At 39.3% G+C, this 72,089-nt stretch overlaps 1 pseudogene; it reads left to right on the top strand.

Annotated features, from left to right (window-relative positions):
* Positions 1 to 35,005: 35,005 nt before the first annotated feature.
* Positions 35,006 to 60,400, top strand: LOC124721673 (annotated as a pseudogene).
* Positions 60,401 to 72,089: the final 11,689 nt, after the last annotated feature.

The raw sequence follows: 72,089 nt of genomic DNA, 5'->3' as shown, positions 1-72,089 counted from the left end.
TGTTACCCAAGGATTTCTACTAGCCCTCTTCTTTTTACCTCCTTGATCCTCTGCTGCCTTCACTATTTCATCCCTCAGAACTACCCATTCTTCTTGTACTGTATTTCTTTCCCCAATTCCTGTCAATTGTTCCCCTATGCTCTCCCTGAAACTCTGTATAACCTCTGGTTTAGTCAGTTTATACAGGTCCCATCTCCTTAAATTCCCACCTTTTTGCAGTTTCTTCAGTTTTAATTTACAGTTCATATCCAATAGATTGTGGTCAGAGTCCACATCTCCTCCTGGAAATGTCTTACAATTTAAAACCTGGTTCCTAAATCTCTGTCTCACCATTATATAATCTATCTGATATCTTCTAATATCTCCAGAATTCTTCCACGTATACAACCTTCTATTATGATTCTTGAACCAAGTGTTAGCTATGATTAAGTTATGCTCTGTGCAAAATTCTACCAGAGGGCTGTCTCTTTCATTTCTTACCCCTTTTCCGTATTCACCTACTACATTTCCTTCTCTTCCTTTCACTACTATCGAATTCCAGTCACCCATGACTGTTAAATTTTCGTCTCCCTTCACTATCTAAATAATTTCTTTTATCTCATCATACATTTCATCAATCTCTTCGTCATCTGCGGAGGTAGTGATCATATAAACTTGTTCTCCTGTGGTAGGCATGGGCTTCGTATCTATCTTGGCCGCAATAATGCGTTCACTATGCTGTTTGTAGTAGTTTACCCGCACTCCTATTCTTTTATTCATTATTAAACCTACTCCTGCATTACCCCTATTTGATTTTGTATTTATAACCCTGTATTCACCTGACCAAAAGTCTTGTTCCTCCTGACACCGAACTTCACTAATTCCCACTATATCTAACTTTAACCTATCCGTTTCCCATTTAAAATTTTCTAACCTACCTGCCCAATTAATGGATCTGACATTCCACGCTCTGATCCGTAGAACGCCAGTTTTCTTTCTCCTGATAACGACATCCTCTTGAGTAGTTCCCCGCCCGGATATCCGAATGGGGGACTATTTTACCTCCGGAACATTTTACCCAAGAGGACGCCATCATCATTTAACCATACAGTTAAGCTGCATGCCCTCTGGAAAAATTACAGCTGTAGTTGCCCCTTGCTTTCAGTCGTTCGCAGTACCAGCACAGCAATGCCGTTTTGGTTAGTGTTACAAGGGCAGATCAGTCAATCATTCGGACTGTGCCCCTGCAACTACTGAAAAGGCTGCTGCCCTCTTCAGGAACCACACGTTTGTCTGGCCTCTCAACAGATACCCCTCCATTGTGGTTGCACCTATGGTACGGCCATCTGTATCGTTGAGGCATGCAAGCCTCCCCACCAACGGCAAGATCCATGGTTCATGGGTTGGGGGGGGGGGGGGGGCGGCGGTTATATAAATAAGGAACAGCAGAAGCTCTATAACACTACGTTAGGGAAAGCCTGAAATCTCTTCTGTTTTACGCGATGACTTTCCGTCAATTACTACGAACTGTGACCTCTCTGACAGGGCCGGCTGGGGTGGCTGACCGGTTCTAGGCGCTATATTCTGGAACCGCGCGACCGCTACGGTCGCAGGTTCGAATCCTGCTTCGGGCATTGATGTTTGTGATGTCCTTAGGTTAGTTAGGTTTAAGTAGTTCTAAGTTCTAGGGGACTGATGACCTCAGAAGTTGTCCCATAGTGCTCAAGGCCATTTGAACCATTTTTTCTCTGACAGGAAATTGCAAATCCAGTCACATAACTGAGACAATATTCCATAAGCACGCAATTTCACTACGAGCCTCTTGTGTGGTACAGTGTCAAAAGGCTTCTGGAAATCCAGGAAAACGGAATCGGTCTGAAATCTCTTGTCAATAGCACTCAGCACTTCATGTGAATAAAGAGCTAGTTGTGTTTCACAGGAACGATGTTTTCTGAACCCATGTTGACTGTGTGTCAATAGGCATAGTGTTGCGGAAAACGGTGGACAGCATACTGCACACGTTTTGCGCCAGTCACATGGAAATTAATAATACGATTTGATTTTTATTGATGCTTTTTACGCGCTTTTTTGCTTCTGGACAATTAAAAACCGATGTGATTGATCCTTTTTATGCGGTTTTTGGCTTCAGGACAATTAAAAACCGATGTGACTGATACTTTTTAAGTGGTTTTATGCCTCAGAACAATTAAAAACCCATGTGAGTGATGCTTTTTATGCGGTTTTGACCTCAGGACATTAAAAATCGATTTTTCTCATCTTATGTGATATGACCTTGCCATGGTGGATGGGCTTACTTAACTAACAGTATCACAACTGTACACCCATGCACACTGAGTAGTACAGTTTTTTTAAAGTCAAACATACACCTTAGGTATCGTTGTATGATTCATTCTTCATTTTTAGTCGACCATTATTAAATCATTATGCTTGCAGGGCCCTCTTTTCCTACATTTTGTAACTATTTGTTTTTCTTCTGCCATACGTTTTCCCCCTTCTCCGATAATATTACATATCAATTTGAAGTTATTCTGACCAGTGGTGTTATTTCTACAGTGGTTTGAAAGTTTAACTTTAATTATAATGTTTCTGTATTTTTAATTATTTCTAGTTCATATTCCACATCATGGTCTCTATCCCATCTCCTTGGATTATCATTAACATAAAATTAGGTAGAAGCAGAAAGTGTGAAAAAGCTATCTATGATGTTAATGTTACTTAACACAAATTTAATCTTTCATTTTGTTGTCACAATGCTACAAAGGCCAGTTCCCCTGCTCTTGGTAATCAGAAGTCCATACCTGGCTCTAAAACTGGGTTTCTACTGGCATGAATTTCTTACAAGTAGATCCCCTGCTACCACTCCCATAATTCAACATACGTGTGGAAACATACAATTTGCATGTTGTTATACCAACTTACACCTAACTTTTGAAAGTTAAGTGGCGTTCTACCTCCTCCACCATCATCTACAAGTTTCAGCAACTATGATCAGTGGATCTGCTCTCATTCTACTCTGATTCATTCAACAGCACAGATCTAGAATCGTTTGTTTATTTACGTGAAAAGTTAGCGTCATACCAAAATAATGTGCTTGCTCTTCAACTAAGTAAATGAATACCTTCTAAAGTGACAAAATTTTCTTAAACTATGTGACAGGGACATCTTTTTAACATTCAACAACTCTTTATAATCATTTATTTGTATCAGAGTAACATATCATCTTTCAAAGCGATGAAATGATTAAACAGTATCGTTACTGGCAGAATGGACTTGTTGAAGTTCATATTACAGCAGAACACTCAATACTGTAAAGGTATTTTTTATTTCAGTATAGTGATAATAAGGTCTTGCTTTAGTCATTGAGTGTAAGTATTATGGCGAAATAGAAGTTTATTTTTAACTTTAGAGAATTAAAACTACTCTTGTCCATCATTAAAATACTATGCAAATATGACATTGTTCATATTGGTGCTGTTACTGAGTGACTACTTTTCTCCACAACTTTGTAAATTTTGATTACAAAATAAGTGCTGCACCAGTGAAACAAACATATACAAATATTGCAGTGACTTCAGTTTGCCAGATGTTTCAGTGTTACTTCTAATTTAATGTGAGGTGGCATGACAGCTTGCATACATGTACTAGATCTTGCTACAGAGCCACAAATATAGCTCAAAAAAGATTTCAAAATTATGTTACTCATTCAAAAATGATTTTAAAATGAATGCTGTCTCAAGTAGATAACTTCCTTATTAGCATACTGGATGTTCCCAAGTGATTGCTACAAGATGTCCACTCCCATATCCAACTTTAATAAAAAAAATATGACCTTTTAAGTTGAAAAAACTTTTTGAGTATCCCATTCATCAAAAAACAAAGTTCATTGTATATTTTATTTTTAGTTTCAGAAATGTTGATGTACGAAATCATATGATTGTTTTTATACACACTGTTCATAATTCACTGGGTCTCAGTGTGGTTTCAGGCCCCAATGGTTCATATTCAAAGATGTGAAAATGTTATTTCTTTCGTGCAAGCTTCTTTTGAATCAAAACCATCTACTGAAGGCACTCTAGCTGATCTGAGTAATGTATTTGATTTAGTAAACTGGAGATACCAAGGCATTATGGCATCCACGACTTGGAACCTTTGCCTAAGGATCAATTCTTCAGGCACTGTCATTTGCAATGTTTGTTAATGATCTTCAGAGTAATTTGTCATGTATATCTGTACATGATGCAGATGACACAATGACTGCAAATTCTGGAAAAGAGGTGAACAAACTGAAACTACAAAATGGTGAGTCCTTCAAGTTATCAGATACTTGGTTTAATGCCAATGAATATCTGGTAAACTACTTGGCATGTATATGGATGCAGATTTTATCTGTTGAGTAAACTACATAAATGTCTTTCTGAAAAACTGTACCTTTGTTCATATTGTGCATTCTTTCACTTTTATATAAGATTTGGTTTTGTTGGGTGGGGTGATTCTCCTGGAGAAAAAAAATGTAGCAGAAGTAGAGCATTAGCTGTTTCCATAACTGAAACATTTTGTGGGCCTTATTCCAAACAGTAAATTGTATTAATAGTTACATGTCTCTTCATACACAGTTTTCCCTTGCTTTAAAAGAAAACCACCGCCAGTATAGCCTAAGGCAGCCTGTGCACAAACATAATACTTATCAAATATTAAAAACAGGTACACAAACAACTAGAGAAAACGCAGTATAGTTACAAGTGTCTAGTTACAAGACGTTTTAGTATATTACCTTCATAGGTACCTCAGGTCTCACTAAAGTGGCTGAAAGAGAAGGTCTATCTTAAACTTGAAGAATATGAGAATTGTGTAGAGGTTGATCTTAATTAATAATTAATTAACAAAGTTTACAGCTTCCACCACCTGAGGAGGTGCAGTGGGGAATTAGTCCACATTAAAGAAGAATTACATGATTGTCAGAACACTCAATAAGGAAGTAGATCATAAATTGAAATAATGGCCGTAATCTAAACATACTGTCTCACAAAAGGGAAAACACTTCATCCTGACAACTCATTGAAGAGCCCAGACTACTTCTGTGCTGTAAATCTGATAAGAAAAATAAACAGAAACCCAGGAAAAAATAACGATTTTGAAGGGGGTTTCATCGAAAAATATTGTTGTTGTTCTTAACTATGTGACCAATAGTTGAGATTACAGTAGCACACGAGCCATTACCAGCAATTCAATAAAGAAACTTTAGAATACCTGCTTGGTTGATGAGTAATTATTAAAGCCATCAACTCTGCTGTTGAAGAATGAGTGGGAAGATCGTCAATCACAACTTCTAAGGACTAAAACTGTTTCATTGGTTCCACAACTATGTCATAGAATTGAGAAGTGAATGTGTCAGCCACCCATTAACTTTCAGCAATGGAGTCCACCTGGCACAGTGATCCAGCTTGTCATCAGTGTCCGCTACACACCATACTGCACAGCAACTGTGGTGAGCCGTACTTAATTCATACTACTTTTTTGTGACAGTAGTACCTACTGTGAAATAATTTAAAAGTGTCTACATCCAAAAACAGAGACGTTGAACGAAATATATATACGCCAGCTTGACAGTTCATGGGGTCGCGGGTAAATATTCAAATGGTCATTTCTTTTGTTATGTAGTTATGAATAAGCACTTAAATTTTGTGAGCATGCTTTACACCTTCCTTTGATATTTGCAAGAGCCTGGAAACTAATTTTGCAATCTGGCAGAAAGTAGTGGAGAACATACTGAGCATAATTTCCAGTCTGCAAGTCCAGATTCCTCTTTATGCTCACTGAAAGAAAGTGTGCCTCTTTGCTGCTTACTCAGCAGGATCAGGAACTACGACTATTAGTAAAACTTTTGAGTTTTAACTGATTGCTATATTCTGTAAAAGTTCACATGTACAAAATATAATAATATCCCTGATAATAATAATAATAATAATAATAATAATCGTTTCAGAAACAGCACTATTAACAGTGCAGAGATGACCACTGTGGGAACTTCCAAGTAAAATGGTATATCATCCTGATTTCTAATCACCAAAAGTTACTTCATTGCCAATATAGCGGAAAAATAATTTCCTCACTTGCCACGTGGTTTTGTCAGCATTGTGAGCGACACACAGTTACTTCTGTGAAATTTAAGGGAACCAGGATAGTGGAATATCTTCACAGGTTCACTTCCAGCTTTTATTGAAAATCGCATTCAACTCTGCCAAGCTCTGACGTCATCCAAGACACCAGGCAAGCAGGCATTTGACTGACATGAACATATTGATATCCAGGCTCAATGTGTCTCTCCTAACTGCCTCTCTGGCCATTTTTATATATGGCCACAGTGGACCACCAAAGGGAACATCTGCTATCAGTCGTCCTAGGGACAGGGTCAGAATCTAAAAGGCCCATTTCTCGGACACGTATTAATTAATAATAATTGTTTAACGATTTGTAATCTTCTCAATTTGTATATAAATAGAATTAAGTTTGGTTTAGTTATTAAAATGTTTTAGCTGGCTACAATTTTTTAAAGCGGAATCGACAGTAGAACATGACCTCTGAACTGCCTTTTTAAGATTCCTTGTTCTCACAGTTATTTATGAACTGTCTCGAAACTTGCTATAGCTGTATTACTGCATTATTGCAATTGCGTACTGTAAGTACAACTTTCTATTACAAATACAAATGATAATCAATTATGAGTAAGGACTTCATTTCAAATTTGGTTTTTAGTAAATAATTTGAAAACCAATAGAGGTAACTTATTGGTGCTACATATAGAAGATGTTTACATCTTACTGAGGATGTTTCTAAGTCTAGTATTTAGAACCTTTAATTTTTCATAAAAACCCAAATAACTTTTGATTGTGATGTACATGATGTGCATTTGTATATTATGACCAGTTTTTAGCTCTCTAGTTCTATTATTTAGTGCCACTATTTTTTCTTAAGGTCGTATATTTTGCCTGACATATGAAGGGCTTATTTCAATAGTATAATTGAATATTTCTGGTATCTCAACTGCAGATTTTTCAGCGCTCATTTAATTTTAGGACTCTATATCTCAGAATGAACAAAAATGGACTTGTACAACTATTGAAATAAGCCCTTCATATTCTTTTGATCATTCTGAGACCTTAAAATATTAAAAATAATATACTTAAGCCTACACTGATGAAGTTTGGAGCATTTATTTTAGATTTAATGTCACAATTATATTATGGTGTAATCCTTTGTATGTTAAGCACAGATGTTATGATGATGTGACATTGGTAGTAGTGAACTGGAGTAAACCCCTGCACACTAGCTTTCCCCTGTGCCTCTTATAACGATACAGCACTTGTTTAGCCTCAAGTTAGCAGCAGTAGAATATTAGGTGCAAACTCGTTATGGTTTTACCATATGCCAATATGAGATGGAAGAGCTATTCAAGGTTTTTGCAGAATTAAAATCTGACTTTAATAATAAATTGGATACTACTTATGCAAATATTGAAACTGGAGGTATTAAGTTAAACCCAGAGGCAGATGTACATTCTACATGTTTTTAAAGATATTTTATAAGTCCCTGCTTAAGTGTTGTGATGAATCTAAAAAACTGTTTTTCCCTGAGTTATTTGGAAGAGGATGGTGCTAAATGAGGAACTGGTCATTCGAAGAATTCCATTCTTGGAATGATTTTCAGGAAATGTGTAAGAAGTACTGGTTGCCCAGCACACAGGAAAAGTTAATGCTAGAGTTATTTGGCCCAAAATATTATAGTAATAGTTGGCATCCTGGTAGTTATAAGAAATACAGAATATCCCAAAATAATGTATACATTCTTTGAAACTGAACATCTCTTTAATGAAAGGGGTTAGAAATACAATTTTAGTGGTACTAGGTGCCTCATGGCCCGACTTAAGATGGTAAATGTTCAAAGTGGTGTCTGTCCATCACAATACACTGTCGACAAAGACTTACAACTGAGCGACATGCCAATGTTATTGTTTCCAACGGAATAGTAGCACAGGCTTGTTTAATTTGCTCTCTAAGGTCATCCAGTGTGTGTGGTCTCACAGTGTAAACTGTATTCTTGGGAGTACCCCAAAGAAAGAAGTCTAGAGGAGTTAAATCTGGAGATTGAGCAGGATACTCCACACTCCATCTTCGTCCTATCCATCTGGTACGGAATGTATGATTGAGAAATGCCTTCACATCCAGGTGAAAGTGAGGTGGCGTCCCATCCTGTTGAAAGTAATAGTCTTCATTTTCAGACACAACGCTAAGACCAGGAGTTATCATTTACAACATTTCCAAGTACGAGTCACCCGTGACAGTGTTGTTGAAGAAGTACGGCCTGATTAACCCTCTAGAAGACAGACCACAACAGACTGTTACTCCTAGTAGATTAATATGCCTTTGCTCAGTTACGTATGGATTCTCCCTGGCCCAGTACACGCAATTATGGTTGTTAATTGCTCCATCAAGTTCAAACGTCGCTTCATCTGACCAAATAATTCGATCTTGGAAACATTGCTCTTCTTCACATCTGTTAATGTGCCACTCACAAAATTCGCTTCGCCTATCAGGATCATCCTCGTTAAGAGCATGGAGAAGTCTTGGAATGTAAGGCTTAAAGTTCTGAGACGGCAAAATTGTATGAATGAACACTGCTTCTGCAGATCCCAGCCCCATGAGAGTATTGCCTCACATATTTCTTCGGGGATCGTGTGTATGCCTGGATTACTGCATCAAAACCCTCGTGGTCTGTTGAACTTCTCTTTCGTCCGCTATGTCTCTTCTTCTCATTGTGCACTGTTTCTTCGATTTCAAACTTATCTCTGATTATTAGAATTGTTACTCTTGTTGGTGGTGGTATTCCAAATTCAGCTCTCCAATGTCTCCAATTTTTCCCGAGTACATGCAGCTTTACTGTATGATTAAATGATGATGGCGTCCTCTTGGGTAAAATATTCCGGAGGTAAAATAGTCCTCCATTCGGATCTCTGGGCGGGGACTACCCAAGAGGACGTCGTTATCAGGAGAAAGAAAACAGGCGTTCTACGGATCGGAGCGTGGAATGTCAGATCCCTTAATCGGGCAGGTAGGTTAGAAAATTTAAAAAGGGAAATGGATTGGTTAAAGTTAGATATAGTGGGAATTAGTGAAGTTCGGTGGCAGGAGGAACGAGACTTTTGGTCAGGTGATTACAGGGTTATAAATACAAAATCAAATAGGGGTAATGCAGGAGTAGGTTTAATAATAAATAAAAGAATAGGAGTGCGGGTTAGCTACTACAAACAGCATAGTGAACGCATTATTGTCGCCAAGATAGACACAAAGCCCATGCCTACTACAGTAGTATAAGTTTATATGCCAACTAGCTCTGCAGATGATGAAGAAATAGATGAAATGTATGACGAGATAAAAGAAATTATTCAGGCAGTGAAGGGAGACGAAAATTTAATAGTCATGGGTGACTGGAATTCGTCAGTAGGAAAAGGGAGAGAAGGAAACATAGTAGGTGAATATGGATTGGGGGGAAGAAACGAAAGAGGAAGCCGCCTTGTAGAATTTTGCACAGAGCATGACTTAATCATAGCTAACACTTGGTTCAAGAATTATAAAAGAAGGTTGTATACCTGGAAGAATCCCGGAGATACTAAAAGGAATCAGATAGATTATATAATGGTGAGACAGAGATTTAGGGACCAGGTTTTAAATTGTAAGACATTTCCAGGGGCAGATGTGCATTCTGACCACAATCTATTGGTTATAAACTGCAGATTGAAACTGAAGAAACTGCAAAAAGGTGGGAATTTAAGGAGATGGGACCTGGATAAACTGAAAGAACCAGAGGTTGTAGAGAGTTTCAGAGCATAAGGGAACAATTGACAGGAATGGGGGAAATAAATACAGTAGAAGAGAATGAGTAGCTCTGAGGGATGAAGTAGTGAAGGCAGCAGACGATCAAGTAGGTAAAAAGACGAGGGCTAATAGAAATCCTTGGGTAACAGAAGAAATATTGAATTTAATTGATGAAAGGAGAAAATATAAAAATGCAGTAAATGAAGCAGGCAAAAAGGAATACAAAGGTCTCAAAAATGAGATCGACAGGAAGTGCAAAACGGCTAAGCAGGGGTGGCTAGAGGACAAATGTAAGGATGTAGAGGCTTGTCTCACTAGGGGTAAGATAGATACTGCCTACAGGAAAATTCAAGAGACCTTTGGAGAGAAGAGATCCACTTGTATGAATATCAAGAGCTGAGATGGCAACCCAGTTCTAAGCAAAGAAGGGAAGGCAGAAAGGTGGAAGGAGTATATAGAGGGTTTATACAAAGGCGATGTACTTGAGGACAATAGTATGGAAATGGAAGAGGATGTAGATGAAGATGAAATGGGAGATAAGATACTGCGTGAAGAGTTTGACAGAGCACTGAAAGACCTGAGTCGAAACAAGGCCCCCGGAGTAGACAACATTCCATTAGAACTGCTGACAACCTTGGGAGAGCCAGTCCTGACAAAACTCTACCATCTGGTGAGCAAGATGTATGAGACAGGCGAAATACCCTCAGACTTCAAGAAGAATATAGTAATTCCAATCCCAAAGAAAGCAGGTGTTGACAGATGTGAAAATTACCGAACTATCAGCTTAATAAGTCACAGCTGCAAAATACTAACGCGAATTCTTTACAGACGAATGGAAAAACTGGTAGAAGGGGACCTCAGGGAAGATCAGTTTGTATTCCATAGAAATGTTGGAACACGGGAGGCAATACTAACCTTACGACTTATCTTAGAAGAAAGTTTAAGAAAAGGCAAACCTACGTTTCTAGCATTTGTAGACTTAGAGAAGGCTTTTGACAGTGTTAACTGGAATACTCTCTTTCAAATTCTGAAGGTGGCAGGGGTAAAATACAGGGAGCGAAGGGCTATTTACAATTTGTACAGAAACCAGATGGCAGTTATAAGAGTCGAGGGGCATGAAAGGGAAGCAGTGGTTGGGAAAGGAGTGAGACAGGGTTGTAGCCTCTCTCCAATGTTATTCAATCTGTATATTGAGCATGCAGTAAAGGAAACAAAAGAAAAATTCGGGGAAGGTATTAAAATTCATGGAGAAGAAGTAAAAACTTTGAGGTTCGCTGATGACTTTGTAATTCTGTCAGAGACAGCAAAGGACTTGGAAGAGCAGTTGAACGGAATGGACAGTGTCTTGAAAGGAGGATATAAGATGAACATCAAGAAAAGCAAAACGAGGATAATGGAATGTAGTCAAATTAAATCGGTTGATGCTGAGGGAATTAGATTAGGAAATAAGACACTTAAAGTAGTAAAGGAGTTTTGCTATTTGGGGAGTAAAATAACTGATGATGGTCGAAGTAGAGAGGATATAAAATGTAGACTGGCAATGGCAAGGAAATCGTTTCTGAAGAAGAGAAATTTGTTAACGTCGAGTATAGATTTAAGTTTCAGGAAGTCGTTTCTGAAAGTATTTGTATGGAGTGTAGCCATGTATGGAAGTGAAACATGGACGATAACTAGTTTGGACAAGAAGAGAATAGAAACTTTCGAAATATGGTGCTACAGAAGAATGCTGAAGATAAGGTGGGTAGATCACGTAACTAATGAGGAGGTATTGAATAGGATTGGGGAGAAGAGCAGTTTGTGGCACAACTTGACTAGAAGAAGGGATCGGTTGGTAGGACATGTTTTGAGGCATCAAGGGATCACAAATTTAGCATTGGAGGGCAGCGTGGAGGATAAAAGTCGTAGAGGGAGACCAAGAGATGAATACGTTAAGCAGATTCAGAAGGATGTAGGTTGCAGTAGGTACTGGGAGATGAAGAAGCTTGCACAGGATAGAGTAGCATGGAGAGCTGCATCAAACCAGTCTCAGGACTGAAGACCACAACAACAACAACAACATGTCAGCATACGACACTCACATTCTCTGTTTTCCAGTAACACTTTAGCGTCCATTTCCTTTGTTCAAACGATAACGCCATGTTCGCTGACAATCCTGAAACAGAAGAAATCATTGTTATTTTTTTCACCGCCTTCTTAATTATTACCCATAAAAATTGTATTTCTGTCTCCTTTAATTAAAGATATTCTCTGTTTCAAAGAGCGTATACATTATTTTGGGACACCCTGTATAATGAGTGGTAGCTAAAAAGCTCAAAATACGTGGACAATCCTATAAAGGACAGCCTGTAATCAAAGTGTTGGTGCAGAGGATACCTTACTATGTCAAGAAAGATATATAATATTTTAGAAGATGACGGCAATCTGTTTATTGACATTTATCAAAGGTATTGATATACTGAACAAAGAATGAGGAGACTACGCACAAGGTGACAACTGCCAACCAGGCAATAATGAAGAGAAAGGTATCCACACACATTTTAACGAAAAAGTAATACGAATTATTGTGAAGTAAGGATGTGGAATAATAATAGGAGAAATAATCAAGGAAGTAACGAGGCATAGACAATTCATTCTAGTAATGTAAACAGCATCATCAGAAACTAGGTTGACACTTAGTGTGGTGGCTGATGTGAAGGTGGCTGATGTGAAGGTATGTCCAGCAGCTGTCGCTCCCATCAGCCACCGTGCCAAGTGTCAGCTTGTTGCGTGAACAGTAATGTAAGTACTAATATGCTGATTGACTGGAGAACACCTTGCAGTTTGTTGTTCACTTTATTGATCAGATGAACACGAGCTCAATGCAACTCACTTTGCTTATGTTGCACAATAGACAGGGCATCACACAGTTGAGTATCATCAGCTTACAGTCATGTGATGCCTTTTGATACCACTGGAAAGTTGGCGTTGTTTTGTAAACTCACGTCACCAGTTTTGTAAAGGGCTCGTCGATACTGCTGTGGAGGCCGAGTTGCCACCGTGTTACGGCAGGCTGAGTTTGAGAGTTTGTGGAATGGCTTCTGGTGCAGTACACCGCTAAGACAATTTGTCCCTGCCACTATTACACAACTGTGCCCCAGGGTCAGGTGACAGGATAGGTGAATGTAGGTTCAACAACACTCCAACAAATTAGCAAGAAAGTCACACAAATTAGTTAAAAAGGTTTACTTGTCTTTGTGACTTGTTGAATGATTAAGTCTGCAATACTGCATATAATATAAGACAAAAGAGGCCCTCAATGGCTAAGTGCAAATGATTGAAGGTAAACTTCACAGTACATAGCAAATGAAATTTTTACAAGAACTGTCTGTTCACTTTTAAGAGTTCACTAAATGACATTCCCTGTCCGAGTCAGCCCTGGACGATGATCTATAAACAAATGGGCGAGAGCTGCTCTTCTATCGTCCGAGCAGGCTTCTTTCCGTTGTCGTCTGGTCATTGGCAGACTGTAATCGGTCAGCAATTGGCTGAGGCGAGGTCGATATCTTTACCCTCAGCGCCATGGAGGTAAGAATAAGGGGAGATGGCGCTACGTATCCCAGCCGTACTACGTTTTGAAGCCATGGGGGCGTGGCTCGCTGCCATGGCACTCTGACCAAAACATTGTCAGTGTGCTATAGCGCTGCGTGTATTACAGTGGCTAATTGCACCATATACGCATGTAACGTCATCAGATTGGTTATTTCAAAGTTTTTGTTTAAAATAAAATCTCGTAAAGGCGAAATTCCGCATGTCTTCTGATTAAAAATAGTTTTTAATGTAATATTACGAACAGCTAGCCTTCAATGTAAACGATACAATGTTGTTAATTCAGTAATATACGTGTATCACAAACTAAATAATTGAAACTGAAAACTAAGTTAGCTATACCCTCCCTCCAAAGCCCCATAAATACATCTTGTTTGTAATACGTACTGGGACATTTCAGTTACGTTACACTACTGGGAAACACTCTTCATTACCACCAATATTTACTGAAATGTGGTACATAGAATGGCAAATCTACACAGTGTCCTGTTTAGGCCAGTTAATGTAGTGTTAGCTTTTAATTTGGTACATGATGAAGACAAAGTGAGTTACTCAACACTTCGATTATCGACGATACGTACATATTATACTGAAACGTGAACTTGAAAACTAAGAATTTAATTCTTTGAATTAACATACCTTTTGCAAATGTTTTGGGTGTGTAGGGAAAACTGATGGTACAGCATTTTCTCGGAGCCTTACTGTTGAAACGGAAGTTCGGTCTATGTCCTCTTCTCAGAAATGCTGAGAACATATAGTGCTCCATTTAGACGCACACCAATTCTTCCTCCTCACGGCATTCTCCCACAGAGCTTTCCGACTTTCATTTTTAGGAAATCTACAGGAGAAAAACACGCTATAGTACAAGTACCGATGCAGCACACGTTCATTCACAATGAAGTTGTAAAATCACACTTAACGAGACAACTTACACATGAAATGTTATTCCCTTCGATTTCGCATCACAATCAGAAAGATTCGTACATCCGAACACCACACAAGTCACCATAATAGCGCAAAATCCTTCCAAAAGTGAGCGACAAGCCTATGCACACAAGCTTACAGCAGCAATGTTTCGGTCGGATTGAGATGGCTACCCTCAGCTTCACATAGCTTCACAGCTGTGACGTCACGGCGTCTCCCTCTATTCTTACCTCCATGCTCAGCGCCGACAGTGGCGCAGGTGGAACTCGCGCAAGTGGAGAGTCTCTATGGCACTGGCACCAGCTCCCATCTTTGCACCTGTGTCTTGTTCGGACGACACAGCGCGTTGATGTATGTCAAGTTTAGAGACAACGTATCTGTAAAGAACTCTTTCTCAGTTCTGATAGCACTTTATTAATCACTATCAGGCTCAGAAAAGATCGTCTTGTTTTGGTGTAATAGGTACAGTAATACTCAACAACATTAACCCAAGAACCTCATTGTGTAAGTACAAGCTGAGGGGGAAATGGAGGGAAGCTCCTGTTCTATAATTTTTGTACTCTTAGTGGAGCTTTCACATAGATTATCTTGCTAGAAGAGATCGGTTGACTCACATCAGTGCAATTTAATTTCACCTCTTCTACAGCTCTGTACAATGCGTGTGCAAGGCAAGTGATGTGTGCCACACTGGGATAGAGACTCTGAAGTCTGTAGGCTGCTACAGCCATGTATGAAGCACCATTTATTGGTCTCTATTCACACCAACTAGCGACAGTAGCTTCATTGTGTTGTCAAACGCAAAGGCGGTTGTCGAGCTGTTTATTCTGCTGAGAGCTTCACACCCTTAGGAGAAACATTTCTCCAGGTCCGTCAACTTTAAGAACACCAACAAAAGTATTTACAATTTAACCCCTATCCAAATTGGTGATTTCCGATAGACGCCCTAATCTCTTGGTCAAGAACTTTAGTTCGTATTTTATCGAGCACTTCCTCGTAGCACACAGATAAATAGTCGTTTCTCAGCGTAGCTTCATCTGGAACTGGATTTATTTTGTACTTCAAGAACTGTCTGAAGCGGGGATTCTTCAGCTTCTCCAATAGGACATTGCAAGACACCACCATCTTAAACAAGTTCTTGCACCTCTGAAGATGGACATGTCTACTCAAATAACAGCGTTCGTCTGCTGTCCTTTTCAGCACTTATCTTCGTGCAGCTACTGTGTTTGGAGGTGTTGCAGTGTTTTTACACGATAAAGCCGTTTCCCCCATTAACCTTAACTTCATATAGTTTATAAAATAATATTTCCTTGTCATTGCTGAAGAATTTCTCCCCTGGTTTCGTCGAATAGGACTAAGTTTGTATTCAAACTGAATGGGGCGACTACTTGTGCTACGTTTATTACGCCAGAAGCCACCCTTGTTGGCTTCGAGAATGTTTTGTAGACTCTGTGCAACAATCTTTACATCAGTGAACGGACTACATAATGTGTTACACTGCTTGTCTACTATAAACCCGATAAATAAATCTTTGTAGTAATTGTGTTTAATTGTGACAACATTACCTCAAACATTGTCATGTGAGCAAAATTTTCGTGTTTATATTCTTGTGTACTTAAAAATACGACAAATATTTGGATTTCTGGAAAAAAATTTGGTCGAAATATGATTCATTATGGAAAAAGTTGTCCGAAATTTGACCTATTACTAAAAAAGATATAAACATAATTTTTGCTACATTAAAGCTTTGTGGATGAATTGCTGTAAAATTCACCCTAAAGTTCAGGAAAAAGATTTGACACTAAGATCCATGCCAAACTAATAATAGAATAGTAGGCCCTCATTCAGAGAAGACAGTAATACTCACATGGCTGAGACCTATTCTTGAGTAGTTGTTTAAAGAAGGAAAAGTAACAGCTAAGGAAGAACATTGTAAACCAATAGTAGTGAGTGACATTTTTGGAAAGAAAGTTGATGTTCACCTATATTCTGTGCATAAAATATCATTAATCTTACACCATGGCTAGCGCTAATGAGGAAGAAATATTGTTGCCTCCTAGTACCAGTAATGGGAGTGTGTGTTACTGGAACCACCTGTAATAAAGGGAAGCAAATTAAAAAAGAAATATGACTACCAGTTACGATTAAAAAGTGGAACTTCCATCAAACATTGTTGCTGGTGCCATAGATATCCTGTTAGGATAAGATTGGTTACTTGATAATTATTATCGATTGGATTTCAACCAGAAAATATTTGTGTGGAAAATAGGTAAAAAGGTAGCTAGCATAGCTTTCCAAAGTAATCCATTGAAATCTAAGCAAGGCCCATCATCAGAGGAGCATATTCATTTAGTTGTGTTTACTGATATTATTGCAACAGATGAAAATAAACAAGAAAAAGAAGGGAAGTATTAAATCAAGAGGAGTTGGCATTTAATCGATAGCAAGAGAATCACCTGTAGTGCCAGAAGAACAGAAATTTTAATTAGAAGGTATTCTGTTAAAACGTAAAGATGTGGTCACAGATAACTTGGGACTAATGAAGGAATACTTCTGTAACTTTAAAGTAAAAGATGACACCGTTTTTTTCCTTTTGCAAGTCATATCCACTACCAATAAACCTTCGAATTGCAGTGAGAGATGAAATACGAAAGGAGATAGACAGCAATATAACTCAATGTATTTTTAGGGTCTGTTGTGGGTACTTAAGAGACTTGTGGTAGGTGTTCATTTAGTTTTAGATTCATGATCACTCCATAAACACAAAGAGACAGAAAGGGTTAGAACCCTGAGTACAGAAGAGATGTTATCTAACTTTGATGAAGCTGAATTTCATATTTCCATAGATTTCATGGAAGGATACTGGCAGGTAGCATTACATGAACACTCAAGGCCATACACAGCCTTCTTATTTGAAAGAAAATCTTTACAGTTTAAAGTAAATGCCATGGAAGTATTACAATTCGCCTTGGGTTGTGAGCTGTACCAAGGAGAATGGAATCCAGGAGAGGGTGATCACAGAACAATAGCTTTCATTAGTTGAAGTCTTGGCAAGCATGATTGAATTACTCCATTACCGAATTGGACATTCCTGTGTCGGTTTTCATTCCTGCTCAATATTTATTAGGGAGGGAATTAGTGCAAGAAATGCAAAGAAATGCAATGCAGAGAAATATAACAAAGTGATCTAAAGAGACAACAAGATACGCTCTTTCATTAATTTTTTTAGTAGTCTTCACTTCTTCTCTTGTCTTGATTGTGTATAGACGGACATCTTACGAGTGCTGGCAAATGTAAGCATCTTTGTATGAGTTAAGCAGATTATATATATATATATATATATATATATATATATATATATATATATATATATTTAATATTATTGTGCACTTTTAATTTGTAAGAGGTGATCCCGATTTCATGTCCGCCTTCCTTGAATTAATCTGCATTCAAGTAATTTACAGTTCAACAATTGCAGCGGCTGATGCAGCCAACGACGCCATTACGTGGCGATATTAACTTATGAAAAATTAGTGGAAGCGAAATACTCGCCCGCTATTAACATAATATTAATTTTTCTCCACGGTCGCATGAAGTTGCAGATATACGTAGCTTTAAGATTCTTATTTTCAGTACCATAGCCGAGAGCCAGAGCCAGGACTCCGACTACAATACAATGGTTAATGGATGTAAGGAAAAATACTCTCGCGCGTGTGTGGGCCGCAATTGTAATTAATAACTAAAGATCTTTTGCTTTAAAGTGAGCTGACTAGCCGAGGAAATTAATATGAAAAGTTTATTACATTGTTCAGCTTATATGCTCATATGCTCATGTTTTAAGATTCAGCGAGTATAACATTCATTAACGTAACAAATAATTTGAGATTAATATTGCTAAAAAGGAGAACTTCAGGAAAGCATTTAATCGTAAATGAAAATTAAATGAAACATCATTTTTATTAAGGCCCACCACGTAAGTCGGCAACAATTAAAAAATAATAACAACAATAATAATATATTAAATTACGACGGCCGACGGACGCGAGACCAGAAAGAATGCAAGTTATAAAAGGCTGTCCAGAGACTAGAAATATTAAGCATCTATGATCACTTTTAGATTTGGCTGGATTCTATAGGAGCTTTGTAAGAGGCTAGGCTGTGAAAGATGCTCATTTATCGAACTTATTGAAATAGAAAACTATCTGGAACTGTGATGAAAGTACAAAAGAAGACTTTAGCAATATTAACCAAGCTACAGCAAAAGCATCATCCTAAAGTGAATCAGGTGTTCAAACTAGCCATTGATGTATAATAATTCAACTTGGGTTGTGAGCTGTACCAAGGAGAATCGAATCCAGGAGAGGGAGCTCAAAGAAAAACAGCTTTCATTACCTGAAATATTGGCAAGCATGAGTTGAATTACTCAATTACCGAACAATTTGGAAGCAAGACAAGTCACTATTTCACACTGACTATGAACTTCACTACATAATAGACGAGAATAAATATTTTGTGAGTAATATCTAGATAAGTATGCATGAGAAGATAGCATTTACTATTAAGGAATTACTCATTACTCACAGAAGTCACCATAATTTACCACAGCTCACATTTAAAAAGAACAAGAGATCAGAAGAGACATCAGAACTGAGTAGATTCTCTCTTACATGCATAGCCATCACCACATAGAGAGATGGTAATAAATGGCAAGAATATCCAGATTACATTCTAAGTCCAAAAAGGCTACTCTGTAAAAGGAACAACATATATTTTGTCAAGGACAACCTTGTTCTGTAAGTTCTAACCTTTTCGATCTCTGATAGTGGCAGGAGCTGAAGTGGTGTAATAAATGAAGAAAATCTTAATATCGGTCTAGATGACTTTACTCAAAATAATGTTTCTTGTTCATGCTGAGTTGAACAAAGAGTAGTATATTTAAGAGACAGTCGTATATTTAAGAGACAGTAGTATATTTAAGAGGAAACTCAGTAATAAGGTGTGGGTTCAAAATACAATAGAATTAAGGTAACTAAAGTTATAAGAGGGAAGACGAGAAAGTAGTGGTTTAATGGGAGTGATGTAATAATGAACAGGCTATGATACGCATATATACATGAATTATATTATGAATAGTGCAGGTGGGATAAAGGGAGTATTACTTAAGTTTAAATGGAGGAAAAATGGAGGCATATATATATATAGGGCCAATACAGCTATAAAATTTGAATGGTCTTTATGAAGGATTTTTCTGTAGGAGGAGGAGTATTTATGGGTTTCTGCAGAGGTAGGATACTATTAGCTTTGAGGATTACTCCAAAGTTGCCAAATATAGGAACGAACCTGAGTTTTGTGGTCTAATTCTTATACTCATTTCAGAAATGGATAACTAGGACAGAATTGTCTTAACTTTGTGTGCTGCTCTTAACACAGAAAGTAGGAAGTTAACGAGTTTATTACACTAGTTGTTCTCAACATTTATTACATTTGATTGTTTGGAATTGACAGATTAATATATAAACTCCGAAAAGCTCGAAGTGTCTATGGAAAACTATAATTTGCTGTCAGAACTGAATGGATACATCCAACGACTTGGGATGTTTGCGTGTTTCACAACTATTCCTTAGAATGTTTCGTACTTTTCTTATGGTTAGCAGTACCTTTGTTTGCTAGGAGCTTTTTACGAGGGGAATTTTTACTTATTTTGGATGGTTAAATCACATGATTTAGTTTATACACATTTTTAGGGAATGTTAGCTTAACTTAGAATAAGTAGGTTAACTGCCTGCTTACCTTATCCTACTTGAAGGAAGTGTAGAGGAAATAAGAAATGAGGCTCCTAAGCCTATGTTTCCTCACAAGTTTAGTTGGTAATCCAGATGAAGATACAACTATGATCAATTCATAATAGGAATTAATAATTACTCCATGTCAAGTCAGCATGACTAGGCTACGAATACTCACTGTGTCTGAATAGACCATTGATAATTAAAACAGAGGTACAGCTGGATTACCAGCCACCATTGTGGCTGGTCCACATACATAAATAGAGACAATGAAAAAATAATATATGGTCATAACATTTTAAGACTATAACTTACTTCAAGAATTCAAATTCCTATTGAAGAATGGTTACTTTGCACCAGTGTTTATCCGACCTCAAGCATAGTATTTGAGATCAGATACATTGAAATGATAAATTTTTACTGAGTCTTTGTAAGTAATCCACAAGTAATCATTAAGTAAGGTTAGGGCTATATCATGAGTAAAGATGTTTTGAAATGGAATTATATGAAATATTACTTAGTTCAAATACCATAAGTAAAGGGTTTTTATTTTACAAAGTTTTAACAATTTTCGTTTCTGAAGACAAATGTACATTCTGAACTAGCAGTATTATTTATTTCTCTATGTCCTGTGGTTGTGATGACATCATTTACATACACAAAAACGTGACATACAGTATAACATACCACTTGGGTAAGGTAATGTGTTGCACAATGTCTACCAGGCCGACAAATGATGAGTATCATAGTGAGCATACCGGTTTTTTATAAGTATGTTGTTCTAGAATAGCATGTTGTTTGGAAGTTTATGACTGTCTGTGCATGTACATGGGTAAGGATGGGCGCCACATGTCTGCAAGGTGGAATGACGGCAGCTGCTTTACTTTACTTTTGTGGTACTTGCTGGTTCGGCTGTTTATTCCATCGGAGATGTGACTTGCCATGAAACTGCATACTCTGTGACAATATGAATTATTGCATGCAGAGAAAAAAACAAAACAAACATTTTTTATATGTCAAAATGGATTAAGATAACTTTCATTAAGGTTAAGCAGAATGCATGTAACGTTACAGCTCATATTTGAAAACAAACCTTTATCAAGTGTTTTTGCATCATATATGAATGGTCAGTACAATTGTACTTCCAAAGAAATGCTATCTCCTAATTAGCAGAAAGTTACTAATTTGAGAAAAATATACAGCTTACAGCACCAGAAAAGTTACAGTGAAGAGAAATCCATATTAACAAATAATTACACAGACCAACAATGGAAAACTTTTTGGTGAAAATACCTTATTCTTTTTATTGTTAGGATGGGAAATCTAAATATGACACTTCAAAAACTGTATCACCCACCATTTCTTCACACTTTACAGTTAAATTCATTAAATTAAGCGATTTTTTAAAGAATTTAACAGCTTTTGTATAGTTAAAATAATTTAAAATGAGGTGTAATAAATGTAGATGAGAAACATTTGCTGGCACAAAAGGTCAATTCTATTTTTGTGTTAACAGATGGTGGTTTGTATACTGTCAATCTAACTTCACTTTCTCGTTTCCTGTACATGTGCTCAATACAGTGTTTAATCGTGGTTGTAAAAACTCTGCTGACAGTTTTTGTTATATTTGTGCTGAATTTGTGATTAAAAACGCCAAAGAAACATTGTTGACTTTTTGAAAAAGGTTTATCTATCATACTTTCGATCTAAACTTGGTGATCAAGATGAATTTTAGGCGCCACACAAGGTATATTGTGTGTGTGTTGGAGACCTGAGAAAATGGTTCAAAAAGGAGAGAAAAGCCTTTAGATTTGCTGTTCCCATGATATGGAGGAAGCCAAGAAATCATTCCGATGATTGCTACTTTTGCAGTGTTGATATTACTGGTCATTATGCAGAAAACAAAAAAGGTAATAAGCTACTCTAACCTTTCATCTGCCATCCGACCAGTAAGGTATGGTGTAGATTTGCTGTTTCCTGACCCACCAGATGATTTAAATTCTGTTCTAACAGAAGTATTTTCTGATGCACAATGTGATTTAGATGAACCAGATGATGATGAATTCCAATGTAATACAGAAAGTCTAGAGCCCAAATTGTTTACTGAGACCGAGCTTAACGATTTGGTTAGGGATCTGGGCTTAATGAAAGAAAAAGTTGAATTGCTTGGCTTTAGATTAAAAGAAAAGAACTTATTGGCAGTTGAAACCAGCATATACATGCATAGAAAGAGTGAGCAGCAATTTTCCAACTTTTTTCAACAAGAAGGTGATTTAGTGCACTGCTCAGACATTCCAGGTCTGATGAATGAGTTTGGTATTGAATACAACAAGGAAGACTGGAGGATGTTTATTGATTCATCCAAAACTAGTTTTAAGGCTGTTTTATTAGACAATTGTAACATGTACGCATCTATACCTGTTGGACAATCTGTACACATGAAAAAAAGCTATGAAAATCTAGAAATAATGTTAAATAAAATAGGCTATTCTGCTCATGGTTGGATGATATGTGGCGATCTAAAAGTAACATGCATGCTCCTTGGTCAGCAAGGTGACTTTACCAAATTTCCATGTTTCTTGTGTGAATGGGACAGTAGGGCTAGGGATGAACACTGGTACAGAAAGAACTCGTCTGTGAGGAAGTCTTTAAACCCTGGTGAGAAGAACATTCTACACAAAACCTTGTAGATCCAAATAACATCCTCCTGCCACCTCTACATATAAAGTTAGGCATAATGAAATAGTTTGTAAAGGCTTTGCCTAAAGATGGACTACTTCTTTTTCTCGATCAGTCGATAATAGCTGACGTCGAGAGATTGTGAATAAGATATTGGCCACGCCTTCTTTGCCAGCCTCCTCCACTTTCGTCTCGCACGCCGCTGCTATGTAAGACCACCTTCGTTTTACAACTTATTGTTAAACCTAAATCGCACTACACTGACTTGTGACCGCTTTGAGTTTCCCGTCGTTTCGCCTCAGACAAAACTCACACACAGGAGTGGGTATGATGACAGTTTTTCATACCGGATATTATCAGATTTCTAAATTACCACGATTAGTCGTAATTTTTTCTTCATACTTGGTGTTTATTCACTCATGCCGTAACTACGGCTATAATGGTTCTGCAAACAAATATGCTGCATGAGTGTGGAAAACCACAGGATGGTTGTTATTTGTCATGATTAACATTTTTTTAAAAACTTTCGAGAAATCGTGTTTTCACTAATAGAAGCAATAGATTTCTTTTATGTTGCCTCATTTGGTAAGAGGGTTTGAGTTGATTTGGGGTGAGGGGACCAAATAGCGAGATCATCGGTGGTCGCATCGGATTAGGGAAGGACGGGGGAGGTAGTCGGCCGTGCCCTTTCAATGCTGTCACCCCGGCATTTGCCTGAAACGATTTAGGGAGATCACAGAAACTTCAATCAGGAAGGCCGAACGCGGGTTTAAACCGTCGTCCTCCCAAATGCGAGTACAGTGAGCTAACCAATGCGTCAGCTTGCCCAGTCGTATGGCAAAAGTACTGCGCAAAAGAAACAGGAAGAACAAAGTCCTGTAAGCTGCCGTCATTCCGTCGGTCACGTGGTGACGTGCTGACACGGGATTGGCTGCCTTGAAGTGGCGTGATACTCTCATAGCAGTACAGAGCAGGGTGTGGTCGCATCCACGTCATCTCAGCACACAGATCGTTGGAAAGAGTGATATTGTATTTCTCTAAATACAATTTTAATAACATTCTCGGATTAACACATCAATTCAAAAATGCAAAATTAGCCTCTCAGACAGTGCAATCTTTATGGTTAAAGCCTAACACAACTGTGAAGCTAGTAGCGGTATCCATTCCCTTTGTTTCTAGCGTCTCAAGCATAGTAATAAGGAAAATATAATAGTAATAATGCTACCAATAAAATGTGATGTAGTTGTTGATGTGGTCTTGAATCAAAGACTGGTTTGTGCAGCTCTCCACCTTACTGTATCCTGTGCAAGCCTCCTCATGTTGGCTAAATACAGCAACCTCTAATTGAAACTGCTTAACTGTATTCATTGCTTGGCCTCCCTCTACAATTTTTACTCAGCACACTTCCCTCTACTATCAAACTACCGCTACCTTCATGCCTTAGGACATGTAGTACCAAATGGTCCCTTCTTCTAGTCAAATTCTTCTATAAATTTCTTTTCTCCCCAATTAGATTCAGTACCACCTCATTAGACACTCGATCTACCTATCTAATTTTCAGCATTATTCTGTAGTACCACATTTGGAAAACTTCTATTCTCTTCTTATTTGAACTGCTTGTAATGCACATTTCATTTCTGTAGAAGGCTACACTCCACACAAATAGCTTCAGAGAACACTTCCTGACACTGAAATTTGTATTAGATGTTAACAAATTCTGCTTCTTGAGAAATGTGTTTCTAGCTACAACCAGTCTGCATTTTATATCCTCTCTGCTTCCGCCATCCTCAGTTACTTTGCTGTCAAAACAGCAAAAATCAACTAAAACTTTTACGTGCCTCATCAATAAACCCATCACCTGATTCTTTAAAGATTCAAACTCATATGTATGAAACACCTTCAAACGTCTGATTAATATGCGAATGAGGTAAGGTGTTAAATATTCGACACTAACCATGTAAGGGAGAAAAAATTTAACGAAGATTTAAAATTACGTTTAAAGTTATGTTTCATGCTCTTCGATTTCATAACTGCAATACGGTCTGTTCGCTAGAAGTACATAACCTTCTGCTCTCTGTATTTTATCCCAGCTAGCTTTAGAATTTAAAAGACTGTATTCCAATCAACATTGTTGAAAGCTTTCTGTGGGTCTACAAAATTATAAATGTAGATTTATCTTCATTTAAACTGTCTTCTAAGATAATTCGTAGTCTCAGTATTGCTTTGTGTGTACCTTCATACTCCAGAACCCAAACACACATTCCCCAATATCAGCTTTAATGGTTTTTTTCCATTCTTCTGTGAATATTAGTGTCTGTATTTTGCAACCATGACTAAATAATTGATGGTTCGGTAATATTCGGACTTATCTGCAGCCGCCTCTTTTGAAACTGGAATTAATACATTCTTCTTGAATTCTCAAGGTATTTCGCCTGTCTCTTAAATCTTGCACATCAGGTAAAATAGTTTGTCATGGTTGGCTCTCTACAGCGTCTAATAATCCACACTGAATATTGTCCACTACAAGGCCCTTGTTTCCACTTAAGTCCTCAGTGTTCTGCCAAAATTCTTCTTCCAGTGTTATATTTTCAGCTCATCTTCATCTAATTTCTTTTCCCTTTCCATAACATTACTTTCAACATAATTTACACTGCATTGCTCTTCTGTGTATATCTTCCACCTCTCAACTTTGCCTTCTTTGATTAGTACTGGCTTGCCATTGAAGTTCTTGACATTTATACAGCAGCTTCCCTTTCTCCAAAGGACTCTTTAATTTTCTGTGGGCGGAATTTATCTTTGCCTAGTTATACATGCTTCTTAATCCTTGCATTTCTCATATAGCAGGTCCTGCTTGGCCATTTTGCACTTGCTGTCAATCTCTCTTTTTGGACATCTGTATTTCCTTTTCACGGCTGCAGTTGCCGTATTTTTATATTTTCTTCTTCGTCAATCATTTCAATATCTCGTGCATTATCCAGCTATTTCTACTGGTCCTTTTCTTTTTACTTGTTTGATACTCTACTATCTTCACCATTTTATTTCTCAGTGTTACCCATTTGCCTTCTGTTGGGTTTCTTAAGCTTCTTTCAGTCGATAGTTGCCTACTTCTTCCTTGAAATTCTCATCAACCTCTGCTTTTTTCGACTTATCTGTGTCCCATCATGTTAATTTCTTACCTTTCTGCAGTTTCCTCTGTTTTAATGTGCAATTCATAACCAATAAAAATATTTGCAGAATCCATATCTGCACCTGGAAATTTTTTGAGTTTAATATCTGGTTTCGAGATCTCTGTCCTACCATCCGGTAATGTATTTGAAATCTTTCTTGTGTCTGCAGGACTTTGCCATGTGTACAGCCTTATTTCATGATTTTTAAACCATCTATTAGTGATGATTAAATTATGGTCCATGCAGAATCTACCAGAATTTTTCATTCTTTCCCCCAGTCCTTGTCCTACTACTCTTTTCCCTTCTTTTCGTTTTCCTGCTACCTAATTCCAATCCTCATCAAAGTTAAATTTTACTCTCCCTCAACTATCAGAATAATTTATTTTATCTCATCATAAATTCTTTCAATCTGTACGTCATGTGCAAAGCTAGTTGGGATATAAACATGTAATTTTGTAGTGGATGTTGGCTTCATTTTTTTCTTGACTACGATAATGTGTTCACTATACTGGTCATAGAAACTTAACCTACACCCTTATTTTCTTCTTCATCATTAGACATATCCCAGCATTATCACCGAGCGAGGTGGCGCAGTGGTTAGCACACTGGACTCGCATTCGGGAGGACGACGGTTCAATCCCGTCTCCGGCCATCCTGATTTAGGTTTTCCGTAATTTCCCTAAATCGTTTCAGGCAAATGCCGGGATGGTTCCTTTGAAAGGGCACGGCCGATTTCCTTCCCCATCCTTCCCTAACCCGAGCTTGCGCTCCGTCTCTAATGACCTCGTTGTCGACGGGACGTTAAACACTAACCACCACCACCACCAGCATTATCCCCAATTGATTTCGTATTTATAGCCCCGTACAGACCTGACCAGAAGTCCTGTTCTTTCTGCCACTGCACTTCACTAATTTCAAATATATCAATCTTCAAGCTATTCGTTTCCCTTTTTAAATTCTCCAAACTACCTGCTCGATGCACCCCACTTGCAAACAGCACTTGGCAGACAGGGACAGTGACACATCCGAGTGCTAGCCAAGCTCTACAGCGCTTAACTTGGGTCATCCAATGGGGATCGGTGTTACCACTGTGGCAAAACCATTGCCTACATGTAGCTATAGAGTTACGAACCCTGAAGTGCAGTAGGCATGTTGCACAATATTGTGACAACCTGGGGTTAGAGTATCATCTTGTTTCTTCAGTTCTAGGCTGTTAAGTCAGTTCTACTGGTTAACTTGAGTTTTTTGGGAGCTTAGAATGCTGACTGTGGGTTGCACATTATCCAAACAAACCAAAAAAGAAGCTTCATTTTACTTTAATTATGCAGGTCAGCCCGAAACACTGGATGGTGTGAAAATAATCTAATAAATCCATTCACATGATCAGACTTTACATTTTGTAAGCCAGATGACTTCAAATTTACTATTTTAATCAGTCACTTTTTACTGTTATTTTTGTGATATTCAACAAGGTTTATGTAGCCTGTCTGACTTTTTCGTTCTATTGCAGTATTCAGTGACAATCTAAACACTATAACTATATGAACGAAAATATCTTTAGTGAATATTGTCTGCCATAATTTCCCGATTTGTTGAATCATATGCAGATGTCATTTTCGATCGTTTAATTGAAAAGAATGTATCCATATTCATTATTACTAGTACAAAAAGATTTACTTTATTTATGAAATATGCTTGCCTTTTGGGATATGAAAGTAGTGTGTTCTTCAAAATATACAGAGTCAACTACCAATGCTTTGAGATACAATAAAACTGATAATACCATGTTACAATTTATTCTTAGGGTATAATTGTCTGCTGAGGGCCATATCAAATACGAAAATTTTAAAACCTTGACCACTCCTGAATAAATTTCTGCAAACATCCACGTTTGTTGCATTTAAATATGGCTGCCATCAATGTTTGCACCATATCATAGCTCAGAAAAGAAAATACACACTGTCATCTGAAGCTGTCAAACCAAACAAATGTGTCCCTTATTAGTTGGTTAGTAGATAATTGCCTATAACAGCTAATTTTACAATGGTGATGTGTAATGTCGTTCTTATGGCGTCAGGTTATAATTACACAATGACTTTTCAATCAAATTATCGTTTAAACAATTTCAAAGACAACCAAAATGATGTTCAGGTATCCTTACACTCTGTCTCTGTTGTTTGGAGGCAAATCGTGTTTGTAATATATTGACTAAACTGGTTTGGTGTGGGGACAGAAAGGCTAAAAGTTACGAAAACAATAATTACTACAAAACCAAAATTGTACATAATTTAATTGGTATATTAAAAGACTGTATCTGATTAGCACATTACGTATTAGGCGTCGGATTTTGTAAGGTTGAGTTATCCCGAAATTTGCTGCTACATCCTTATTTCTGTTTTAGTTAATTAATAATGACTAAAACATCTTCTTTTAGATTAATCAGATCACTTCCATCACGGCATTTTGACCTCACAGTTTGATCAATCTATCTCATATGCTTAAAAACTATATTTAACAAAAGTACCAAAAAGCAAAGTGAAACACACTTTCGTATCAGAGTTAGTGGGATTAGTCCATAGAATCCATCCTCCACACACATAATGTTACTGTGGGTGGTTCTGATTTCCACTAAGTGTTAGTAATTCTGATGATAGTTTCTAAATAAGAAAACTTAAATTACAAAGTGAAAGCTGATAAAGTAGATATAAGTGAAAAGATTTATATGAAAAGACACAATAACTTGATAGCATTTTTATGTTGTATTAGGGACTGTTTCTTATGCTATGAGTGACTGAAATCAGGAAGTACCACAGTGTGTGACTGGCATTTGCATGAAATCAGACTGTGACATGATGTCTTTCTCCCACAGTGTAATGTGCTCTTTGTCTTGACTACCACATTTGTGAAAGCGCTGCTAAAGATTCGATCATAACTAAATATTTATGACAAAACGTTCAAATATGTGTGAAATCTTATGGGACTTAACTGCTAACGTCATCAGTCCCTAAGCTTACACACTACTTAACTTAAATTATCCTAAGGACAAACACACACACCCATGCCCGAGGGAGGACTCGAACCTCCGCCGGGATCAGCCTCACAGTCCATGACTGCAGCGCCTTAGACCGCTCGGCTAATCCCAAGCAGCATTTATGACAAGCAAAACTATAAATATGGTTGCTGCTCATTTCATTTGCACCAATTTAAGCTGTGCTCTTTGGTTTGTGTATAACCACACTCCCAAAAATCGTGGCTTATTTCAAAGAAACCACAAAGTATTGGTAACAAGCAAGACTATACATATGATTGCTGCTCGTTTCACTCGCAGTAACTTAAGCTTTACTTGTAGGTTCCCACCTAACCACACCCTCAAGAATCATGACATATTAAAAAAAAGTCAAGTATTTGTGATAAGAAAAAATATAAATTTCATATGATGTAAATGTCTTTACTGCTTGTTTCACTAGCAGCAGTTTCATCGTTCATTTTTTAAGCTTGAAGCCATGAAAGAGAAGAAACTCATTTCATGTAAATAACATCGAATATTGTGGGACATGCTTCTATTACATAAATAAGAAGACCCAGAATGTGTTACAAAAGCAAAGCTGGAGAGAAAAGGTATTAGTGTGTTCTAGGATATTATCCTACTTCTTTCAGTTCTGTAACAATACGTCTCTAACCACAGTGAATGCATTTTATCTTGAAATCTCTTAAGGACTGATGTGTCTAAGAGATATTTAATTATAACAAATCGTATATAGAGTGATGTGTTTGTGATAAATCTTCTATTTGACGTTGCCTTCAAATTGCATACTGTCAAAAAATCCAAGTTATAACATGGAAACAACGAAATATGATGGATACAATACTGTGTCTCAAAATTAGTGAGTGAGGAATGTCACATGACCGATTTCTGATTTCAACCAAACACTAGCCACTAATTTCTGATTTCAGCCAAATGCCAGCCACATAACATAATACTTCCTAATTTTAGTGACTAACGATACATTATGTCATAACCAGTGATTAGTATGTGAAAATTTATGTTATGATGGTACCACTTTTGTTCCAGCTGGTAAAAATTGAGGAGCATTAAAGCAGTAAAGTAGGGATCATTTCAGTGCAGCCAGTAAGTGGTTCCATCTCACTGAATTTTGTATTAATACTGACAAACTGTAAATATTCTCTTTACCTTATCAATTAAAGAGGATGACAATAACTGCTTCAGCTAAACTTCTTGACTTCTGTCTTCACACGAAATTAACATGGAAGAATTATACCAAATATATCTCTACTAACTTAGTATGTGTTACATATTTGTTAGGGAAACTAAGGTCATGTGTTAATGATAAGCTATTGCTAAATGCATACTATACCTTTTTCCAAGCACAATTGACGTGCCATTGTGTTATTGAGGAATTTCCCTGGAGCAAAAAAAGATCACATTTGGCAAAAATAAGGAGTTCAGATGCATCTGTGGGGCTATAAATAATGAGTCTTGGAAACCCTATTTAAAAAAAAAAATAAAAATACCAACAGCTACATTCCTCTTCATATTAAGTTGTCTAATACATACAAAAGAAAACTAGCATTATTACAAACTAAAACACTCTACCCATTGATGTTATTTTGGAAATTTGTGGTACGTTCCTATTGGGACAAACTGCTGAGGTCATGAGGTCATTGGTTTACACACTACTTAATCTAAAACTATCTCACGCTAAGGATAACACACCCATCCATGCCTGAGGGAGGATCCGAACCTCTGATGGGGGGGGGGGGGGGGGGGGAGCTGCAGGAACTGTGGCAAGGTGCCTCGACCCCGCGGTGGTGTAGCCACGTGGCCCGTCAATATAATACACACCTAAAACAGAAGACAGACATCACAGTCGCTAGACTTAAGGAAACATTTACAAATACATGAGGGTAAAACAGTTTAATATGTTGTCACTACAGGTACACAATGTGTCACCAATATGTTTAAAGACGTCGCACAGATGTGGCTTTGAGAGAAAAAGCATTTTATACAATAGAGGAGTTCGAAATAGGCTTTAAAAATTATCTCAGACAGTAATATAGTTTCATTACATTAAACTTATGTATGTGATTCTACAGAATACATCATACGCAGTATGATGGACAATTTAATGTCGAATAGTAATTACGTAAAATATTTCTTAGTCTGTGCTTGTTATTTATGTAATTGTATTGCTATGTCTGTGTACACAAAAGATTATGTTGGTTGCATTTTTAAAGGTGTATAATAAATAAATAAATGAAACATCCTTCATCTGAAGCACTTGATTAGATAGAAAGTGTGTATTTGTAATTGACCTTGATCTTTTTTCCTTTCAGATGATTTTGCAGTTACAGTCATCTCGAATACAGGCAGCTGTGGCAGACTTATATCCATTTATGGAATTTACCAAACTATTCTATTCGTTATGTTTGGCTGACGTAGAGACCCATAAATCTTCCTGTCTATTCCAGAAATTGGGAATCTAGCACTTTCTGCAGTGTTTGCTTATTTTTACATGACATCCATCTTCTCACTGTCGTTTCTTGGGGTGGTAGGTTTCATATTTCCACAATATTATTTTCCAACTAATGAGAACTAATCAAGTAGATATATATGCAAAACAGAACTAACAGCCCCTTGGTTTCCAGAGCTCTTACTTCCATAACATAAGGTGTGCAAAGTTAACGTATCTATAGAAATACCAGTAACTTGATGTTTTTAATTTCTGGATCTGCGTCGTTTACCAGTCATGATTGGACAGACTGTGTGAAGATTAAATATGCAAGAGTTATTTATCATTTTTCATATATATAAGGAAATATGTATGATACACACACTGAAGAGCCAAAGAAACTGGTACACCTGCCTAATATCGGGTAGGGCCCCCGCGAGTATGCAGAAGTTTTGCAGCATGACGTGGCATGGACTCAACTAATGTCTAAAGTAGTCATCGAAGGAATGACACCATGAATCCTGCAGTGCTGCCCATAAGTCTGCTAGAGTAGAAGGGGGTCGAATCTGTTCTGAACAGCTTGTTGCAAGGCATCCCAGGTATGCCCAAACATGTTCATGTCTGGAGAGTTTGGAGGCCAGTGGAAGTGCTGGACGTGTGGGGTGTCGGATTGACCTGCTGGATTTTTCCAAGTCCGTCGGAATGCACAATGGACATGAATGGAGGCAGGTAGACATGATGTTTACATATATGTCACCTGTCAGAATCGTATCTAGAAGTATAAGGGGTCCCATTTAATTCCAACTGCACACGTCCCACACCATTACAGAGCCTCCACCAGGTCGAACAGTCGCCTGCTGACATGCAGGGTCCATGAATTCATGAGGTTGTCTCCATACTCATACATGTCCATCCGTTCGATACAATTTGAAAAGAGGCAACATGGTATCAGTCATTGTTGACGGGCCCTGGCGAGGTGTAAATCTTTGTGTTGTGCAGTTGTCAATGATACACAAGTGGGCCTTCGACTGCGAAAGCCCATATTGATGCTGTTTCATTGAATGGTTTGCACACTGATGGCCCAGCATTGAAATCTGCAGCAATTTGCAGAGGGGTTACACTTCTGTCACACTGAATGCTTCTCTTCAGTCGTCGTTTCTCCCATTCTTGTAAGATTTTTTCCAGCTACAGCGATGTCGTAAATTTGATGTTTTACTGGATTTCTTATATTCACCATATGCTCGAGAAATGGTCATATGGGGAAATCACCACTTCATCGCTACCTCAGATCTGCTGTATTCCATCTCTCTTGCACTGACTATAACACCATGTTCAAACTCACTTAACTCTTGATAAGCTGCCATTGTAGCAGTAGGTACCGATCTGATAACTGCTCCAGACACTTCTTGTCTTACATAGGCATTGCCATATTCTGTCTGTTTATATATCTCTGTATTTGAAATCACATGCCTATGCCAGTTTCCTTGGCGCTTCGGTGTGTGTGTGTGTGTGTGTGTGTGTGTGTGTGTGAGAGAGAGAGAGAGAAGATTACTCTTTCATATCTTGTGCAGTTGTCCTTTTGAATGGTCCTGGTGACAGGAACTGCACTTCTGGGGCAATGAGTTGAATATTTTTAAAGCAACCATTGTATCAATGTTCCTTTCACGATTATGCATGTCCTGCCTCATGCAGATAACACCTTGGTTTTCTTTTACTCTGATGTGGTATAAAAACACGTAATGGATGTAGATTTCATTATTCCTAATTGGGTGAACATAGGCCTGCAGTGCTGCAGTCTTTAGCTTGATGTAAAGATTCTGACTGCTTTTTTTATGTAGCACTGCCACATTCTTGCAGCCTTCAGAATATCCCCATAACAGTAGGCCATGATTGATGTGGCTATTAAATATTGCATAATGCACTGTTATAAGGTATGGGTCAGCTAATACACCTTCTGTTCTCCTCAGAAGGTATATTACTGTACACACAAACTAAGTTGACACTCGGCGCGGTGGCTGAAGCGAGTGACAGTGGAGGCATCTTCCATTTACAGTCATTCCCATAAGCCACGGCGCCGAGTGTCAACTTACTTTCTGCAGACAGTACATCGGAGAGCTGGGAGCACACATACACTGTTTGTTCATTCATTATTAATTTGCTGTCAACCAGGAATCCCAGCAGTTTGATAGCCTCCATATTATCGGGGTATGCAACATTCGTAAGGCTACATGTAAGATTTTGTTGTGTTATTTCTTCATTCGTTTTCATTTTATTGTCGAAGAACCATTGTTTGATGTTTTGTAAGATCACATTTGTTGTTTGCAGAGCTTGTGCAGCAGTTTTTGTTTTCGCAGATACTAACAGTGCACTGGCAAAAAAATAAGTTAAAATCTATGTGAATGATTGGTGCTGTACAAACAAAACACAGAAGGAAACGTATACTGGAAACTGCCCAACCGAATGAACTGCTGGACAAGGAAATATGCATGTGTGGTTACATTTAAAAAAGTAAAATTCGTAATGTCCTGTCCGTGCCGAATTCACTGAAGACATGATACATGCACGGATTGGAGAAGGATAGAACTGTCTCTGTTATTTTCCTTGAGTTATTTAGTGAGATTACAGAATGCATAAATCTGGCAAATGAGTCGAGGATTATACACTTCAGAAAAGTTGCAGTAATATTTTCAGTGATCAGACCACCGCTACGATCGCAAGTTCGAATCCTGCCTCGAGCACGGGTGTGTGTGATGTCCTTAGGTTGGTTAGGTTTAAGTAGTTCTAGGGGCTGATGATCTCAGAAGTTAAGTCCCATAGTGCTCAGAGCCTTTTGAACCATTTTTTGAAACTAGTAAAGAGTATAGGAAGGTGTTTTGTACTGAGTGACTAAAACAGTTAAACAACACTTCGAAAATGTGCCTCTGTTTAATGGTTTTGTTCAAATTTAAATAAGAAACTCTCGTGTTACAATGAGCCAATAATAGCAACCAAAGCATTAAGCCGTAAAAATCATATGCAAAATTTACTATAAGGATAGTGACATTTATAATAAGTATCCTTTACTTCCAAAGCAATTCGTATTTTCTCCTTGAGTTTCATTCTTCTACACATTTTTCTAACGCACACTGTGGACATTTTTATAAGCGGAGGTAAGTTTCTGGAAATTTCTTGTTTAGTTATTAGTGTAAGACCTACGGTCTCTATTGGATTGGATTGGCTTTGTCAATAATGATTTTTAATTCTGTCATCAAATGCCCCCACTTTTGAAGTCAGTACTTTAATCTAAAAAGCCATGGATTCATGTCAGCAAATAACAACTCTGCTTTTTCCTTCACATTTTAAATTAATCAAATAAACTGGCTTGTTCTAGTGCGTAGTTCTGTTGCTTTGTTGTCTTTGGTTGTCGGTATTATTAAAATCCACTGCTCCGGTATGTCTTCATTTATTAAAATACAATCTCTGAAAAGCAGTTTGTTTGGAGGCGTTTATCTAGGTTTGTTATTTTGAGTATGCGTATGGTGTCCATTGTCATGTAATCGTATTGGGTTAAGAAGTTATTTGTGTGTTCGAAGTTTGGTTGCGCGTTGCGCGATTACTTGCTAGTTGCAAGCAGTTATTTTTATCGGTGTACTGCTACAAATTATTCGATTGTTATAAAAGACGTCTCCAGGGCTATTACGAGTCATAACATATCAAAATTGATGAAAATACGTCCTAAAATAATCTCCCTTCGTTGTCTCATACCATTATTATATATACTGTCTGATGTTTTGGAGCATTAGTAACATCCAGTACTGGTATGTAATTTCACTGATAAAATAAAACCATTACCGTCGCACCCCTCCAGTTCTGTAGGACTACGGTTTTGTTGAATACAGATTTTTTAATATTGAACTGTATTAATCATCCCTTTTATGTGTAATCATGCTTATTTCTAGACCTCGGTATATTTATTTTATTATGCATTGTATCGCAGTCATGTTTTACGTGAAGTTTCATTGCTCACATCGAAATAATTATGACGCATTGGCATTATTTCACCTACAGCAAGTATGTAAAGATCTGTATTTACGAATACCGGTACATGAAATGTGTAGATATTGTAATTGGAATTGTGAATAAGTTTTGTTTTAATTGTAGCGTAACTATGACTGTGTAGCTAATATCTAAACCCCAGAAAGCACCAAGCTGGTATTCTGAAGGGGGTGTGGAATCTGAGAAACAACCAGTATTCAAGAATATTGCAATCAAAAAGATGTTTTTGGGAGTTAATTTGACAAACTTAACCATGATAGCCTCATGATACTTATTCAAGAAACTGGACTAAGCAATAAATGCTTGTGTGTGAAAAAATAAACGTGTTTGGAGTCCAGTGAACAACATGAGCCATAGGTAGCCTATATGAACTGTGATGTCATATGGCATCTATGATATTTTGTTTGTTTCAGTGAAATATTTTGAGTGTGTGTTTTGATCATAATATGAAGTTTATTTTTTGTGGCTGGTAGCTTAGACTGTATTGTTTGCTAGGTGTACTTTAAGTCTAGGCCTACTGGAGATGGTGTTCGACTGGGGGAATGCTTGTGGCATACAAGATGTATATATGTGTTCATTTACATTGACAGGCTGATCTGTAGACTAGTGTAAACATATATCTAGGATAGGTTGGGTTGGTAGGTCATTCCACAGATACATTTAAGGTAGGTCATTCCATAGATACATTTAAGTACCTATGTGAGGCTCCATTTTCGAATTGTGGTCTGGTATTTTCAAGTTTTTAATATATTTGAAGGACTAATAGAAAGAGCATCATGGGCCCAAAACTACCTTTTCTCAGAGAGATCCTGTTAGTCTCTAGCATTTTATTTCGCTAATGTTTTCGTGTTTAGTTATGTGAGACGTTGATCAGTTCTGTGTCTTATATCTCCACCACGTTAAGGGTGTTGTCGTTCATAAGCTTGGTATCACATTTTTAACTAATCCTGTTGTTGGCATTTCAAAGATTGATTTGGACACAACAGTTCATAACCAGTTCTTTGTCTTGCCTTTCTCCAACCAGTCAGTTATAGAGAGGTCTGTGGTTTAACATGAACTCTAAAAACAGTGCAGTTTTTATATTAACAGATTGTTGCCAGAGGTTAAAGAGTGGTAAATGACAGAAGAAAGGGGTTGTGACATTTTGAAAACTTAAAGTAAGTGCAATTTTAGGGTATGCCTTCTTAGTCACTGTCCACGTTCTCAGACTAACATGTAAAAATCTTTTTATGTACCGTGATATCATGTCTTAGAGTTGAAGTTTGTTGTCTAGATAACAATAGGGGGACAATCTTACACGTGAGGTGATATCAGTGCAAGAATCCAAATATTAAACAATGAAGTTATTAAGGAATTGTTTTATAAAGAAACAGTATGGCTGGTCACTACTGATAGTCAAGGAAGCAAGATCCCAGGAGGCCCTACTGCTGATTAACACTTTTAAAAGTGAAACACTAATCTTATTTTTCAGAACTATTCATTCTTGTCCTCACATCCTGTCTGTCTGCGTGAGGTAGGAACTAAGTTAAGGGGCCATTGGAAGTGTTCTATTCCACCTGTCTCCTTTGACCCATGAGATAATGGTGTTGTGTGTGTGTTTTTGAATTGGTTTGTGTTTGTTGAGTTTAACATGTGATATTGGGTTCATTATCACTATGGTAACATGGGTTTATTTGAGTCTGGGTAGCCAGTGCTGCAATGTGGATTTGGAAATCTTCATTTTTCAGTGATGGTTATTTATGTGTGTGGCATTTTGTTAGGTTTGATTAGTTTTGTGTGTGTGTGTGTGTGTGTGTGTGTGTGTGTGTGTGTGTGTGTACTGGTAGCGGCGGTCAACCTAGGTGATTTTGTTGCATGCTTTTGTTGGTAATAAACTTTTATTTTTGTTTTAATCTGTAGTAATTCTGATGTTCTGTCTGTTTTACATTTATCGTACTTTGGTTGGTTTTAATTGATCTGGTGTATATACAAGTTTTTGCGTTTTCGAGTTGTTGAAGGTTTTGGTTTTTGTGGTGTTTTTTGTTATGTTGGTGTGTGAAGTTTACATTTTTTTCATTATTATTATTGCTGGTAGGTATTGAGAGCTGCATTTGAGCTACATAGGTCAAGGGAAATGTCTGATTCCACTCTTCGGGTTGTAGCTATTGGTTCCTTGGTATCTGGGCTTCCTTTCAGCTGTATTGGTTCCTTGCTATCTGGGCTTCCTTTCAGCTGTATAGGTCGAGGGAAACATCTGATTCTGCTTTTCGTGGCACTTATGCAGTCTAGGGAGTACATGCGCTGATCACGAGAAAAGTACCTATTTTTGAAGGAAACACGTGTTTCTGAAGATATAAGCATATATATGCGCTGAATACCAAAAATTTTTTTATTTCAAAACTTGAGTGTTACAGTCATATCTGACGCGCTCTTCACCAAAAAAGTACTTATTTTTCATTTGGATGCAAAAAAAAAAAAAAAATCAGTTAACTGTCTCAAAATTTTTTTTGTATTAAAAATGACATATTGCATATGTATGCACGGAATTTAATTATTTTTTTTCCTCTCTCTCTCTCTTCAAGAAAGGTGGAATTAATAACAAAATTGTGGAATGGATTTTCCCAAAACATTGACGCCAGAGAAATTCCGCCAGGTAGTTATTCAGCATAGCACGGTGAGTTCTGAAAGGCCTTATAGGATTTTTTTCTTTAGCTTTTTGCCAGACTGACTTCATGTGATTTGTGGTTGCATTTGTAAAGGGATCGAGAAAATAAAGCGAATGATTAACAGCCAGATTATTGTAGCCCAAGTTACCTATGGTGTTGTAAGTTGCCACAAATCAGAAACTGCTGTGGTTCCAGTAGCAAAACATACTGTTGCAAAATTAGCAGCAAATGGGTAGCATCACGTTGTGGCACAGCAACCATAAAGCTTTGCTTTGTCTCAACGTCATAACCACCAAAGACCCATTGCTCTCGCACCTATGACTTCGATGGTGCTGACGAAGCAGCTCTCGTCTATTTCAACAGTATGGCCAGGGCCGCCCAAAACTATTGGCTCAATTAAGAAATATTCATGGCAGATATCTCTACAAAATTGGCACCAATCGACCACAGTGTGCTCACTGCCAATTTTGAGCTCCCTCATTAAAAACTTTTACCTATTGAGTTCGAAAACCCACATGTAAGACAGTTGCAAAATTTTAGAAATGTCTAAATGACTGCCAGCAAAAAATGACATTTTCCTGATTGAACATTTCTTTCTACAGTCCCTGCCAATGGAGCAGCTCCAAATTTCGCCATCTTTCCCTGTAGTTTTCTCCAGCTTCATCTCGTTGTATCCAACACAATACCCATTTTCACACACCATATCGTTCTTCATAAGATCTTGTTGCCTAGCCCATTGTATTGAGCTTCGGGTGTTCTCCATAACATGGTATAAATCTTCCATTACAAAGTCGCTCAAATCTGGAAAATTTCTCGCCATTTTGGCACACGCAGTAATATACGATACTTCAAAACGGACAGCCTCAACAGAAAAATATAGGTTGTTGGGCGCACTGATCAAGATGCATAACTGTGAGCAACAGGGACATATACCATATGCAACAATATGCAAAGCCAACAATAGCTATCATCGTTAGGATATATGAAACTGTAAGCATTACCTATGGCTAAAGAACTCTGTGAAGAAATATATTAAAGTGTCTGCAGCATATTGGCATAGCAACATGAATAAGCTGGTGAAAGCAGACAGTTAATTAATCTTTTTTTTTTCCCCCACCTCCATATGAAAATAAGTACTTTTTTGGTATTCCGCGCATATATATGCTTATGTCTTCAAAAATATGTTTGCTTCAAAAATAGGTATTTTTCTCATGATCAGCGCATGTACCCCCTAAACTGCGTAAGTGCCATTTTCGTTATTGCAGATGTTGGTTTTTTGGTATTGTGGGCTTGGTTTGAGCTATATAGGTCGAGTGAACTGTATGATTCCTGCTGGCTTTGTGGCTGTAGCATTATGTCGTAGGTTGAGACTTTTTTAGGGGTGATGTGATGTGATGTGATGTTTTGTATTGTTAAAATTAGGTTGTCCTTGCCCTAGACCCCCTATTTCCCGTGGTTGTTCTGTAGTTTCATTTTATCATTGAAGTAAGATTACTTTCACTGTTTCTGTTTTCCTGCAGGTTTGTTGGCATGTGTACATAGTGACAATATTGACGACATTTTGTATACTCTGGACGTAGGCGTTTCTGTCATATGGATGACGTCATGGGTCAAAGCAGATGGATTAAATCGGATGCTTCCCTAATGCCGAGTTCCGAAGGTTTGATTGGATCTACTGACACTGCCTTTGACTGGTAGCATGCTACTGATGATGTGGTGTGTGTGATATCCATGCACAAAACTTCCACACAAACACATGGGTCGTTTCACAATGCCGTAATTAGTTTCAACCAGTCAGTGGTAGTCTTCAGACGAAAGGCATATGCTGAAGCTGACGGTTGACAGAGATTAGTTTGTTGTGTTCAATGTTGTTGAGAACAGAATGGAAACCAGTATGTGCCTTTACCCTAAAGGCGCTAGCTGGCTTGTCAAAATTGGATACAGCGTTGTGAAATGCTTGTGAGATTGTCAAAAAATATATAAAAGAATTTTAGATCCCTTATCTCTAAAACAGTATGTCATTTTTTTCCATATTTATATTGCTTCTGCATTATTTTTAAATGCAAGTTGGGGAGCCTATGATTGTTTCGTTATGAGAATAGATAAAATTGTCGTTGCAGTGTGTGGCTGATTTCGATGAGTGATTTATGTCCAGCATTTTGATTATGTGATAGGTGAAAGCAGACGGTTGGTATTGATAAAAATCAGAATTTCTGTTATGTAAGCTAGGACTAGTGGGCCAGGGAAAAAACTAACTAGTCGCTCGGTCATTTCAGAAAAAAATTGATATTTGCTGGATGAATTCCCGAATGTTTAATGGGTTTAAAGACATTTTTTAAAAAATTTTATTCTCAACATTTAGAAACAGTGGCTATTTTTTGCTTTTACAGGCATCTGTTTTTCTTTTTTTTTTTCCTTTTCTTTTTTTTTTTTTTTTTTTTAAATTATTCAGTACTGAGTTGAAGTATCATTAACTGGACTATAAATTAAAAACCATGATAACCATGCTGAATGTATTCCTTAATATAGGCCCTACTTTTAATGGCTCAAACTTGTTGATTGCAAGCTAAAAAAGCGTATTCTTTAAACTATTTAATTGGATAGATAAAAATTCTACTCATCAAGCAGCGGCAGAACACATACATAAAAGACAGCTGTAATTGGCAAGCTTTTGGAGCCAGTGGCTCCTTCTTCAGGCAGAAGGGTGGAAGGGGAAGTAATCGAATGAAGGAGAAAGACTGGAGAGGTCTAGGAAAAGGGGTAGATATTGGTTAAGTCACCCAGAACCGCGGGTCAGAGGAGACTTACCGTACTGGATGAGAAGGAAAGACATTACTTACGGTAAGTCTCCTCTGACCCGCTGTTCTGGGTGACTTTCCCGATATCTACCAATTTTCCTAGACCTCTCCAGTTCTCTTCCTTCACCCCTCTTCCGTCTTTTATGTGCGAGTTCTGCTGCCACTTGGTGAGTAGATTTTTTTATCAATCCTAATTGTATTTTTCCAAAGTAAGAGTAATTTCTCAGCCTTAATATTTATTGTGCTATTACACTATACAGTATAACTACTTCTTATAGTGAGAAGCTTACACAAAATGTACACTATTTTAAAAAATTGATTTTTTGAATTTTTTCGTTCTTTGACCTACAATATCTTTGTAAGGAGAGCAGATAAAAGTCTGAAAATTACACACTTAATGGATCTTCATGATATCAAACTTAAATTGGAAGTAACAAACAGAAAATATTGTGGGGAAGGCTAACCAAAGACTGCAATTTATTGGCAGTACTAAGGAGATTGCCTACACTACGCTTGTCCGAAGTACATTGAAAAAGTTCAAAGAAGGGCAGCACATTTTGTATTATTGCGAAATATGAGAGAGAGTGTCACAGAAATGATAATGGATTTGGGCTGGACATCATTAAAAGGAGGGCAATTTTTGTTGCAACAGAATCTTCTCATAAAATTCCAATCACCAACTTTCTCCTCTGAATGTGAAAATATTTTGTTGACACTGACCTACATAGGGAGAAACGATCACCACAATAGAATAAGGGAAATCAGAGCTTGAATGGAAAGATATAGGTGTTCCTTCTTTCTGCGCTCTATACGAGATTGGAATAATAGAGAACTGCGAAGGTGGTTCGATGAACCCTCTGCTAGGCACTTAAATGTGATTTGCAGAGTATCCATGTAGATGTAGACAAGCCTGTACAAGTCTATGTGTTGTCATCCCCCTTCCACCAACATCAGTTCACTCACACTTAGTTCATAATGAGCCCTTGAAGTGTGCAGTTGAACAATGGAGTCTCAAAAGAACGAGAATAGTTTTTCTAAGTGTTGGTTACTAACCTTGAAAACTCAATAGTGTGTCATTTAATTGCCAAAGTCAGGATAAATTTCTGAAGGGCAAAAGCAAACCTTGGCAGTTGATGAATGTATAGTTCTTGCTGACTTTTCTGAAAACAATTCCTTTGTTGTTCAAGTGAAATACAAGGGCGCCACTGGGTAAACAAACAGGCCACAGTTTGTCCATTTGTGTTCTGTTATAAAGATCCAGATAGACTAGAGTCATAGTTTTTGTGTTGCAAACGATTACTTTGAGCACAAAGCTACAGCAGTGCATGCTTTTCACCTGCAGTTAACAAACTACGTAAAACAGCACGACAGTTCCATAAACAAACTGATGAACTTCTCTGATGGTGCTGCAGGCCAATATAAAAGCAAACAAATATTAATATCTCCTTTCTCAAAGAAAAAAAGACTGTTGGCTCGGTGCAGAATAGCACTTTTTTGCATCATGTCCTGGGAAGAATGAATGTGATGGCATAAAGGGTACAACAAAGCGAGCTGTCACAAAAGCTAGTCTGCAACGGACCTATGAGAACCAAATCTGGACACGTCAAGAAATGTTCAAATTCTGTAAAGAATAGGTAAAAGGGATTACGGATGTTTCATTAAATGTGAGGAAATATGAGAACTCTATGCCAATGTCTTGGAGGAAAGATTCAAAACTTGTCAGAAGATTAAAGGCACCCGATCTTTTCATTGTTTTATACCTCAGTCATACAACTTGCTCAACTGTAAGTTCACATCAACATCCTCTGATAGTGAATGTCATCACTGTGGAAAACTTGTACCACTGACACTTCAAAGTAAGGACATAGTGGCTTGTGTCTATGACGAACAGTGGTGGATTGCCAAAGTTGGTAACATTGCTCGTCAAAACCAAGATGTGGATGTTACATTTTACCAGCACCAAGAACCCCATTTACAAAATTTGAAAAGGATCAACACGAGAGGCCCGTTAAAAATGCATTAAAGGAGTTGTCTTCTCCCCTGGAATTTATGACTGTGACTAGGCGAACATTTAACTCTGTGCCCAACATGAGTGAAGAAATATCTCTGTTGTTCAATAAACAACGTAGCAAAAACAAACAAGTTGAGAACGGGATAATGTAATGAATTGTCTCATTTTTTAAGGAGTTATCCTAGATATTTTTAAATTATGTAATTTATACACTGTTTCCATCAGCCCAGATATTGCAAACAGTAAGAAACATATTTTTGACTCATATTTGAAATTTTTTTTGTCCATGGAATCTCAAGGTTGAAATTTATACAGAAGTTTGATATCATAAAGGTCTATTAAATGTGTAATTTTCAGATTTATATCTGGTCCATTAACAAAGATTTGCAGACCAAAGAATGAAAAAATTCAAAAGATTTGTTTTTAAAGTGTTTCTAAGTATAAGCTTGTCATAATTGTTTCTCTAAAAAAAAAAAAAAGGTATCTGTACTGAGTAGTGTAATACCACAAAATGTATTAAGGCTAAGAAACTACTCTTTGGAAAGATAGTATTAAAAATGGGTTTTTTAAATTTACAACCAACAACTTTGAGACATTAAAAGTGTATTCCCTAATACATTCAGCAGGGTGATCATGGTTTTAATTTATAGTCCAGTGTCTGCTGAAATAAATACCTCTTATATGAAAGGTCTGGGGCAATCCATTACTGAATAATTTAAAAAACCACTGACGCTTATAAAAGTGTAAGAAAGCCTGAAACAAAAATGGCTGCTCTTTCTAAACGATAACCAATAAATGTTTTTAAAAAATATTTTTGAGTCCACCAAACATGAAGGAATTCACCCAGCGAATTCTTTCTACGAGAATGCAGTTGTCTCTCTTTGTAATTTTATGGCTTTCTCAAGTATGTTTCCCTTTGGATACAATTAATTGATAGTTTTATGGTTTGGATGGTGTACGATCTTCCACGGAATGCTTGTATTTACTTCATAGGCACATGTTTAAAAATCCAAATATTAGATCATTATTTCTCTGAAGGAAACATTGTTTCCAGTATAAATCCTAGATGCAGAATTGTATTGTTTACATTGTGACTGCAGCACTATTCTTCTCTCGCCTGTTGTATATAAATATTTCTGGAATAATTTTAACATCTGTTTAACAGGACACTAATGACAGCAGCAGAGAAGCTTGCCGCTGTTCCTGATGTGGATATCGACCCAGAAGGAACATTTAAGTATGTTCTAATACGTGTCTTTGGTCCAGAGGGTCCTGATGGCAAAGAACCGAGCAAATTAGTGGTCAGTAACTGGTAAACTAATATTTGGTCAACTTTGTGATACATTGTTATTTGAGAGACAGTCATTAGCATCATTTTTCAATTTTCTCAGTTGAATTTTTCTTCTGATGTTGGTGACTTGCAATGGGGAATTGTAGCCTAAGGTTGGTGGTTATCTGCATAATATAGTGTTTCAGTGTTTACTGTTAAATTGGAAGTGAGATGGTGGATGGCGATACAACTGAAAACGCACAAAAGATTTTCACTGAAACACTGTTGAACTACAGTTATGGCCCTGTGTGCTATGGTATCTTTGCCAGATAGTGTTGACAGAGGACATAAAAAAGCATTCAAAGAAGAGCAACGTATGTTGTTTTATAGCTAAGAAGGGGGAGTGCGCCATGGACATGCAGGGTGTATACGACCCGGAAGATCCGGGGAAAAACCCAGGAAATTTTTCATTGTTTTTGTTTTCAGTTAAATTTTTGTAATTTTGATTGGTAAGAACCGATACTCTAACAAAGGATATTACTGTGTCTCAATACTGCAGCAATAAAACATGAACAAGAGAAAAAACGAAAATAAAACTTAAATTTCAAGGGAAATGCACCATATACAGCAACAAAACAGTGCTCATACAAGTGTCCGCCAACAGTAAAATGTGTCAAAGGCTTTAGGAAGACTGTGCAATGCTTCGTAACAGCAAATTGCCTCCGCTGAGCGTGACGTCACAACTGTTTACATTAAATTCATTTTAGCAGTTACGAGCTCGATCATGCGCATGCACAGTTGAGTAGTACCTTCTTCCGCTTCTGGCTACAGAAATTGTTGGCTGTGTAAGCAGTCGCAGCAAGCAGCTAGATGCTACCGGGAAAAATTTTACTGGAGCGCCCAAGCTGCCAGATTTATACATGCGCAGGAGGTCCAAATCTAGGGGGGGGGGGGGCAAATTCATATTCTTGAGGGGGGGGGGGGGGGAGGAAACCTTGTTTCACAAAGCGACTCGCATCCAGCGCATGTTAGTTCGTTAGTTTATCGAATATTCATATTACTTTGAAACTCATCCCTGTCGGTTTTTGAACATTTTTAACACATTCTAAGTTGATTTTGAATGAATCGTAAGTTGATTTGTGAATGCGTGCGTAGTGTACATGTTTCCTCTGTCAGTGGAATCTGACAGAGCTGAGCGAAGTAAGGCTGAACGGATGAATACCAACCGCTGTCTGATTGTGTGGTTGATTGTGTTTGCAAATGATGAGCGTTGTTGTAATTACTAGCGGAATCCATAGATTCAGACTACAGGAGTGGAAATAAACGAATAACACGTAAGAATGATTACGTATTACCTTTGCGGTGTATACAAGAAAATGAAATTTTGACAAATTTTTGGGCAGATCGCTATACTAGTAAGGGCGAGTTGTACAGTCCCCAGCTAGCAGCTACTTTAAGTTCTGTTCTGGAAGAAGCACGGAAAATGTGTTGTACGACCATGTAACAACGCCTAACCGGAGAATAATCACGGGATAGCTAAACCGGTGATTCTGGTAGAGTTAATGAAGTTAATCTGCAAATAAGCTTTGGCATTGGCAGGAATAGTTACAGAATTAGCGATAACAAGACTGTTTGTTAGAATGATGAAGGAGAAGAAATGGGGGCATCACACAAATTATGGAACAATATGACGATTCCAAGTTCGTATAAAAATTTCATACTACTACTTTTCGATCTCGTGCTTGAGGAACTGGAGTGTATGAATGAAGTGTGAAACTATTTCCTAACGTAAAGCTTTTTGCTTGTAGTGGGCCTAATAGGCATTTGATATTGGTACTTTGTGAATTATTTTCTGTCCTTACAAAACAGACCGTTTGTGCCAAAACAGTCTCATTTATTTTGTGTGTATTACAATTGTTGTAGTGTTAGAAAGGCCTATTTTGTTTTATCTAGCAGACAGTGACAAAATAGGTGTAATCAGATCGGGAAACAACACCAGTCTTGGGTCCTATTTGTATTAACAGCTTTTTCAGTATTAGACGACGACATTTCGACTTTTCGTGTAGCAAAATGTTTGACGAACTTTGATGAGGTAATAGATTCTTTCACAGAAGGAAAGCACTCCATGTAAAGCTGTACCAAGATTATAGAGGGTAAAAAATTCTAGGAGCTAAGGATTGAAGAAACATGTATTGTCTTGCTTGTCTCATGTCTTTACTGGGTTTATATATCCTATATTTAATTTTATGTCACACAAAGCAGCAAGTTGTTAGCTGATAGGGAACAAAGAGTGCACATTTTCTGAAGAGTTCTTTTTTTTTTTAAAAAAAAAGAGGGACAGAATGTCAAACCGGCCAACTGTAAACAGGAGAGGCACCACAGGACATTTTAATTTCCACTGTCCTGAATATGGTTTGATGGCATCCATTACAAAATGTACACATTTCAATTCCACAGAGCGAAGTACAGTGACGTGCGATAGGAGAATGCTGTGTGAGGAGACGAGACACTGCACTTTGGCACACTTATGACATGTCTTACATTTCCTCAAACACACATGTTGCATGCATCAGACCCTTCAGAAAGACGTGCACTACAAAATGAACATATTTTTGTATATATATAAAAACAAAGATGATGTGACTTACTAAATGAAAGTGCTGGCAGGTCGACAGACAGACAAACATACACACAAAATTCAAGCTTTCGCAACAAACTGTTGCTTCATCAGGAAAGAGGGAAAGACGAAAGGATGTGGGTTTTAAGGGAGAGGGTAAGGAGTCATTCCAATCCCGGGAGCGGCAAGACTTACCTTAGGGGGAAAAAAGGACGGGTATACACTCGCTCGCACACACACACACACACATCCATCCACACACATCCATCCACACACATCCATCCACACACATCCATCCACACACATCCATCCACACACATCCATCCACACACATCCATCCACACACATCCATCCACACACATCCATCCACACACATCCATCCACACATATACAGACACAAGCAGACATATTACACGATTTTTCGAAATTTTCCCGAATTTCTCCGTCCTTTAACGTGTTTTAGCGGCAACACAACCACCTAACCTTGATGCACATCGCTGTCTACCAACCCAAGTTCACCACAGGATCAACTTAACCAACACTTTTTCGCCTTTTTTCATACCAGATCTCCAGTTGCTTTCTAGTTCACCTTTATCTCTCCCCATATATTTTTATCTTTCATTTTCATTTCAACCTCATGTTACACTTTCCACCTTCTAATACCATGTCACCCTCACAACACGCTCACAAAATAGGTCTTTAAATATGTCTGCTTGTGTCTGTATATGTGTGGATGGATATGTGTGTGTGTGCGAGTGTATACCCATCCCTTTTTCCCCCTAGATCCGGGACTGCTGCGCAGAACAGTCTGAATTACAGTTGGGAAGTGGGTAGTCTACACGTGACCCATTTTTACATTTAGTGTTTTTGCTGTTTCCTCTTTATTTACTGCTCCCACATCAAATGAAGACAAAACAGATTTCTGTGGCCGGGAGCTATCAAGTGAATTAAAATACATTCACATAATAATGGAAGGCTAAACTGTGTTATTAGTTGCAGATTTTATTTTATTTCCATCTTTCTGACAGTCAAGCGTTAATTGCCTTTTAGAACAATGAAGTTATTTTTGTTGGTTTGCCAAAGAAATTTTCTTTCATTAATCTTTTCCACTAAGGCAGACAATATATTTGAGACACTGTGTTTGCTGCATTTCAAGTGCACATTTTCAACTTCTAGCACATTTGGCATTATGCCATAATAAAGAACCAAACATGAGACAGGACAGTACTGGTACTCCAAGAAAATTTACATCCCAAAAACCACATAGGAAAGCTTAATAACAGGTCGTGGGATTCTGGACATACAAATTTGCACTTTAAATGTGAACATTTTAGTATGGGTCACGAAATTCCAATTCTCTTGGAGTATCCTCTGATGTCTTGTTTCTTACATAATGTAAGATCTTTTAATGTTTCACACGTACGAACATGCGGGCTCCCTACGACATTGTAGCTGCGCTTGCGCGGTGACGCCTGTCATCTGGCGCTCTCTGGCAACTGCAGAAACGAACCTATTTCTAACAGGTCGTGGGAAAATATTTCGAATGGTGTGTTGAAAATCGTTACCATCAAAGTACCATTCTAGCAGTTACACCAGAACTATGTGAGATAATGTACGATGAATTTCTTAAATCACAAAGTGTTTGACTCTCATTTAAAAATCAACTCTTTGATGATGAGCCATTTAGATGAATTTTGAGCCTGGGAGATCAGACATTTATGTCGTTATTAAAAATTTTACTGGCATCTTTGTGTGATACATCTTAAATTGTAATACGCGCATAAAAGACCAACATTTTATGAGAAAGCTTAGCTTCCCTTGCAGCGTATTAATCTGATAGACCAATATTATATGTGAAGGCTTTGCGTTTCGTTTAGCAACACTATTTACATTAATTTGAGCCATTAACTTTTTCTGTTTGTGTGTTCGCGCTACTTAACAGTGATGTTGCTGTTGGTTGACTACATCACGTGTCCTAAGCTCTGAATACCTGCTGTGATCGGCTGGCGAAATTGCATGAAATGAGCTATGACTAACTTACAAAAGCGCATCCCAATCTCAATTTCAATGCTTTGGAAAGTAACATGCAGTGTTTGGTGGAATTCGAGTTTATACTTTCCTAATACAAAAATATGCAGCATACATGTTGCTGCACATCAAAGATCTTTCCAAAATGCGTGTTTTTTTTTTCCTAAAGCGCCAGGAAATTCTACGCCCGTGTATAAAACCATAATCAAAGGACTTATAAGGTATACAGTTCCAAGAGAAAATATACCGTCAGTTAACAGGGAAAAAGTATGTTTTCACTTGGGGGAAAGTGTATTTTTGACTGAGAAATCCGGGAATTTTTTTTCCTAGTCCGCATATACCCTGACATGATATACAAGTTGGGGTGACAGTCATTAAAACAAAGGTGTTTTTTGTTATGATGAGATGTTTTCAGGAAATTTCCTCTGAATGGCAAAATATTTTGTTGGCACCCACCTACATAAGGAGAAATTATTATCGTGATAAAGTAAGAGAAATCAGAGCTCCCACAGAAGCTGTTGAAGAGTGGAATGTTACAGAAATAGTCTGAAGGCTTTTCGATGCATCCTCTGCCGAACACTTAAGGATACAGGATACTTATAAATGGTGGAAAAATCAAAATTTTTTAAATGACTTTATTAAATTCTATAGTCTTTCCTGATTACATTGATATATACACTGTAGGGTTTGAAATGAAAAATGACCTATACATACCAAATTTTAAAGTTACGGTCATGTACGAGGTGCGACAATAAAGTAATGAGACTGATTTTCTTTGCAAGATGTGGCACCCCTGCAGGCTTGCGTAGGCACAATATCTGTGACCTTGGTCTATAAGCCGCTTCTAGTTCAAGCGGCATGTTGAAGCAACTGCTCAGTCATTAGTTGTGCTGTAATAAGTTAACACGTGTTAGTGTCTCTCATCACGGAAATGGAACTGCATAATATTGCGCAACAGTATGCCATTTCTTTTTGCGTTAAATTGAGTGAAAACGCGATGACAACTTTTACGGTAAGCTTAAGAAGGCTTTTGGAGAGGAGGTTATGTCAAAAGCTCAAGTTTTTGATTGGCATAAAATGTTTAGTGAAGGCAGAACAAATGTTGAAGATGAAGACTGCAGTGGACGACTGTCAACCTCACGGACGGATGTCAACTTGGCCAGGGTGCATGAACTCATAAAATCTGATAGAAGGTTATCCATGAAAATGATTGCAGGAGAACTGCACATCAATCGAGGAACGGTTTGTCTAATAGTAACATTGCTGATAATTGGATTCTGCATCACGATAATGCACCATCCCATACTGCTCTGTCAGTACAGTAATTTTTTACCTCAAAACAAATTTCGGTACTGCCAGAGCCACCTTATTCACCAAATATTGCTCTGTGCAACTTTTTTCTCTGTCCAAGAATCAAAATGGCGGTCAAGGACACCATTTTCAAACAACGCAAGATGTCCCAAAAGCTGTGACGAAGGTCTTGGAGGATATTACAGAAGATGAGTTCCAGAAATGTTACCATCAATGGCAGAAGTGCTAAAAAAAGTGTGTGCAATCAGAAGGGAACTTTGAAGGAGACAACACGAAAATTGACTAAAACTGTAAGCAACATTTTTTTTCACATCAGTGTCATTACTTTACATTCGCACCTTGTATACTGCCATGCCCCCTTTATTTCTGTTACAGAAACCAGTATTATTTTGATAAGAACTTTGCACTTTCTTTCTGTTTCCAGCGATTATATGTATGATACATTGTATATGTTGGTAACAGTGCAGGTTTCTAGCGTCTGTAAATGATTATCTTTGCAAGTATTTACTTTTGTGTTCTGAAGCAGTTTGTTCACATGTTAATAAACGTTTGTTTCCCAAGCGCTACATATATTTGTGAAAATACATATTTTTTAGTGTGCCACACATCAAGAAATTCAATAAAAGGAAATTCTGTGGTAACCAGTTCACAAACAAAACAAGCCACACTGTTGAAAGTAACCTACGTGTCAGTTCTTCAGTGAAGAAATTCGCACATGGCACGCCTCCTGGTGATTCAAATTTTTGTGTTAAAAATGACGCTGTTTGTAGTGGATTTGTTGTTGTTGGTGTGGGTATCTTATCTCCTTTGATAAAGGAAGTGGAAAAATGTAAACAATGTGATGGTGTAGGCTGTCTGGGAATACCTGAACAACAAAGTGGCGGGAAGGGTTTAGCGTCAAAATTAGTTGGTCTGTGTAGATCCTGCAATAAATCTACCTCGAAAATGACTTTGAACATTGTGCATAATTCATATGATGTGAATTTGAGGTTAGTGTACGCAATGCGTGCAATAGGAAAAGGAAGAAAAGGCTGCACAAACGTTTTGTCATTTGATTGACCTTCCTCCTCCCAGTAGGTTCAGCAAGTACATAAGAATACTTTTAGGTGCCTTGACGGTTGTGTCTAAAGCATCTATGAAATGTGCAGTAGAAAAAACTGTTAATATTAGTGAAACAAGGGACATTGCTGTTGCACTTGATGGGACATGGCAACATCGAGGACATCGTTCCTTGAATGGTGTTTTAAGTGCTACTTCTGTGGAGAATGGAAAAGTTGTTGATGTTGAGTGCTTATCTAATTATTGCCACATCTGACATAGTAACACTGAAGGACATATTGAACATCAGTGTTATAATAATTATGATGGTTACAGTAGAGGTATGGAGTGTGATGGAGCTCTAAAATTATTTCAGAGGTCAGTGCCCGTTTATAACGTTAGATATACAAAGTACCTAGGTGATGGGTACTCTAAAGCTTTCAATAAAATTAATGAGTTCAATGTTTATGGTGATAGCTTCGTAACAAAACTGGAGTGTTGTGGACATGTGCAAAAGAGGATGGGTGCTAGATTGAGGAAGCTAAGAAGAGAAATGAAAGGAAAATTGCTATCTGATTGAAAATCTCTGTCTGGCTGAGACAGATTGACAGAAACTGAAACAGACCTCCTTCAGAGGTATTAAGGACTGGCCATTAGACAAAATGCACCTCTGAATGATGATACAGCAATGAGGAAAGCTGTATGGGTCACCTACTTTCATAAGTTGTCCACAGGTGACCACACTGTTCATGGACTTTGCCCTAAAGGAGCAGATTCTTAGGTGTGGTTACCAAAAAGCAAAGGAAAGTGGTCAAATATACTATCAAAATATCATAAGCATTATCTTCTTGAGCCTGTTATGAATGAAATAAAACCAATTTTTAGAGATCTGAGTGGACCCTGTTTTGCTTAGTACCACATTTACTCGAATCTAAGACGCACCTGAAAAATGAGACTCGAAATCCAGGAAAAAAAATTTTCCCGAATCTAAGCCGCACCTGAAATTTGAGACTTGAAATTCAAGGGGAGAGAAAAGTTTTAGGCCGCACCTCCAAATCGAAACAAACTTGGTCCATTGTAATATGAGACACAATTTAGGTCAAATGAATGACGATACAGCTACAGTAGTTTGGTTCGAGTCGTAAGCTCAGTAGTTAAGCTTTACCAGGTAGCCATTGCTATGCGTCAGGTGCTCCGTCCGTATTATACGGGTACCCTTCCTCTTTCGCGTACTTCGTTAGCGAAACAATGGCAAGAGACTGCTATTTGCTGTTACCTACACTCCTGCTTTCTTTGAGAATGATCAACAAGAACCAAATAATAGACAGCGTATGATAGAAGATATTCTGAACGGGAGTTTAGCGAAAATTTTTCTCCGTTTGAAAATCTTTGCAGGCACCTCTTTAGTACATTACATTCTGCACTGAAATTAGTCATCTTAGATTTAAAAATCTAGTCAATTGCCGTGCTTCATTTCTGACTGTATCACTATTAGGCATAAGAGTAATACAAATATAAACATGGGATGATATCTATATTTTTCCGCGTTTGCTGTTGTCTCACTCTAGTTTCGTAGTTTATTAGGCAGACAGGATTTAAATGAGTTAGCAGCAAACACGAAAGAATACATGGCAAAATGTTTATATTCTAATTATTCTTATGTGAAGAGAATACTGCATGCTATTCACAATTCATAAAAGTTCCTATAAGGAACCATCTCTTCTCACAGTTAGGAAAAAATTCAGAACGTAAAGTTGGCCATATTGACAAACATCCCAAACAGTCTTGCCAGTCGGATTTTCGTAGTGCATTGAAATGCTGCTACATTCAAAGGTGCACAATACGGAATTTGTATTTACTTCGTTGGATAATGTATGAAAATGCAGTGGTCGAAACTCGAGACGGAGGAAAAACTTGTCTGCCACCCCCCCCCCCCCCCCCCTTTTTTTTTTTTTTTTTTCACTCATGCAGAGGGTTTGGCGCCAGTATTTATCTTTGTGCCTGCAAAGCATGCCTGTGTAGCGCTACATATATTCGACAGCAGAAGTTAGTTGTGGCGGCACCTACCAACATTTTCCAGAACTTCCGCTTACTTTGCACTCGATTCTAAGCCGCAGGCTGTTTTTTGGATTACAAAAACCGGAAAAGAAGTGCGGCTCAGATTCGAGTAAATACGGTAAATGTCTTCATGGGGGCACTCAGAAAACAAATGAAAGTTTCAACCATTCCATACGGGAAAGATTACTCAAGAATGTTTTTGTAGGACTAAATACGTTAAAAGTTGGTGTACTAGATCGTGTGCTATGTTTCAATGACGGAGTGGTAGGAAGGTAGGAAGTCCTGAGAAATTTAGGCATAAAATGTGGCTCTAATATGAAAGATCAATTTCTTCTGTGTGACAGACAATGGGTGCATGAAGCTGAAAGATTCGCTCTTCAAGTTACCAAAGAAGCAAGAAATGCTAAAAGGAATGCCAAGAGGAAGCTTGAAGATGAAGAAAGGCTGCAGGATGTAGACTATGCTTCAGGAATGTTCTGAGGCACAGTTTAATTGGACTCATATGTTCATTCGCAATTTCCCGCTAGTTGTTTTCTTCAGAATTCAGGTAAAAATATTTCCTAAAGTTTATAAAGCATTGCTCTAATTTTTTCTGTAACTTTTGGTAGTCCATACTTATGTAGTAGACCTAAGCTTTATTGCAGAATCAGCTAAATCATAGAAAAAATAACATTTTTATTTGGAAAAAATTATAAATATTAAAATGTAAGATGTGATACTTTTTTATCCTTGTAATATACGTAATAGGTGGAATTAAATAGGTCTAGTATCTCAGCCATGTCATGCATGTCTGGTAAAAATTTGGTCTCCTTCAAATGTATAACATTGGATTAAATGGTACCTCAGTTTGAGGAAGAATTTCCTTGTTACTTTTTTAAATAACTCTAAGCAGGTTCAAAAATATTCAAAATACTTCTAATTTGTTTAGAAAGTGTGCTCTATTACCTGATATCAACAAAAAATCTAAAAACATATACATTATAAACAGTGCCTGAAAGAAATATAATATTGAGCTGGAAAAATGCCCTGTATCCTTAAGTGTGAACTGCCAGATAGCCGTGTAGATTTACACGAGAAATATCGTCTGGTTTGCACTGATGATGTAATGATGTGAGGGGGCTGAATGCATTTTTTTTTTTACGCCTGCTTTGGTGACGGAAGCAATGCATTCAACTTCCAGAAAGAAATTATCTCACAAAACAGGCCTTTGACTAAACTTCATAAAGTGCCGTACTGTGCTGGTTTATGGTATAGAGCAGATGTTACCAACAAGTATTCCATTGGTTCTCCATCATTTGAAAAAACGTCGTTTTCACTAAAACACAGCTACATTTACAACTCCATTTTTCCTGTACAGTGTTCTATAATACATACAATTGTGACTTTAAATGACAGCTTTGAATTATCAAGGGCATCAGTTTTTTTTTCCAAATTTAATGTGCCATTATCAACAGAATGATTGCATGCAGATCATTATATTGGCGTGTGAGGTTTTGGGATTGACATTTATTTTTTTTATCGCGTATCTTGAGACTTTGAGCCAAAGCTCGTGGGATGAGGTGGTACCTAGTTTACAGAAAGCTGAATATAAAATTTATAAACAAAAAATTACAGAATTAATAAAATATGAAATTAAGAGAAATTAGGATAAATTACATGTTGCATAGAGAAGTTCTCATGTATTGTGAGGGTCTCTTATGCAGAATTGTAGCATACCACAAGGTAACCTTTGTGTGTGGATTTGAATACTTACGTGTATCACTCTTTTTTTCTGCCCTGCTGGGAAATTTGGAAAAAAAACCTGGAGAAATCTTGTTTTTTGTCTCAGTAGATGAAACCGTTTGTTTACTGGGATTTCCTGCATCGTCGCTGGCTGGATGCAGCTTAATACATGCACCGCTTCCCTACTCCCTCATTCTTACTGCTTCTCCACTTCCTACCACTCCCCTCAGCTTGCAGTCAGTGCTGCCACCACTTCTTGCCACTAGCCTAGTAGCTGCCGATGGGAGGCGTGAGGGGTGGTTTGTTTTGATATGATTCTTGGAGATTGTTGACCCAGTGGCTGGAGACAACGGTCATATGTGCACGAGTTGTGTCTGAGTGATTGTGTGGTGATTGTGTGAATGTGGTGTGTGTGTGTGTGTGTGTGTGTGTGTGTGTGTGTGTGTTTTATTTTCTAAGAAAGGCTATGGCCGAAAATTTAGTTGTGAGAGTGTGATTGTCTTTCCTACGTGTCTGTCCATGGTTCAGCAATCATCTTTACGGTGAGTTGCTACCTATCTTCATTAGCATTAATTCTCAGAGTATTTGCACAAATTGATGGATTTATCACCACCATCTCATTTCGTCAACATAATGTCAGTGACTTGTGTAAAGCTGGCCACATGAATGGACTTCCATGATGGGCCAAAACCACAGGCTGTTTCTGTGGGTCTCTCTAACGGATGGGGGCTGCCGATTTGAAGCCCATCGTTTCCCAATAATGTGCAAGCCCTGCCCATCGGATCTAGTCTCGCCGATCTGCTCCCAGGCCGGCTCTGTTTGTGTGTGGTATAATGCAGTGGGTTTTCGTGATTTATCCGAGGACTCAGGACTGTGGTGCTCCTCGGCAGGCCAGAGGCCACGGGCGATGGAGTTCAGGAATTATGACTTTCTCACTGCAAGTACATTGTGCGGTACATTGTTTTATAAACATTTTATTTATTCTAGTACATTTTGGGGCTTAGAAAATAATTTATACAGGATGTACATATCTTTTTTTTTTTACGAACATTCAGTACACGAAACATGAGTGACCCGGCAGACATCAATACAGTAATCGAATTCGTGTCATACCTGTCCCAGCATGGCATCGTCAATTGTGATATTTGTTTCTCGTATTCTCTCCTGGAGCTCCGCTACATCACGTGATAGAGACCATACATACACCGGATCTTTAATGTGTCCCCACAGAAAGGAAGTCACACGGAGTGAGATCTGGTGATCAGGGAGGCCATTTCATGAAACAGCTGTTCCCTTCTGTAGCACGGCCAGTTCATCGATGCGGCAGCTCCGTATTCAGGTACCCACAAACTTCACGATGAAAATGGGGTGGAGCCCCATCCTGCTAAAAGATGAACGGAGAGCCCAATTGCATCTGAGGCATCAGCCATTGCTGCAACATATCCGAGTAGGAATCTCCAGTGACAATGCTCTTGGCGAAGAAGAATGGCCCGTACAGTTTTCGACACGACAAAACACAAAAAAACATTTACATTCAGCGAATCACACCCAAATTCAATGCATTCGTGTGGATGCTTTGTACCCTAGATTCGACAATTATGCCTGTACACTTTCCCATTAGTGTCAAAAGTGGCTTCATTGCTAAAACTTAAGCGATCAAAATTCCATCCCCGTCCTTATTCAATTGTTGCAACTGTGAACAAAACTCAAAACACTTGTCTTTGTCGTCGTTATTGACCTTCTACCCTAGCTCCAATTTGAATGGTTTCATAGACAACTTCTGTCGCATGACTTGCCACAGTCAGTGGAGCCATTTCGAGTTCATGGGATGCACGACGCACCAATTTCTTTGGACTCCTTAATGAATGTCTCTCGTATGCAATCCAAATTCACTTCACTCACACTGGGATGTCTGCTTCTCTGTGCTGGGCACAAGCAACCCATCATAATAAATTTGTTGTGCCTTCCTTGTTGGTGGTTTCTTACCGTACTTTGTTCTAAACATCCATTGAACAGCTGTAGCACACACTTTTTTTGTTGAACTCCAACACACAGAAAGTTCGCTCCGCACCTGAACTTGCCATATTTATGACTGGTGCTATTGGCAAATCACCAAAGTATGCTGTGGTGGTATACATGAAAAAGAACTTTCAGGGTTTCTCTTCAAAATGACATATGTGTGATATCTGTGCTATGTTTGGTTCTTGTGCAACAAATAATTGAAAGTGTTCCCAGATGTAATGTACACCCTGTATATTAGAAAGTATGAGCGATAGGAAGAACAACTTGTGGCAGTCACAGGCGGTTTGTATGCTATGTACCTGTATATTTTGGCCTGCCTTATATACTTCTTTCAATAGGCCTACTTTTTTCTGAGGTTATTTCTGAAATCAGTGTAGGTATTTTAAATCTGTCTTGTGACTCCAAGGAAATGCGTATTTGTGTCACCAAATATGTTTAGTTTTATTGAAATAAAATAACATCAGTGGTCTTAATGGAATATTATATACCATTGTCTTTCTTTCTCCATCTAAAAACTGTTCATTACAAAAGATGCTGAAATTAGTACTTAAGATTTTTGCTCATGAGGGGAAGAAATACAGAAGTCCTTACATTTTTTTTTTTTTTTTTTTTTTTTTTTTTGTGAACTTGTCTTTACTTGCCGTTGAGATCTCGAAATTTGTCAGGGAAAAATGCTAAAACTTGCTGGAAATCGGGGAACGTCACTTGGGGGAACTTGCGGCAACCCTGAATGTTCACAAGCTGGCACTGCAGAGCTTGCTGACTGCATTTTTCAGGGATGAGAATATTCTTGCCAAGTGCACAGAATTGGCCCAAACTATAACACCATATGAGATAACAGAGCAAAAGTAAACAAGCTTTTGTGTTTGTGTCCAAGACATAGTGTATAGTGAAGACAGAAGTGTTCATTTTCTGCTTAAGGTGTTGAACATGATACTTCTGAGAGAGCTTTTCATCTATCTTCAGTCTTAAGAATTTAAAATGTCTGTTCGACCAGCTCAGGACAAGACTATTTCTATTTTACAAGAGTTCAGTTGTTGGCAGTGAAGTATTAATCCGTTCTCCAAAAGCCATGTGCTGATGTTGCCAACTACCTTGTCAGCTAGATGATTTACGTTATGTTCAGTGTTTTCCGAGAGAACACATGTCTGAATATACAAAAGCTTTCATTTGCATTTGCAGTAGGTATGGGGGGGGGGGGGGGGGGGGGGAAAGAAACAGAAGCTCCTGTGTGTGTTTCCTATAGATAGTGGATATAACAACAGCTCCTTTAAGTTATGTTTTCAGATTATTTTTGATGCCACAATTTCCACTCACGTTGCTACTTTTGTGTTTTCTTCTTGCTTAGTACTCTTGATACATTTTGTTCAAAGTTTGACTATGGTTCCTGTTACTAGGTGCGAGGATACAAGTGAGTTGGCTTCCATTCGGACGTCTACGATGAGACGATGGACAGGGTGAATGGCCTCGGCGTTGATACAGAGTGCACTGGTGGTGGCAGAATACAGCACGACCCCAGTGCCAAGGTCATCAAAGTGTACAGCTACTCACAGGTAGTACCAAAAGCAGTGAGTTGTAGAAATGACAGTATGTGTCATCTTGAGCTGTTATTCAACTTAATTTTTTACTGTGTGACTGGTTTCAGTTGAAGACCATAATGGTTTCAGTTGAAGACCATTTTCAGGCACCTGTTGTATATACAGCGCGGATACGGGAAAATTTGGGATGAAAAGAATGTTTGAAAATTATAGTAACAATACAAGCAACACTTACAGAATTTGATTACCAGCAAAAACTATATATATCAAAAGAATACAATGTCAGAAATATAAATTAAATATCCACAAGCATTGTATGTATTGTTACTACAATTTTGAAATATCCTTTTTGCCTGAATTTTTCCTGTTTCTATGCTGTGGGAACAACAGGTGCTCGAAAATGGTCTTTGACCAAAACTGGTTGCATCGTAAAAAAAAATTATCAACAGCTTAAAGTGTTACATGATGTCATTTCTACAATTCGTATAAGCTGCAGACCACAGTTAACAAAAAATATTTTAAGAACAGTGAAGTTTCTGTTCATACGTTGTGTGCCCTATAATTCAAGTATTTTTAAAGCTTTTAAGAATGTTATACGCCAAGCTCCTCCATGGGAAAGCAGTTTCTGCTTTGGTTACATGGCACAAATTATAGAATACCTTGTTAGATGGTCAGAAGTAAATGTCACCAGATGTTAATACCTGTAAATCATCATCATGCTTCTTACAACCGTGTACAATAATTTGGGTGTGGTGTTGTGGACAAGTGTTATGGTTGAAATGGCTACTGTTGTTCTGGGTAGCAGCCATGATTATGAAACTTCCTGACAAATTAAAACTATGTGCCGGGCCAGGACTACATCCTGAAACCTTGCCTTCCGTGGACAATGCTGATACCAACTGTGCTGTTCAATCTGATTCAGGATTTTTTCTTACACCTTTCAGATTACTTTTGAGGCCACAATCCTTGCTTCCACTTGTATATTTAGCGAGAGAGAGTTGTATATGTAGCGAGAGAGAGAGAGAGAGAGAGAGAGAGAGAGAGAGAGAGAGAGAGGATCTTCTGTCCCATAATTTTATGACATTATTATTATTAATATTATTATTATTATTATTATCAGCTTCTGTATCTTTTGATTGGGTATAGTTACGGCAGCACATGAATTGTGGTGAGCCTGGTGTTTTTACAAGACTTTTTCCAGTTGCCAGGACAGTTGTCATAATTACTCAAATCAACAATTCCTTGCACTTGGAGCAGACCAAATGATTCCTCTGTACCCCTCGCACCTATTTTATACTTTTCAGACTGTGTTTCACACATTTTGTGACCTACCTGTTTCATTTAACACAGTTAATACAGTTGCAGATTGTGGGTACGTGTTTAATTTTTTTGCACGGTTACTGCTGCTTGTGTTTCAGTGTTGTGTACAATGCCAGACCCATCAATAGAAAAATTAATTCTGATGCTGCATCTTGCACATCTGTTCTGAAGGTCTTTACACACTCCCTTTTTCTGCTGCTTTTGTGTTGTGATGTGTGGTGTAGAAAATTTCAGATTGCTTTACGGTTTCATGTGCTCTGTATTAGATGCAGTTTTAGTGTACGTACAAGCACATTGTTTAATTATGATGTAGTTGTAGTTAAGAGTTCTCGTTTTAGTGTTTAATTATTATTGTGATATGTAGCACACTGTTTAATTGTACTTTAGTTTTAAAATAGCCAAGGACTGCTTCATTTCAGGGGTTTGGGAAGGCAGACCACAGCAAGACTGTAGAAATTCTGAAGACTGCATATCCTGTTTACAACATTACTTGGAGTGATGAAGGATACTGATCTGCTCAGGTAATTAAATTTACATATGTGTGATACATTCAAAATGTCTCTGACATTACGATAACCTTCATAATGAATGAAGGTGATATTTTTTCCATTTAAGCTGTTGTATTTTAATAAGACCTCTCCTTAATTATACAGGGTGATTCAAAAAGAATACCACAACTTTAGGAATTTAAAACTCTGCAACGACAAAAGGCAGAGCTAAGCACTATCTGTCGGCGAATTAAGGGAGCTATAAAGTTTCATTTAATTGTACATTTGTTCGCTTGAGGCGCTGTTGACTAGGCGTCAGCATCAGTTGATGCTAAGATGGCGACCGCTCAACAGAAAGCTTTTTGTGTTATTGAGTACAGCAGAAGTGAATCGACGACAGTTGTTCAGCGTGCATTTCGAACGAAGTATGGTGTTAAACCTCCTGATAGGTGGTGTATTAAACGTTGGTATAAACAGTTTACAGAGAATGGGTGTTTGTACAAAGGGAAAAGTTCTGGACGGCCGAGAATGAGTGATGAAAATGTAGCACGCATCCAGCAAGCATTTGTTCGCAGCCCAGGAAAATAGACTCACAGAGCTAGCAGAGAGCTGCAAATTCCACATTCAACTGTATGGAGAGTCCTACGAAAAAGGTTAGTTATGAAACCTTATCGTCTGAAATTGGTTCAAGCACTGTCTGCAGCTGATAAGATTAAAAGAATCGATTTCTGTGATTTTATCCTTGCTCAAATGGAAACAGATGAATCTTTCGTTTCAAAGATTGTGTTTAGTGATGAAGCAACTTTCCACACTAACGGGAAAGTCAACCGTCACAATGTCTGTATATGGGGCACTGAGAATCCGCGGGAAACAACTCAGTATGAACGTGACTCGCCTAAGGTGAACGTTTTCTGTGCCATTTCAGCCAATAAAGATTTTGGTCCCTTTTTCTTCGAAGGTGCTACTGTAACTGGACTACAGTATGTGGAGATGTTAGAGAATTGGCTGTTCCCTCAGCTCGAACAAGAAGCACAATAATTCGTATTTCAGCAGGATGGAGCGCCACCACATTGGCACTTATCTGTCCGTAACTACCTGAACGTCAACTACCCGAGGCGATGGATCGGCCGCCAGGCAGCCCGTGACAGAGCACTTTATCACTGGCCTCCAAGAAGCGCTGATCTTACCCCCTGCGATTTTTTGGGGGGGGGGGGTATGTTAAGGATATGGTGTTTCGGCCACCTCTCCCAGCCACCATTGATGATTTGAAACGAGAAATAACAGCAGCTATCCAAACTGTTACGCCTGATATGCTACAGAGAGTGTGGAATGAGTTGGAGTATCGGGTTGATATTGCTCGAGTGTCTGGAGGGGGCCATATTGAACATCTCTGAACTCGTTTTTGAGTGAAAAAAAACCTTTTTAAATACTCTTTGTAATGATGTATAACAGAAGGTTATATTATGTTTCTTTCATTAAATACACATTTTTAAAGTTATATTCTTTTTGAATCACCCTGTACAGTTAGTTCTGGCCCAAAAAGCCATTTTAAATGTTTTTAAAGTACAACAAACAGTAGCATTTCTACTGTAATTTGTAAGCCATGATGAACAGTAGCACATAGTGTGAGTTTGCTGCCTTTTTATTTCTGAGAGACGTCGCTATGTGTGTAAACCAAAAAATGGCTTTTCGAGCTGAAACTAGTTGCTTAACTAAAAATATTTCTAGTAACTATATTATCTTAAGTTGAAAAGTATCGTTTTCATCCAATGACATTAATAATTTTTGTGTCCTCTTTTTCACTTTTGCCATGTGGGTGTGTTCTGAGAAGGTCTATCACATGTTTGTTTCTAAGATTGGTACAGTTGTTTTCTGTCATTAGTTATTGTATGCTGCTTTTGACCACTGAGAATCAAATTTTTCAACTGTTTAATATCAGGATTTAGCAGCAAGTTTTTTTACTCAAGTGTTAAAAGGTGTTGTATCTAACAACTATTTTTCTGATCTGAAGATTGCCATGCAGGAACTCAACAAACTAGTTCTGATCTGATTCAAAGATTGCATTCATTTTGTTGGTAGAGACAGTGGGGAGCTGTCCTCTTCAGTCATCATTATCCAGAGGTGAAGCTAGTTTCCTTCAGTAGTGGCTGTCATTATTGACTTCAGTCGTCAAGAGTGTGTCTCAGAAATCATTAAATCAGCAGCAGACTATTGGTTTATTGCATGAAGAGATTCCAAATACTGCTTTAAATTCACTTCTATCTTAAATTCAGTGCCATGTATGAATGTCTTCTTTTAAACTCCATTGCTACCTCAGTCTAACTGATGTGTGTACAAAAGGAGTGAACAAGTGGCCCATGTAATATGCCTAGTGTGTTAACAGTGTACACCACTACACTGTCTATTTTAGAAAATGAATCACTCTGCAGCAACCCAGAATGTCTCAGAATTCCCACACTATGCAGTACAGTATCCAAAGATTGTTATTCTGTGAAAAGAAATCCATTGGTGTTAATTAGATGTGTACTGTACTCTCCATTTAATGTACAAAAGCAGTTGTCCAGTAGCAATCCATTGCAAGAGGAGGGACAATTTCCAGTTTTGTTATTTATTTTATTTACCCATTTAAATAAAGCTGACTTAGGAATTTTCCCTTATGTGGGGACTGCTTGTACTAGATAATGTGTCTATTTGGAGTTCTATATTAGTATATTTTGCTGTTCATGTCACTTCTGCGTAATTTTTCATTGATTGTATCGATACTTGTTTGAATTCTGATATGTTGTGAAATTTCAAACATTTGGGAATCCCGTGATAAACTAGTACTATTAGCGTCAATTGTAGGCTTAAACTAAATTGTGCTCTTTCAAAATTTTTTAGAACAGTATGCCTATCATCCTCATTCAAAATAGTCTGTCTCTTATTTTGTTGTCCAATTATGTGAGAAATAGTTTAGTTTCAGAATTTTGAGATGCCTGCAAAACTATACTTTGTAAATTAGTGCTACCAGTGTTTTGTATACGTAATTTACGTAGCAAATCAATGCTTTGTGGTTCACAGCTCAGCCAAAGTATACATCACCCCTAAATTTCATTGTATATCAATGCAAATAAATGTGTATTTTTGAGAATTTTCAGAAGTTACCATTGTCCTTTGCATAATCTGTGAGCAGTCGGGGTTTGTGATGTAGTTCATGTAGCAGATTTTCTGCCAGACATTTTGTGTTACATCTGGTTTTCCCTTAACGCTCTACCGGCCAGAACTCTATTGGATCTTTTTTTTGCAAACTTTTATACATAAATATGTTACATTGAGTGATAAATTGAATAAAAAGTTGTTTTGAAAAGTTTCAGTTTATTAGAACAAAAACTACAGACGTCCCATTTTTGGGACATTGGCCAAATGCGCTATCCAAATTCACAATCTTATTCTCCATGCATAATATTGTAAGAAGCAACACAAACATTAAATAAAGAATATTTTAATATTATGGAATGTATATTCAGTATGAAATGAAGCAAAACACTTGTCATGTACACCAACATTGCACCTATCACAAATTTTTGTTGTTTTTTCCTTGCAGTAAGCACATCTCTTCTGTGTTTTACTTGGCACAAAGAAATGATTTCCTGGATCTAGTCGTACATCTGTGCTCACCCGTCCTCCCATCAATTTGCTTCCTTGTGGTCCTCTTTGTTTTGGTACTGATCCTTTTTTCTTTGATAGAAAAATCATCACTATTCTCTGTCGGACATCCAAAAGTAAGAGCTTCTCATTAGAGTTAGCAATTTGGTATGCACGCCATGTGTTTACTACGCAGATATATATCATCTGTGTGAATAATGGCCACCACCATTTCTTTGACCTTATCCTCGTCCTATAAAGTGATATCTGCTTGTCCAGTAGATATATGCCACCCATATGGGCATTGTATTCTTCAATGATATGTGGCAGTGTAACAGATATTTCCTTTTTCTTTGCCCGTGAGTATCTTTTAGTAGAACTCGAGGAATAATAGTACTGTTATTTGTCACTACACATACTGGTTTGTTGTCACTCCATTTCACAACCAGAACTTCATTCTTTTTGTCAAATATGTAGTCGTAGAATCCTCGTTCCTTCCTTTTGCCATTCTTTTTGAGTCAATCAAAGGACATGCATTAGTTCGGATCTCTGTTATTGTTCCTGCAGCTTTCATTTTACTCTTTCCGAGTGTGATCAGTGTGTCAACACTGGTGAAAAAGTCGTCAAAGAAAAGCTTATAATTCGGATACTCTGATTCTGGAATCATGCTGGTTAGTTCATTTATTACCCTTGCACCTAAAGGCTCCTGTTTGTTGTCAGTCTTGCCACAGTATGGTGAAAAATTATAAAGAAAGCCATTGGAACTTGTAAGACACCAAATTTTATATCCAAATTTGATAGGCTTTCCCCTCAGAAACATTTTAGCTGAATGTTTGCCATAATAATGTACCATTATTTCATCAGTTGAGAGTTCTGAATGAAATACGCCAAATTTACCAAATTCCTATTTCAGCATTTCAAATTATAACCTCAGTTTGTACATCTTGTCGTTTCTGTCTATTTTGGAGTTGTCATTGAGATGAATGAATCTCTTTATTTCCCAAAACCTATTTCTTGACCCGGAGTTGAAGACTAAAGGAACACCGACATCAGGAACCTGTTCCCAGTACTTATTCTTGTGGGGAAGCTTATGATAACCACTCAGAAGTAGTACGCCAATAAATAATTTTAGTTCTTCTTCGGTTAGCAGAAAATTTATTCTGTTATGTTGGCAAGCATAAATTTCGCTTTGTTCAATAATAGTATCCATTAGTTTCTCAGAAAAAAAAAAAAAAATCCTCAAACACCTGGGGCACTGTGTTACTTGCTAGACATTCCGCATCATAATGTTTGTTGCTCTTCCCTGGTTCACTAATGTTTGTGTACGTTGGTTGACATTTATACCACTTACATATATATTTTTTTGTAGATAACATACCACTTTCTCCTCCACCTCCCAATGCTTTCCTTCTTTTGGCTTCTGGATGTACAACTGTAGCATTAACTTCATCTCAGCTGGTTGTGAGCTCTAAAGTACCGGCGTCATCTTGTGCAACAGTACATTTTCGTCAGTGTCTTCTTCTCTGTTATTACATCTGCATCGGGTGGAATAATCGCCAATTCTATATATCATCTTCATCGTCACTCTCATGATGGTTCTCTAGTTCTGCTAGAATTTCTTCAAATATAAGTTCACACGGCATGTTTTTATCCTGTTGGAATCGTAAAATTCGAATAGAGAGAGAGAGAGAGAGAGAGAGAGAGAGAGAGAGAGAGAGTGTGTGTGTGTGTGTGTGTGTGTGTGTGTGTGTGTGTGTGTGTGTATATGAAAGTGCTGGCAGGTCAACAGACACACAAACATACACACGAAATTCAAGCTTTCGCAACAAACTGTTGCCTCATCAGGAAAGAGGGAAGGAGAGGGAAAGACGAAAGGATGTGGGTTTTAAGGGAGAGGGTAAGGAGTCATTCCAATCCCGGGAGCGGAAAGACTTACCTTAGGGGGAAAAAAGAACAGGTATACACTTGCACACACACCCATATCCAACCACACATACACAGGCACAAGCACATTTGTAAAGGCAAAGAGATTCGGCAGAGATGTCAGTCGAGGCAGAAGTACAGAGGCAAAAATGATGTTGAAAGACAGGTGAGGTACGAGTGGCGGCAACTTGAAATTAGCGGAGGTTGAGGCCTGGCGGATAACGAGAAGAGAGGATATACTGAAGGGCAAGTTCCCATCTCCGGAGTTCTGACAGGTTGGTGTTAGTGGGAAGTATCCAGATAACCCGGACGGTGTAACACTGTGCCAAGATGTGCTGGCCGTGCACCAAGGCATGTTTAGCCACAGGGTGATCCTCATTACCAACAATGACTGTCTGCCTGTGTCCATTTCCCCCATGCGGGTTCAGGGGTTAGAATAGGCCCGCAGTATTCCTGCCTGTCGTAAGAGGCGACTAAAAGGAGTCTCAACTGTTTCAGCCTTTAATGTGATGGTCCCCATTAGGGTTTGACCTCCATTTTTCCAAATTCAACAGAAGTAAGGCCTTTTGGGGAAGGACCCCTTCCATGGTGCACCATCAGTCCTCTGTGCCCTAAGACCTTGGCACTCTTTATCGTCTGGGTGTCGTAACTGCACCCTCCATCCCTCATTTTGGGCATACACACCTGATGGATTGTGTAAGTTACGCCCTTAGTGCATCATAATCTGCACCCACGATCACTATGGACTACCCATGGCACCCAAAATCCAGCACGGTAGCCAGCCCGTTGTGGTGGGGTCGTCATGTACCCTCTAGGTTGTAGCCCCCTGACAACACAGGGATCTTACTGCCGATGCCTGCGCTGCCGCCTCCCCACGTAAGCCAAGGAGTAGATGCCCGTCTCTCCGGGGCATCAGGACTCCCGGCAACGGCCATCCTGCTAGGTGGCCTTTGCTGTGGCTGGATGGCACCCGTGGGGAGAGCCCCTGGTCGGAGTGGGTGGCATCGGGGCGGATACCCCGCAATGAAGCGGGTACAATCTCAATCCGGTGGTCGCACGACCACCAACGTCTCTAAGCGCGGTAAAATAGACTTTAACGCTGTGGCATATAACCCCAAATCGTTCCCTTCCCTAGCCACACCCTGGGAGGGACGCAGGGCTGCGGACAGACAGGAGCCATATTCACCGCGATATCTTGTGTGCAGCAGAACTGATGGGGATTCATTTTTGGGGACTAAGCCTCTGTTCTTTGTGACCCATCTTGAAGATAAGTTCGGGGAAGTGGCCTCTCTTTCCAAAATGCAGAGCGGGGCCATTTTGATACAAGCACCTTCCTCTGCACAGTCAAGGGCGTTGCTCGCCTGTGAGAAGCTTGGTGACATACCTGTTAACGTCACTCCCCATAAGTCACTAAATTTGGTCCAGGGGATTATCTTTCATAAAGATCTTCTGCTACCGTCTGATGACGAGCTACGGGAGAACCTGGCACGACGAGGTGCACACTTCGTTCGTCGTGTCTTTAGGGGACCCAAGGATAATAGGATCGCTACCGGTGCTTTCATCCTGGCCTTCGAGGGCGACTGCTTGCCTGAGAAGGTCAAGGTCATGATCTACCAGTGCGATTTCAAGCCCTATGTCCCGCCCCCTATGCGATGCTTCCAGTGCTGGAAATTCGGACACGTGTCCTCCAGATGCACTGCCAGCCCCACGTGTCGTGATTGTGGACGACCTTCGCATCCAAATGCTCCGTGTGCTCCACCTCCCACCTGCGTTAACTGTGGGGAGCATCATTCTCCCTGCTCGCCAGACTGTGCAACCTACCAACGAGAGCGGAAGATACAAGAAATTAAGACCCTGGACCGTTTAACTTACCAAGAGGCGAGGAAGAAATTAGAATGGCTCAACCCCACACCTATGTTGAAGAGTTATGCTGCTGTAACACTGCAGCCACCAGTTCCTGCAAAGACTCCTTTCACAGTTGGCCCACCGAACAGTCACGTTTCGCCTGCTCCACCACCGGTGGGGGCCACTCTCTCTTCCACTGCTCCCAAAACACCCAGTTTGGGAGCAGTGCGCCCCAAGCAACCGGGGACGTCGGTCCCCACCTCTCAGCCGGAGTGGCGACAGCCCTCTCCGGCTCCTCAGCCGGGGAAGCGACAGCTCTCTCCGGCTGCTCAGCCGGAGACGCAACAGCCTCCTCCGGCCTCACTTGTTCGGAAGGGATCCCTTGGGGGAGTCCCTTCCAAGGACTTCCCCAGTGTCTCACAAGACACTAGCCAGTGGCTGAAGAAGCCACCAGCTGCTGGTCGAAGGGCTTCACGCTCTTCCTCTGTTCCTGATAATGCGTCAGGAAAGCCCTCCCAGCATGCCAACCCTCCTCCCAAAGACAAGAGAGAGAAGAGGAAGCTCTCCAAGAAGGATAAGGACCCAGTGGTTCCCGCACCAACGCTTCCTGTCAGCTCAGCCTCTGAGGATGAGATCGAGCTCTTTGCGTCCCCTGATGACCATGGGTCTCGCCGTCTCTTCAGAAACGATGGCCGTAGCGACGTCCATCACTCAGTCGGTGGCAGCATGTGACCCTGCCCAGTAATTTGCATTATCGGTGCCTGAATGCCTCTACAGGACACACTTTGTACAATCCTCCAGTGGAATTGTGGTGGTTATTTTAGCCATCTACCTGAGCTACGTCAGCTTGTAAGCATGACACCTGCTTTATGCATTGCTCTCCAGGAAACCTGGTTCCCGGCAATGCGGACCCCTGTCCTCTGTGGATACAGGGGTTATTACTGCAACCGTAGCACTTACAATAGTGTGTCAGGTGGAGCCTGCGTGTATGTCCTTACCTCTGTATATAGTGCTCCTGTGCCCCTTCAAACATCTTTGGAAGCTGTGGCTGTCCGCATAAGGACTACCCAGGACATAACCGTCTGCAGTGTCTATCTCCCTCCAGGTGGTACAGTCTCCCTGACCGAATTGGCTGCACTTGTCGCCCAACTTCCCACGTCTTTTCTTCTCCTTGGGGATTTTAACGCCCACAATCCCCTGTGGGGTGGATCGAAGATTACTGGCCGAGGCAGAGATGTCGAGAATCTCATCTCCCAACTCGACCTCTGCCTCTTAAACACCGGTGCTGCCACGCATTTCAGTGTGGCGCATGGCACGTTCTAGGCCATAGATCTGTCGTTGGGCGGCCCAGGGCTTGTACCATTGGTCCACTGGAGAGTCCATGACGACTTGTGTGGTAGTGACCATTTTCCCATGTTCCTTTCACTACCCCAGTGTCGATCCCACGAACGCCTGCCTAGATGGGCATTTAGCAAGGCAAACTGGGAAACATTCTCTGCTGCCACTGTTGCATCTCTCCCCCACGGTACCATCGATGTGGCGGTTGAGACACTGACTGCAGCGATTGTTTCCTCTGCGGAACGTACCATTCCTCGTTTGTTAGGGTGCTCCCGGCGAAAGGCAGTGCCTTGGTGTTCTCCGGAGGTCGCTGAAGCCATTAAAGAACGTCGGCGGGCTCTTCAGCGACATAAGCGGCACCCGTCTTTGGAGAACCTCATTTTCTTCAAACGTCTCCGTGCTCAGGCACGGCGGCTCATCAAGAGGCGGAAACAGGAGTGCTGGGAGAGGTAAGTTTCCACCATTGGTTCCCGTACTTCACCCTCCCAGGTGTGGATGAAGATTCGGCGCACCTTTGGAGTGCAGCACTCTACAGGTGTCCCAGGGCTTACCATCAACGGGGCGGTATCCACCGATGCTGATGCATTCGCCGAGCATTTCGCACAGCACTATGTTCGGGCCTCTGCGTCGGGGAATTACCCGCCTGCGTTTCGCGCGCTTAAACGCCGGGAGGAAGGCAAACGGCTTTCTTTTGCTTCTCGCCACCCTGAGACGTATAACGCCCCATTTAGTTTGTGGGAACTCCAAAGTGCCCTGGCACAGTGCCCCGATACAGCCTCTGGGCCAGATGGCGTCAACAATCAGATGCTCAAACACCTGTCCCCGGACTGTCAGCGATGTGTTCTTGTCATCTTCAACCGCATATGGAGCGATGGTGTCTTTCCGTCGCAGTGGCGAGAAAGTACCATCATTCCGGTGCTGAAGCCTGGTAAGGACCCGCTTACTGTGGATAGCTATCGGCCCATCAGCTTGACAAATACTCTGTGCAAGCTACTGGAACGTATGGTGAGTCGACGGCTGTGTTGGCTGCTCGAGTCTCGGGTCTTCTGGCTCAGTGCCAGAGCGGCTTCCGTCAGGGCCGTTCCACCGCCGATACTTTGGTCTTTCTTGAGTCTGCAATCCGCACTGCTTTTTCCAGGCGCCAACACCTTGTCTCCAGAACATATGACACGACGTGGCGGCACTATATACTCGCCACGTTGCACGGGTGGGGTCTCCGGGGCTCTCTCCCCATTTTTATTCAGAATTTATTATCTGTTCGGACATTCCGCGTTTTAATTGGCACATCCCATAGTTCACTTCATATCCAGGAGAACGGCGTTCCACAGGGCTCAGTATTGAGCGTGCCCCTTTTCCTTGTGGCCATTAATGGCCTTGCAGCAGCAGTAGGGTCGTCTGTCTCACCCACGTTATATGCTGATGATTTCTGCATGTTGTTCAGCTCCTCCACCATTAGTGTTGCAGAACGTAGGTTGCAGGGAGCCATACGCAAGGCGCAGGCATGGGTCCTAGCTCATGGGTTTTAATTTTCTCCTACGAAGACTTGTTTTATGCACTTTTGTTGGTGTCGAACTGTCCATCCCCACCCTGAGCTCTATCTTCAGGATGCCATGCTCAGGGTTGTTGACACTTACCATTTTCTGGGATTGCTGTTTGATGCCCGGCTTACTTGGCTTTCACATATTCTTCAGCTCAAGCGTCAGTGCTGGCAGCATCTGAATGCCCTTCGCTGCCTCAGCAACACAACTTGGGGTGCCGATCGTAATACGCTGCTGCAGCTCTACAAAGCCCTTGTGCTGTCCCGGCTTGATTATGGGAGTGTGGCGTATGGCTCAGCGTCGCCCTCAGCGTTGCAACTGCTGGACCCCGTTCACCACTGTGGGGTTCGACAGGCGACAGGAGCATTCCGCACCAGCCCTGTGGACAGCATACTTGTGCAGGCAGGTGTCCCTCCACTGCGATTGAGGCGCCAACATTTACTGGCCTCTTATGCTGCCCATGTTTTTAGCTTGCCCGGGCATCCAAACTATCGTCTCCTGTTCCCGCAGTCGGTTGTCAATCTTCCTGAACATCGGCCCCGGTCAGGTTGTACGATCGCGGTCCGCGTCAAAGAGCTTCTCTCCGGGCTTAGGGTTTTTACAGTTCCACCTCCTTTCTGGGCCACTTTGCGGACACCCCCATGGTGTGTTCCTCGCCCTTGCCTTCGGCTCGACTTGGCACAGGGCCCAAAGGACTCCGTCCCTCCAGAGGCCTTCCGCAGCCGTTTTTATTCCATCTTGGCCACGTATCAGGGCTCTGGCGTTGTATACACTGATGGTTCGATGGTTGCTGGTTGTGTCGGATATGCGCTTACTCTAGGGGACCATTCTGAACAACGTTCCTTGCTGGATGGCTGCAGCGTTTACACAGCTGAGCTGGTCGCCATCTTTTGTGCCCTAGAGTATATCCGCTCCTGCTCAGGTGAGTCCTTCGTTATCTGTAGCAATTCCCTGAGCAGTTTACGAGCTCTCGACCAGTATTTCCCTCGTTTTCGTCTGGTGATGGCTGTCCATGAGTCCCTGCATACTCTTGCACGTAGCGGCCGCTCTGTGGTCTTTGTGTGGACCCCAGGCCATGTTGGGATCCCCGGCAATGAGAATGTTGACCGCCTGGCGAAAGAGGCCACCAGTAAACCACCTCTGGAGATTGGCCTCCCGGCGACTGATTTGCGGGCACTATTACGCCGCAAAGTTTTCGATTTCTGGGACAGTGAATGGCGCAACCTGCCCGTGCCAAACAAACTCCGTCGTATCAAGGAGACAACGACTGTTTGGCGGTCATCCCTGCGAGCCACCCACAGGGACTCAGTCGTCGTTTGTCGGCTCCGCATTGGCCACACCCGACTGACGCACAGTTATTTACTGTGTCGTGAGGATCCACCTCTTTGTCGTTGTGGGGCGTCCTTGACGGTGGTCCATATTCTGTTGGAGTGCACCCTTTTAAC

This window comes from Schistocerca piceifrons, chromosome X (genome assembly GCF_021461385.2).
Source record: "Schistocerca piceifrons isolate TAMUIC-IGC-003096 chromosome X, iqSchPice1.1, whole genome shotgun sequence".
Lineage (NCBI taxonomy): Eukaryota > Metazoa > Arthropoda > Insecta > Orthoptera > Acrididae > Schistocerca > Schistocerca piceifrons.
This window is presented reverse-complemented; position numbering and strand designations above follow the sequence as displayed.